Here is a 72,089-nt window from a genome sequence, read left to right on the forward strand (position 1 = left end):
CAGGATATGTGGTTCCAGTTTGCATAAAGTCCACTGAAGTTCTTTGAGTGCCATCGTGGTATCAGCTTGAGGGGGTATATGCATGACTGTGACTATAAATCGGTTAAACAAATCAAAATACATTTTATATTTGAGATTCTTCAAAGTAGCAACCTTTTGCCTTGATCACAGCTTTGCACACTCTTGGCATTCTCTCAACCAGCTTCATGAGGTAGTCACCTGAAATGCATTTTAATTAACAGGTGTGCCTTGTTCAGGTAATTTGTTGAATATCTTTCCTTCTTTTAATGCATTTGAGCCAATCAGTTGTGTTGTGACAAGGCAGGGGTGGCATACAAAATATAGCCCTATTTGGTGAAAGACCAATTCCATATTATGGCAAAAACAGCTCAAATTAGCAAAGAGAAATTACAGTCCATCATTACTTTAAGACATGAAGGTCCGTCAATCCAGAAAATGTCAAGAACTTTGAAAGTTTATTCAAGTGCAGTCACAAAAACCATCAAGTGCTATTTAGAAACTGTCTCTCATGAGGAACACCACAGGAAAGGAAGATCCAGAGTTATCATTACTGCAGATAAGTTCATTAGAGTTACCAGCCGTAGAAATTGCAGCCCAAATAAATGTTTCACAGAGTTCAAGTAACACACATCTCAACATCAACTGTTCAGAGGACACTGTATGAATCAGGCCTTCATCATCTAATTGCTCCAAAGAAACTACTACTCAAGTTCACCAATAAGAAGAAGACATTTGCTTGGACCAAGAAACACGAGCAATGAACATTAGACTGGTGGAAATCTGTCCTTTGGTCTGATGACTGCTGTGTCTTTGTGAGACACAGAGTAGGTGAATGGATGATCTCCACATGCGTAGTTCCACCATGAAGCATGGAGGAGGAGGTGTGATGGTGCTTTTCTGGTGAAGCTGTCAGTGATTTATTTAGAATTCAAGGCACACTTAACCAGCATGGCTACCACAGCATTCTGCAGTGATACATCATCCCATCTTGTTTGCGCTTAGTGGGACTATCATTTGTTTTTCAACAGGACAATAACCCAACACACTTCCTGTCTGTGTAAGGGCTATTTGACCAAGAAGGATAGTGATTTTGTGCTGCATCAGATGACCTGGCCCCCACAATCACACAACCTCAACCCAGTTGAGATGGTTTTGGATAATTTGGACCGCAGAGTGAAGGAAAAGCAGCCAACAAGAGCTCAGCATATGTGGGAACTCCTTCAAGACTGTTGGAAAATCATTCCAGATGAAGCTTGTTGAGAGAATGCCAAGAGTGTGCAAAGCTGTCAAGGCAAAGGGTGGCTACTTTGAAGAATCTAAAACATGTATTTTGATTTGTTTAACACATTTTTGGTTACTACATGATTCCATGTGTTATTTAATAGTTTTGATGTCTTCACTATGATTCTACAATGTTGAAAAGTAAAAGAATAAAGAAAAACCATTGAGTGAGTAGTAGGTGTACTGACGCATTAGCACATCGGGCTCACCGATTAGTGTCACCTCATTATTCAGTATGTGTTACACCTGTGCTGGTTGCCATCTCATTAGTGGGAAAGTGTTTCACCTGTGCTGGCCCAGGTGTTATTTAAGAGTGGCTGGCCCAGTGCTACTGTTGTTTCGAGAGATCTGGAGGATTACCACCTTTATTTGGTGTGCCCTATTTTCAGACAAACAATCCTTCATCTTTCCTGTATTACTTTGTTTGCCTCTTCTTGGGCAAATTTATTGAGTGCTCATGGTGGGTGTCTTTTAGGTTGTTGTTAGTCCACTTTCAGTGGACACCCCCATGAGGGTCTTTCAGAACCTCTCCTAAAACCCCACCTAACTTTGTTAGTTCCTCCTTCTGAGTGACATTATTTGGTTGTCTTAAAAGGGAATCTAACAATGTGATTCAAATTTCTTAGCGATCATACTCTACGTTTTAGTTTGAGATTGTTGCTGTTATGTGCTGTCATGTGTGGCCTTCTGGGCTGTAGAAGGCCTTGAGCACTTGCCTTGTTTACAATTCAACCTAGCTAGCAAATTAAGAGGAAGACTGTTCATTTAGTCAATATAAGTGACTTCAACATGAATCAAACCCCTTTTTTTCAATAGCAATTGAGACTAAGTAGACCCAGAAATATATACACTGCTCAAAAAAATAAAGGGAACAATAAAATAAAACATCCTAGATCTGAATGAATGAAAAACTCTTATTCAATACTCTTTTCTTTACATACAGTGCCATTCCTCCTTGCAAAACAGCTCGAGCTCAGTGAGGTTGGATGGAGAGCATTTGTGAACAGCAGTTTTCAGTTCTTTCCACAGATTCTCGATTGGATTCAGGTCTGGACTTTGACTTGGCCATTCTAACACCTGGATATGTTTATTTTTGAACCATTCCATTGTAGATTTTGCTTTATGTTTTGGATCATTGTCTTGTTGGAAGACAAATCTCCGTCCCAGTCTCGGGTCTTTTGCAGACTCCATCAGGTTTTCTTCCAGAATGGTCCTGTATTTGGCTCCATCCATCTTCTCATCAATTTTAACCATTTTCCCTGTCCCTGCTGAAGAAAAGCAGGCCCAAACCATGATGCTGCCACCACCATGTTTGACAGTGGGGATGGTGTGTGTTCAGGGTGAGGAGCTGTGTTGCTTTTACGCCAAACATAACGTTTTGCATTGTTGCCAAAAAGTTCAATTTTGGTTTCATCTGACCAGAGCACCTTCTTCCACATGTTTGGTGTGTCTCCCAGGTGGCTTGTGGCAAACTTTAAATGACACTTTATGGATATCTTTAAGAAATGGCTTTCTTCTTGCCACTCTTCCATAAAGGCCAGATTTGTGCAATATACGACTGATTGTTGTCCTATGGACAGAGTCTCCCACCTCAGCTGTAGATCTCTGCAGTTCATCCAGAGTGATCATGGGCCTCTTGGCTGCATCTCTGATCAGTCTTCTCCTTGTATGAGCTGAAAGTTTAGAGGGACGGCCAGGTCTTGGTAGATTTGCAGTGGTCTGATACTCCTTCCATTTCAATATTATCGCTTGCACAGTGCTCCTTGGGATGTTTAAAGCTTGGGAAATCTTTTTGTATCCAAATCCGGCTTTAAACTTCTTCACAACAGTATCTCGAACCTGCCTGGTGTGTTCCTTGTTCTTCATGATGCTCTCTGCGCTTTTAACGGACCTCTGAGACTATCACAGTGCAGGTGCATTTATACGGAGACTTGATTACACACAGGTGGATTGTATTTATCATCATTAGTCATTTAGGTCAACATTGGATCATTCAGAGATCCTCACTGAACATCTGGAGAGAGTTTGCTGCACTGAAAGTAAAGGGGCTGAATAATTTTGCATGCCCAATTTTTCAGTTTTTGATTTGTTAAAAAAGTTAGAAATATCCAATAAATGTTGTTCCACTTCATGATTGTGTCCCACTTGTTGTTGATTCTTCACAAAAAATACAGTTTTATATCTTTATGTTTGAAGCCTGAAATATGGCAAAAGGTCGCAAAGTTCAAGGGGGCCGAATACTTTCGCAAGGCACTGTAAGTGGACAGTTTGATTTCACAGAAGTGTGATTGACTTGTAGTTACATTGTGTTGTTTAAGTGTTCGCTTTATTTTTTGAGCAGTGTATATTATAACATTTCAGTTGACTAAAACAATAGGATATAAAATTCTGACATCTAAGTGAACAGGATAAAACATTGAGAGTGAACGCGTTTCAGCAATAAGCACAATTAATTTTAGAGGCACAAATGCGCAGTTCAGTACAGCAGGCAGTGTTGCCAACTTAGCGACTGTCGCTATATTTAGCTAGTATTCAGACCCCTCTACCGACACATTTTCAAATAATCTACTCGTGACAAATCTAGCAACTCTTTCTGGTGTTGGAGACTTTGAGACTGACGTGAAAGCATGTCTTGTTCTTACTCTTAACGAGCAGCGGGTACTGCCGTGGACCCCACCCGTCCCAAAGCACTCACAGGTGGCCCAGTCCTCGCACCGCCGCCGGCTGAGGGCGGCATGTAAATTTAATGTTCTTTGTCTAAAATAAATCACTGCATTTGACTCACACAGCCTCAGTCATTTACTCACCTTGTCCACTGTGTATGTGCCTCTCTGTGACATAAGCTAAACATCTCGCTGGCTCGCTCATGTCCTGTCTAAACTGTACACTCAAAAATAAGGAAAGGAGTGGGAATCAAACCCTGAATTCAAAGGCTAGTTAAAGCGGTTTATTGGAGACGATACATGGGCATGCTGCCTGTATTGTGAGGCTGATTTCTACACCAAACTTAGTGATGTAAAAAAACACATGACTACTCAAAAACACTCAAAAGGCAAAGCCTTATCATTATAACAGTTCCACCCAAAACAAGCTGCCATTTATGGTTAAAAAATTGACTCTGCAACAAAGGCTGAGGCCATCATGGCATTAGCTATCGCTGAACACTGTTCCATGCTGACATGTGATCACATTGGAGAAGCATGTAGAGCTGCTTTCTCAGACTCCACTGCTGCTATCCACAGGACGAAGTGCACGGAAATGATTAATGGCGTTCTAGCACCATACTTTCTAAATAAAGTTGGTCGCAGATGTGGGTGACCAGCGTTTCAGCTTCCTCCTCGATGAGTCTACAGCTGTAAGTGTTTCTAAGTACCTGGGGGTTGTGATAAGGTACTTTAGTGACACCAAGCAGATAATTGTATCAACCTTTCTGAGGCTTTTTGAGCTGGAGGGTGGAGGTGCCAAATCTATAGCCCATGCTGTTGTTGCTTTCCTCGAAGTGCAGTCCTAAAAAAGAGAAACTCCTGGGGATAGGGACTGACAATGCCTCTTATGACGGGGATTAACAATGGTGTCCATAAGGTGCTGAAGGAGGAGTATGGGCTCAAATATCTGGTTCTTATTCACTGTGTGTGCCACTCTCTGCAAGTCATGCTTCCAATGACACCATCCCCCGTAGTGTGGAGTACTTGGTACGAGAGACTTATAACTGGTTTTCAGTGTCTCCAAAGCGCTGGGAGGCCTACACGGCTATATATGAGACCATCAACCGTGGGGAGAAAACTTTACAGATAACCAAGGTGTGTGCCACACGTTGAACCTGCGGTTTCATGCATTTTGGACCAGTGGGAGGAGATTAGGCTGTATTTCGCAGTCACCAAGTCCAGTGAACACTGCTACATGGCTGAGGTTTTATACTCCATGTACAGTGATCCTTTTTTGAAGTCAGTGCTGACTGAGGTACAGTTGGCCATCAAGGCTTTTGAGGGAGAGCAAGTAGATCCTCTTCAGCTACTTGACAGCTTGGTTAGCCTGATCAAGTCTGTGAGCAGCAGGGTGCTGAATCCACTGGCAAATGTTGATGTACTCAAAGGGCCAATAGATGGATACATCAGTCCCAAACCGTACCTTGGTTACCTTTTTGAGTCAAAGGCAGCTGAGCTCCACCTTGCGCCCGAGGATGAAAACAATGTCCGAAAGCGGTGTGTAGCCTTCACCATCTCCCTCACTAATGAGTTGAGGGTGAGACTGCCAGACAAGATCGTAGCATTGCAGTACATGTTAGTTTTCAATGTGGAGGAAACTCTAAAGCACAATAAGAGCCTTGGAGAAATAGAAACAATTGCCAAGCTCCTTGGCTACTCCCCTGCAAAGATAGACAAGATTGTCCAGCAATGGCGTGCCATCCATCTTAGTAAATGGAATGAGACAAAAACACACTGAGCTTCTGGAGTGAGATTTGGATGTTCAGGGATGCAGCTGATATCAACCCATTTCAAGAACTTGCCATGGCTGCTGTGTCTGTGTTGTCCTTGCCACACTCGAATGCTGATGTCGAGAGTGTTCAGCCAGATGAGTGTGGTTAAAAGCAAACTTAGAAATCGGACGTCCTTGCAAACCCTTAACTCCATCCTGTAGATTTGATATGGACTGAAGCTGTCTGGTGAGGCTTGCTATGAGCACCAGCTGTCTGATAATGTTTTGCAGCTTTTTGGCACCAAATTAAGAAAAGTAAATAAAAATAAAATAAACTAAGTAATTCTGCCAGAGTGTCTCTTTTGGGTCACTTTTGCGGTCCCAAGCCCGGATAAAGGAGGGTTGGAATTGTGAGATAAGAAAGAAAAAAAACGACAGAAGAAAGTTCATTTGTAGTTCTAAACGTATTTAGGGTGTTTTTTACTCACTTTTTTGTCTATCCCACGACATTATTCCGCTCTCCTACAGCGTCCATCACAATTACATGCTTGGCCAATTATGCAAATTAGGCGATGGCGTCATTTAGCGACATCTAGCGACTTTTAGGACAGCCAATAGCTACTTTCCTTACCGAGGAGTTGGCAACACTGACAGCAAGGTGAACGACGCACCACACATGGCCTAGCCTACATCAGAAAATATCACCATCCCATAGACAGGTTCTATAGCCAACGTACTAGCCAAGTCTCCCTCTTTTGCTCAGAGAAAACAGTTTATTCTAGCCGTTATTGTTCAAAAGATATGACCCATAATACCAGCGCTATATATTTGTTATTTCTATCGTGCACTGGCAGGCTGTTCTTATAATTATACTAGGCTACTTGCGAACTGGACTGTTAACCATTTTGTTGAGGCGACACCTTGTTAAGTCATGTTACCGCATTAACGAGCTGTAGCTAACAACCTAGGGCGCATTTAGCAGGACGCAACATTTTGGAACGTTCAGATATGGCTGCGCTCCATTGCAAAACTGAGCCTATATGCAAAAGTTTGGTGGCAAAAAAGGAAAAGAAAATGGATTTCAAACAATGACTAAATCCCTCTTGCCACTACACTATATCTGACTGGGTAAATAACTTTACATTGAGTTAATTTGGACCCAGTGACAAGAGTCGAGCACATTGACTCGGACTTCAGCCATAGCGACTTGGATTCGGGGCACAGGGGACTTGGGACTCGATTTGGACTCTAGGTTTTGTGACTTGACTACATCACTGAGCGAAACAGTCAATAGCCACTGTTCTACTTTTGTGTCAATGTGTCTGCAGCATCTGTGGATTGCTTAGGTACTTTGCGGCACCATCTGATGATTATGCTGCTGCCTCGCTGCGCTCGTCTTTGTTTTATATGTAATGTGCGATAACTAACTATGTTGGCTGAATAAGGAATTTACATGGCCAGATAATTTGTATATATTCTTATACTGTGTTTCTCACATTTCTGCTGTAGGTAAGATAATAGGATGTTATGCAGAAAACATGTTGGTAGGACAAGGCTACGCATGTGTGTGCTCATGGAAGTCAGTTATTTATGTTTACTATAGGTTGAGGCAATACAAATGTGATGTAACTCAAAAAGGGCATGAAAGACTAAAATGGTCCACTCTTTTTGTAATTTTGACACTAAGACTAAATCATTATTTTACATGACAAGAATCTGTCTAAGACTTAAGGATATTTTAGTCACAATAACTAAGTAGACTAAATCTAAAAAAAAGTACAAAAATGAACACTCACTTCCTTCACAATAGCGCTGCTCCCACAAAGCATGAATGCCCTGTCTTCTCGGTGGCTGTATCACTGTAAATGCTGCAAGGCCAACGCAGACGTCGGATTGACCAAAGCAGTGCCTTTTTAAGCAGATCAGCTGAAATGACAGCTGTTACATATCACTCATATCACTAATTTGACAAATAAGGTTGTGACCTCAGATATACTTTGGCAACCCACATGAATTTGAGACGCAGTCACAGCTAGATGTCACCCAGCACTTCAGTTCTAACCCAGTGGGCACAGACGTCAATTCAACTTCTATACCACGCTGGTTAAATGTAATTTAATTGAAATGACGTGAAAACATTGATTCAACTATTTAGTGTGAAGCATTCATATGAATCAGTCAGAGGAAATGGCAGTGTATGTTCAAACACTGACATCATTTAAATGCAGAGAGGAAAGACTAAAGAGGGGCTGAGGTGATCAAACAAATATTTAATTCCTAACAGAGAAAGAGTGGAGAAGCCACCACTGTTGGTAAAGTGGAATGAGCTATGGGTAACTGTATGATGAAACACTGTCACACAATAGTAATTATATACTAATTAGTATCTGCAGTTTATTCCAGACCATTTATTCCTGAAAAAAAAAACCTTTTCCTCACAAGGTTAATTAATTTGGTCTATGCGTTGGTAAAGTAAACATTTCCATTCGTTTTTTTTTTACTAGATTTCAAGATTTTATAATCAACTTCATGAAGATATATTAATTTAAGATGTTCATTAAATTACATGCATATTTGGTTCTACATTATGCCTTTTATAGAAGGCATTTGATTGCATTTTATACTGTGGTGAAGCTGTGGGACAGCATGTAATGGAGGATGTCTCCAAAGCATGAACTAATTGCTCACAACTGTGCCTGCTTGCAAATCTCTGCGTAGGAAACTGATAAAAGGCAGAGCTGAGAGCACAGACAGGTCTGTTTTGGTCATGTACCAAGTGTTTGCAGAAAAGACCATAGCTGTCTTAGGGTTGAGGGTTTGAATGGTGCACCAGAGGACTCCATTGTGGTGGATAGGCCTACACTGCAGGCTGCAGGGGTTGCCTTTCACTAGCAGGATCTTGCCATTTTAAAGGTTAAGACTTTGGCCAATAAGGGCAGCGCTTCCTGGAGCTGAAAGATTTACATGGATTATTGGCACAAGCCGTAACACCTTCAGGTCGTAGAGCCTGAGAAGGGAGATATGGAGAATTAAAAGGAAGAAGTGGGAGTTTTGTTTGTTTTGGCAATGTACTATTTCTATTAGGGTGGATTAAGTTAGTTACCCTATTATGTATGGATTTTTTTTTCTAGGGGGGGTTTCAACCCGTCCAGCTGGTGGCGGCAATATACCTTTTTGGGTTGTAGTAAGCCATAAAACCCACAGACGAAGCAGGCAGGTCTGGGTGGAGGAGCTGGTGCTTTGAACATTGCGCTTGTAGCTTTGGCAAGTATCTGTATTGTATTCACCTTAACAGGGGGAGGTTGTTGTTTGCTGCTAGGTAGGGCAGCTGGCGACAAAGACCAGTAGTAAGGTGGAATTTGGGGAACCAGATAAGATAGTGGTGCTAGGAGTGTGAGCCATCTCCCCTACTTTTGGGAACAGACCGCTCTGTGTGTTGTAGCATGCTCTTCGACATGGAAATTAATTAGCTAAGCTTTATCAGTGTTTGAAAACAGAGTGCGCTGTGAGTAGCGTGCTCCTCTATTCTACATAATTAATCAGGCCAAAACCTACAGTGATCACCCTAAATCTGAATACAGCCTAGTTGTTCCTGTCCAGTTTTTGGCCTATTCAGTGCACCATGGATAGGTATCCACTGTTGGTCTGCCACACCGACCGGCACAAGGGTGGTGCACACTCCCAGAACCCATGGGGGGTCCCGTCAGCTGGGGGAGCTAAGTGTTTTTAAATGTTCAATGTTATGTCTATGTCCTCTTTCATTGGCCTAGTCTTGTTAAATGTTTCTAGAATGTATAGTTTTCTAAATACAGTGCAGGTTATGTGGGGCGGACAGAACAGCGTTTCCAGACTGCGTCGCTCAGTGGGGGGGGGGTTCTATGACTTTATTATCATGTGTGGGTCTCTGAACCGTGTGTAGGCTATTATGCCCCTGTGTTCAGTGAATTTGCATGTTTGCACAATAATAGTGTGTCATTGGTGTAATATTTGTTTTGTGGAGAAAGGACCAGGCAGGAGACGGGAGTACAGTTAGTTTCGTTTAGTCTAAACCTCTCTGCTCTACAGCCCTTGGCACAATAGTGCGCATGTGCATTTCCTGTTAGGTGTAGTAACGTAATACTGCCGTAATACATTACTGCTTAGTAACAGCATAGTAACTAAAATAAACAGATGTATATCACAGATACTACACTCCTCCCCCATAGTGTTTAACCCAGAGAACAAGGTAAATATGTTAGGGAACTACTAATGCAATAGCTAAACAATGCATTCTTAAACATTTTTCAACTATTGGGTTGAAGCAGACTTTTCAGAGCCAGCACAAATCCAGGGTATTATTCTGCCCCGAAGATGGAATTTGTGTCCTAATAACTAACCCAGGTAATGTCCTTTATTTCCTTTTATCAAGGAAACATAGAAACATAGTGTTTTGTTTTACTGTCTGTTACTTCCTGAAACAGGTCAAGCTTTTTAGGTGCCCTTCGCTGTCGATTAGGATATCTCTGCTCCTCCTGGGCTTCTGGTGGTGGGCCAAGTGGAAGGTCAGGCTCTGTCTCTCCCGTACGTCCACAGTCAGGACCATAGTCCTGGGGGTCGTTATTGTTCTTGTTCTCTCGGCATGTCTCTGCTGGAGCGTTGGACCGTAGCTGATGATCCACATAAAAGTTGACATGGCGATGACCAATTCAAAGGTCCTATGCATTGCAAGATCACACCTGAGTTCCACAGGCACTTGGGGTGTCTGAAATCGCGTCCCTTCACCCTCTCTCCCTCGTTGAATTCTCTGACAGTCTTTGAGTGTCTGTCTTGATCTTTCTTCTGCTTTGCTACAGTGCTTGATAAGTCTGGTTTCAACAATGTCAGACGGGTACGTGGTTGGAGTTTCAGAAACAGTTCAGCTGGTGTACATTCCGTTAATGTGTGTGGTGTGTTAAGTAAGTAAACAGGAACCAGGGAAGCCTTTGGTGGGTGGGCACAGACTGAATCTCGAGTCTAGTCCAGGCCTTCTTAACGGTTTGCACGGCTCTCTCTGATGCTCAGTTTGATGCCGGATGGTAAGATGGTGACAGGATGTGCCTTACTCCTTTGTTCTTGAGGAACATTTCACAATCGTTTGCCGTGAAAGGAGGGCCATTGTCCTATACGAGCTCCTTAACTAATCCAAAGGATGAGAACAGGTGTCTGAGAAGATTGATGGTCTTCTCAGCTGTGGTCAGTTGAGTAGGGAACACTTCCACCCACTTGGAATGGACATCAACGACAACAAGGAAGTGTTGCTTGTCAATCTCGACGCAATCCACATGGATGTGTTCCCATGGTGTTTCAGCCCAGGACCATGGATGAAGAGGTGCAGCAGCAGGCTTGTTGCAAACTGATTCACATGGTCAGCAGTGGGGCGGCAGCGTAGCACAGCGTAGCACAGCGTTGGACTAGTAACCGAAAGATCGAATCCCCGAGCTGACAAGGTACAAATCTGTCATTCTGCCCCTGAATAAGGCAGTTAACCCACTGTTCCTAGGCCGTCATTGGAAATAAGAATTTGTTCTTAACTGACTTGCTTAGTTAAATAATGGTAAAATAAAAATAGAACATGCTGTTGAATTTCCTGATCCAGTCCAGGCCACCACAGATAACTGCGGGCGAGTGCTTTCATTCGAGTGATCCCTGGATGTCCCTAATGCAGGTCAGATGGCAGTCTCCTCTGGAATTTGTGACGTACCACCCCCCTTGATCCTCACAGAACACATCCTTGATCAGTGGATACCTGGTCTTTCTTGTTGATGAAGGTTCTCATCATCTATAAAGGTTGGCCAACCGCCTAGCGTTAAGTACAAGACTTTGGAAAGCACTGGGTCTTTCCTTGTTTCCTTTGCTATGTCTGAAGCAGATATGGGCAGTTTGTCGATGAGAGAGATCTGGATGAATGCTCTATCATCTTCACTGTTGGAGTCACCATTGCATGGTAGTCTTAGTGCATTTGCAGATCATGATGATCACTGGATCCAGATGATTACTGGATCCAGATGATTACTGGTTCCAGATGATCACTGGATCCAGATGAGTACTCGATCTCATAGTCGTAGGCTAGGAATATCAGAGCCCAACGTTGCAATTGAAGTGTAACAAGGGTTGGTATGGCTGATTTTGGTCCCAGGATGGCCAACAGAGGCTTGTGATCTGTCAGCAGTTGGAACTTCCTCCGTAGAGGTATTTGTGAAACTTCTTCACTCCGAATATTATGCTCAGGGCTTCCTTCTCAATTTGAGCATAATTTTTCCGTGATGCAAATGCAATTGGGTGTTCTTCACCTGATGGCAGAACATGTGAGATGACGGCTCCTACTCTGTATGGAGATGCATCACACGCGAGTCTCAGCTTCAACTCTGTGTCGTAGTGGGCACGCCACTTGCTCTTTAGCAGACGCTGTTTGCAAGTCTTGAATGCTGCTTTGCATTGTGGCGACCAATTCCACTTTAAATCGGCTTGCAGCAGTTGGTGAAGCAGATGCAACATTGTGGACAAGTTTGCCAAAAACTTTCTGTAATAGTTCAGGAGCCCCAAAAATGACCTCCCCTCTGCACTACAAGGTTCTCTCCAATGGTTGGTGCTGACACGAGGATGTCGTCCATGAAGCACACAACATTGTCTATACCGTCCAAGATCTGATCCATTGTATGCTGGAATATCGCTGGAGCTGTCGACATTCCATAGGCCAAGCGATTGAATCTGAATAGCCCCTTGTGTGTGTTGATGGTCAGATACTGTTCTGACTCCGGTTCCAGCTTCAGTCGCTGATAAGTGAATGCCACGTCCAGCTTACTGAAAACCTTCCCACCAGCTAGTGGCAAACAGATCTTCAGCGTTTGGTAGGTGATATTCTTCTGGTAGTATGCAACGATTTACTGTGAACTTGTGGTCTCCGCACATTCTGACAGTCTTGTCTGTCTTTGGCACGATTGGAGCAGCCCAGTCGCTCCTCGCTACTTTCGTGATGTTGTTCTTCTGTAGGTGGTCCCGTTCCTTCTCTACTGCTTCCTTAAGAGCATAGGGAACTGGACGTGGTTTGTGAAAGATAGCCTTGGTTCCTTCTTGCACTCTGACTATTGCTGTGAAGTCTTGTGTTTCGCCATAGCCATCTTTGAAAAGTTATTTGTGCTTCTCCAGCATGTTAGTGTCACGACTTTCGTTGTGGGAAGGAGGAGCGGACCAAAATGCAGCATAGTTGTGATTCATTTTATTTGATAAGGAAACTATACACGATTAAACTAACAAAATAACAAACGTACGAAAACCGAAAACAGCCCTATCTGGTGCAAAACACAGAGACAGGAACAATCACCCACAAACACACAGTGAAACCCAGGCTACCTAAATATGGTTCCCAATCAGAGACAATGACTAACACCTGCCTCTGATTGAGAACCATATCAGGCCAGACATAGAAATAGACAAACAAGACATCCAACATAGAATGCCCACTCAGATCACACCCTGACCAACCAAAACATGGAAACATACAAATAAACTATGGTCAGGGCGTGACAGTTAGTGTAGCCTGACTCACAGGTTTGTCATTTTTCCGAGTGAAGATTTCTCCCCAGTTCAACTTTATCTTTTGTAGCCAGCAAGGCAGACTTTTATCCTTTAACAATGACAAGCGGTAGCATCCACTCCTTCCCCTCATACTGGACTGGTACCTGGATCTGCCCTAACACAGGAATAGTGTCACCAGTGTATGAAGAAAGGCTGCTGGATGCTGGCTGAAGAGGGCACTCTTTCGGGTTTTCTTTGTAGAGTCTTTCTGGAACAAGCGATACAGACGCTCCGGTGTCCAGCTGCATTTTCACTGGTTTTCCGCTAACTCCATGCTGAGATAGATTCCAGATTTTTGTTGTTGAGTTGTGTACACTTTCAGTTGTACCTTCCTCTTCTTGTGCTGCGTCTGACACTGTGTGCTCTTGCCATGCGTTTTGGAGCTTTACACACTCTCTGTAGATGTCCAACCTTTCCACAATTGTGGTACTTTTCATTTTGGAATCGACATCCACTGTGTTGATGATTATCTCCTCCACATCTGTAGCAACTTGGCTTAGACCTTTTGTGATGTGGACTGCTTTGTTCTTGTGTAATCTTGAGGACGGGACTGAGAAAAGTGTGACGATGAGCCTTTTTCACCACGTGCATCACTGACCTTGTGAACACCTTTCTGAAATTCTGCATGTCCCTATAGCTCAATAGTACCCATTTGGGCATGTGTGATGTCACAGGCTTTCTTAAAGGTCAGGTCCTTCTCTGACAGAAGCCTTCTGTGATATGCTTCACCTATGAGACCACATACAAACTTGTCTCGAAGAACATAATCAAGAAATCATGCAAACTCACATGTACTTGCCAGCCTTTCCAAAGCAAGGATGTAGTCAGTGTCATGACGTTGGCCTGGGGGTGGGTTTATGACAGTCATAAATACCTCTTTCCCCCTTTTTCCTCTCTCTGCCCTACTGAGGTTACATTTGCAAAACCATTGGTTAACATAGAGATTCTGGGAACATCAGAAGGTGGGGGTAAATGAACTATATTCTGGTAATCCGATCAATTGAACATATGCAGTGGTACTTAATGAATATGTCACTTTGGTTGTCATCTGAGACATTCTCATCAATGATAAGATGACAAACTCTACAGTGGAAGGTCTACACATCAGAGTTATTTGATTCACATGGAATTGTTGTTCAATTTAAATGTTTGAATATGAAATTATTCATGATGGGATGAAATGTGAGATTCGGTTTTCATAAGATAGGGATCCGCTCAATCAGTGGCCTACCCCTGTGAATTGACATGGGCTATAAAACCTTTCAAATACGTCCTCCTCTCCCTTCCTATATAAACCCTTGACGACAATATAACCTCCTGTTCCGAAGATTTGAGGATGACAGTCCTATGTCAGAATGGTTCAGATAATAACTACAGAACGAAGCCAACATCAGCGTGAGCTTTGGTTGCAAATGGTATGAACTTTGAACTCTTATTCACTACAGAAGCGATACCTCCTAGCTGTTGAGTTAGCAACAGCAGATGCAAACGAGAGTTAGGATTGAACAGACAGAGTATCTCGTCTATCACACAACGATGTTACTACAACGTGTCCAATTGACCACCAGAGACATTCTTCAAAGGACTCGGTTGGGCAACACGGCCTTCCATCTCCCACCAAACTACCGAAGCGCAGCTCAGAGTAAATATTTATTGCATTTTCCTTTTCCAAATGGGCGGTAATTTAGAATGCATAAGATACTGTATTTACGAAAGCACAGCTTCTTCCCTTTGTTCCTCAGTCTTCCCGCTCTTTGACTCAAACCCATCCCCTTTTCTTTTGTGTAACAAGCTGTCATATCTGTTCCGCCCGCTAGGGACGTTTTGTATTTATCATCATTAGTCATTTAGGTCAACATTGGATCATTCAGAGATCCTCACTGAACTTCTGGAGAGAGTTTGCTGCACTGAAAGTAAAGGGGCTGAATAATTTTGCACGCCCAATTTTTCAGTTTTTGATTTGTTAAACAAGTTTGAAATATCCAATAAATGTCGTTCCACTTCATGATTGTGTCCCACTTGTTGTTGATTCTTCACAAAAAATACAGTTTTATATCTTTATGTTTGAAGCCTGAAATGTGGCAAAAGGTCGCAAAGTTCAAGGGGGCCGGATACTTTCGCAAGGCACTGTATATAGACACTTCATCATGTTACTTTTTAATGGTACGTTTACAAACATATATTTTGATAAATAGAATTGAAACTTGTCTCATTATGGTAAGTGGTGAAATAAGTATAGCCAGTTACAATTGTAATGGCCTAGCAGATAATAAGAAAAGACAATCAGTATGTACCTGGCTAAAAGAGAAGGAATATATTTATTGTTTACAGGAAACCCATTCATCAGTTTTAGATGAAGTTTTGTGGAAAAAGAACTGGGGACGGGAGGGGGTGTGTGAAATATACTTCTTCCATGGGCAAAGAAATTCAAAAGGGGTGATGTTTTTAATTAACAATAATTTTGATCCAAATGTGCAAATTGGCCAAACAGATCCTCAAGGTAGATGGATTATTTTAAATATGTTATTGGACAATAAACAGATATGGCTTATTAACCTATACGGTCCGAATAATGATGATCCAAGCTTCTTTGAAAATATATATAAGAATCTATCAACTCTACAAGCAACACTAGACTCTATTATTATGGTGGGAGATTTTAATACGGTCTTAAATACCTCTATGGACCGGAAAGGAAATCACACTACAAACTATCACCCTCAGGCACTTAAGGAAATCATGAATGTCATGGATATATTGGAATTAGTGGATATATGGAGACTTAAATACCCTGACCTTGTGAGATATACATGGCGGAGGCTTAATCAAGCTCGTCGCCTTGACTACTTTCTTATACCATTCTCTCTGGTACCAAAAGTTTAAAAAGTGTTGATAGGGGACAGAATGCGGTCGGATCATCACATAATTGGCACATATATTACTCTTACAGAATTTCCACGTGGGCGAGCCTACTAGATGATAAATTGTTTAGAACTAGGACAGAAGAATTTATAACTGACTTTTTCAGACATAACATAGGTACATCAGATCCCCTTACTCTATGGGACACTTTTAAATGTGCCTTTAGAGACAATGCAATACAGTACTCATCTATAAAACAAAAGCAATTTAAATCAAAAGAGTCCATATTAACAAAGGAAATTGAAGGACTAACAGTACAGTTAGATAGCAATAAAAACGGTACTATAGAGGCACAGAATAAGTTAGAGGAAAAGCTAAAAGAAATGGAGGGACTTATTCAAAGATCTAGTGTAATATATTATAAAAATAAAGCGAACTGGATGGAATATGGGGAAAAATGCACCAAATTATTTTTCAATCTTCAATATAGAAATGCTACCCCCAAAAATGTATTAAAAGTTGTTACAAATGATGGAGTCACGCATGATTCACTGGATGATATTTTGAAGGAGGAAGTATTATAGGAGGAAGTATTATATATTAGATATTATTCATCCTAATCAGACAGGTTTTTTACATGGACGACACATTGGAGATAATATAAGACAAGTACTGGAAACAATAGAACACTATGAAATATCGTGGACACCAGGCCTGGTTTCCATAGCTGATTTTTAAAAGGCTTTTGATAAAGTACAACTGGAGTTTATATATAAATGCCTAAAATATTTCAATTTTGGGAAATCTCTTATAAAATGGGTTAAGGTTATGTACAGTAACCCTAGGTGTAAAATAATAAATAATGGCTAAATCTCAGAAAGTTTTAACTATCTAGAGGGGCTAAACAAGGTTGTCCACTATCGGCATATCTGTTTATTATCGCCATCGAAATGTTAGCTGCAAAGATTAGATCAAACAATAAAATTAAGGGATTAGAAATCCGTGGCCTAAAAACTAAGGTGTCATTGTACGCTGATGATTCATGTTTTCTTGTAAAACCACAATTGGAGTCTCTCCACGTCCTCTTAGAGGATCTAGATACTTTTGCTATCATCTCTGGATTAAAACCAAATTATGATATATGTACCATATTACGTTTTGGATCACTAAAAAATGCACATTTTACATTACCATGTAGTTTACCAATTAAATAGTCTGACGGAGATGTAGACATACCCAATAAACAAATCCCAAAGGAAAGAAATGATCTCACTCCAATCATTTTTTATAGAAAGTTAGCAAAAATAGATAAGATCTTGCTACCATGGAAAGGAAAATACCTGTCTTTGTGGAAAAATCACCCTGATTAACTCCTTAGTTATATCACAGTTTACTTATTTGCTTATGGTTTTGCCTACACCTAGTGACCTGCTTTTTAAATTATATGAACAAAAAATATTCAATTTTATTTGGAACGGCAAACCAGATAAAATTAAAAGGGCCTATTTATATAACGAATATGAATTTGGTGGGCAGAAATTATTAAATATTAAAGCATTAGATCTCTCACTAAAGGCATCAGTCATACAAAAGTTATACTTAAATCCAAACTGGTTCTCTAGTCAATTGGTACGAATGTCTCATCCTATATTCAGGAAGGGCCTTTTCCCCCTTATTCAGATTACAGCAGGCAGGGGGCGGTAGGGTAGCCTAGTGGTTGGAGCGTTGGACTAGTAACCGAAAGGTTACAAGTTCAAACCCCCGGGCTGACAAGGTACAAATCTGTCATTCTGCCCCTGAACAGGCAGTTAACCCACTGTTCCTAGGCCATCATTGAAAATAAGAATTTGTTCTTAACTGACTTTCCTAGTAAAATAAAAATACACCTGCTCAATTTCAGTTGTTTGAAAAGGAAATAATATCTTTATTTCTTTAAACAAGCCTTAGAAAGTTGGTTGCAATTTCAGTTTAATCCACTTGAAAGGATGGAACAAATAGTACAACAAATATTGTGGTTAAATTCAAACATACCAATTGATAAAAAAAATGTATTTATCAAAGAAATGTTTAAAAAAGGTATAAATTTAGTGAATGATATCATAAATAGGACTGGTGGAGTTATTGGTTGAGTGAAGCTGAAGGGTGGGACTAATAACAAGATAAACAATGTAGGGCATAAGGGATCTGTAGAATGTACATAGGTTCGGAGCTTTTGTGAAATAGCATAGTTACAAATAGAAATCAAAATGGATGGACATCAGAAATAGAGGAAGGACTAAGAACAAACAGAGAACTATTGTAAAGTAGACTGTGTATGTAGAGTGTTTATAAGATGTATGGATTGACGGTAGAAGCAGAAGTATTAGTTTACTCCAATTGGGGGATCAGCGGAAGGGTTTGCGGGTAATAATAATAAAGGTATATTCTTTAAAAAAGTATGTATGTCTATATAGGTATGTGTATGTGTGTGTGTGTATATATATATGCATACGTGTATGGATATATATATATATTTACCAAAACAATATGGGGGATTGGAAATTATGCAATTACATTGGAAGCAACATTCTTTCCGCAATATTAAGCTGATCCACCCTCCAAAAAAAACAAAAAAAAAGTTATGATTTAAATGTGTATGTGTAATTCTGTGTGAGGTATTTGTGTAATTCTAGTTAGGTATTTAGTAAATAAATATTTAAACCCAATTTTGTATAGCTGATTCAACTTGTTAGCCAGGGTTCGTGCAGACAACTAAGAATTTATAACTTTCAGACGAGACTGAATTAAGATGACGATTAATATTGACTGCTATTGATGTAAAATATTACTAGATCTTTAAGAGTTTATTCGGAAGATAACAGCTCTATAAATATTATTTTGTGGTGCCCGACTCTCTAGTTAATTACATTTACATGATTAGCTCAATCAGGTAATATTAATTACGGAGAAGTTATTTTATAGAATAGCATGTCATATCACTTAATCACTTAATCTGGCATAGCCACGGTTTCCCCTTGAATCTGAAAAGTTTTGCAATCAGAATTGGCTTGAAATACCTTGAAATTGTTTGTCAGTTCTGCATAGGTCAACTCCACTGCTTTTATTGGTTCAATGAGACCTTTCAGCAATCCATACTCAGTTGGACCCAAAATACTGAGAAATATGTCTGCTTTCTTTTCATTTTTGATTTCATTTGCAGCCAGCCAACGCTCTAAATAGGAATCAAAATCCTCTTTTCTAGCCTAAAACTCTGGTACTCGACCAATGGTTGCCATTTTCACAGTTAATTGATGTTGTTTCCTCATTACTTGAATTCCTTCATTTTCTGAATTGTCATCTAATTCTTCACTTTCTTCATTTCAGAGGTTTCTGCAATTACATCATTCACTGCAATGTTTCTTCCTTTTTTTAAAACAATATTTCTCCATTTAGATCGCCTAATATCAATGGGTTCAGTGATAGTTTTATTTAACCACCAGAGAGCAGTGTCGCTATTCTGGACTCCAATAAGCTTGCTACTTGGCAGCTCCTGAACACTGTACCTGCTAGCCGTGCTTAGCTTTCACGACTGGCGAAAAAAAAGACTGCCGATTTTACATAATTATTTTGAGTTTCATTACTCACGCAACATTCTTCCCTTCAAGCAATGTCCGTTTAAGAAGCTTAATCGCCTCGTCACTGCAATATTTGTGTTGTGGAGAAATGACCAGGCAGGAGACAGGAGTTTCGTTTAGTCAAAACCTCTCTGCTCTACAGCCCCTGCACAATTGTGCGCATGTGCATTTCCTATTAGGTGTAGTAATGTAACACTGACGTAATATATTACTGCTTAGTAACAGCATAGTAACTAATATAAACAGATGTAGATCACAGATGCTACAATTGGGCTAGGCCCGGTTTGCAGTGAAGTAGTAATAGATCACAGGTGCTACAATTGGGCTAGGCCTGGTTTGCAGTGAAGTAATAATAGAATCTTGGATGTTAAGTTCTCCTTAATCGTAAATCTCACGTGTGTGTGTAACTTTTTAGTGCGTTATTCTCTGTCCCTGACACAACCTTTGGATCATTGTGGCATTTCTGACTGGATTACAGAGACTGCAGGAATTTAGTAGGTCGCCAAGCATTTCATGCACGCTGTTTTATGAAATTGTGTATTTACACTGAATATAAAAGCAACATGTAAAGTGTTGGTCACATGTTTCATGAGCTGAAAAGAAAATCCCAGAAATGTTTTATACGCACAAAGCTAACTTCTCTAAAATGTTGTGGACAAATTTGTTTACAATCCTGTTAGTGAGTATTTCTCTTGCCAAGATAACCCATCTACCTGACAGGTGTGACATATCAAGAAGCTGATTAAAAAGCGTGATCATAACACAGGTGCATCTTGTGCTGGGGACGATAAAAGGCCACTCTAAAATGTGCAGTTTTGTCACCAAACACAATGCCACAGATGTCTCAAGTTGAGGGAGAGTGTAATTGGCATGCCGACTGAAGGAATGGCCACCAGAGCTGTTGTCAGATAGTTTAATGTTAATTTCTTTACCATAAGCTACCTCAAGTCGTTTGATAGAATTTGGCAGTATGTCCAACTGCCCTCACAACCTCAGACTAAGTGTATGGTGTCGTGTGGGAAAGTGGTTTGCTGATGTCAATGTTGTGTACAGAGATCTCCATGGTGGGGTTATGGTATGGGCAGGCACAAGCTACGGACAACTAACATTTAATTTTATCCATGGCAATTCAAATTCACAGAGATCCCGAGGCCCACTTGTTGTGCCATTCATCCGCCACCATCGCCTCATTATTTAGCATGATAATGCCCCATGTTGCAAGGATTTGTACATAATTCATGAAAGCTGAAAATGTCTGTTCTTCCATGGCCTGCATAGTCACCAGACATGTCACCCATTGAGCGTGTTTGGGATGCTCATGATTGGAATATACAACAGCGTGTTCCAGTTCCGCCAATATCCAGCAACTTCGCACAGCCATTGAAGTGTGACAACACTCCACAATCAACAGCCTGATCAACTCTAAGCAAATGAGATGTCGCGCTGCATGAGGCAAATGGTGGTCACAGATACTGACTTGTTTTCTGATCCACACCCCTACTTTTTTAATATGTACAGTACAATATATATACAAATATGTGGACACCCCTATTTCAGCCACACTTGTTACTGACAGGTGTATACAATTGTGCACACAGCACAGCCATGCAATCTCCATAGACAAACATTGGCAGTAGAATGGAGTGCAACCCTCACAAACTTTTACAGATGCACAATTGAAAGCATTCTGTCGGACTGTTTCACCACCTGGTACGGCAACTGCACCGCCCGCAACCGCAGGGCTCTCCAGAGGGTGGTGCGGTCTGCCCAACGCATCACTGGGGGCACACTGCCTGCACTCCCAGGACACCTACAGCACCCGATGTCACAGGAAGGCCACAAATATAAACAAGGACATCAACCACCCGAGCCACGGCCTGTTCACCCTACTACCATCCAGAAAGTGATGTCAGTACAAGTGCATCAAATCTGGGACCAAGACACTAAAAAATAGAAGCTATCTCAAGGCCATCAGACTGTTAAATAGCCATCACTAGCAGACTACCACCTGGTTACTCAACCCTGCACCTTAGAGAATGCTGCCCTATATACAGTGGGGCAAAAAAGTATTTAGTCAGCCACCAATTGTGCATGTTCTCCCACTTAAAAGATGAGAGAGGCCTGTAATTTTCATCATAGGTACACTTCAACTATGACAGAAAACAAAATCCAGAAAATCACATTGTAGGATTTTTAGGAATTTATTTGCAAATTATGGTGGAAAATAAGTATTTGGTCACCTACAAACAAGCAAGATTTCTGGCTCTCACAGACCTGTAACTTCTTCTTTTAGAGGCTCCTCTGTCCTCCACTCGTTACCTGTATTAATGGCACCTGTTTGAACATGTTATCAGTATAAAAGACAACCTCAAACAGTCACACTCCAAACTCCACTATGGCCAAGACCAAAGAGCTGTCAAAGGACACCAGAAACAAAATTGTAGACCTGCACCAGGCTGGGAAGACTGAATCTGCAATAGGTAAGCAGCTTGGTTTGAAGAAATCAACTGTGGGAGCAATTATTTGGAAATGGAAGACATACAAGACCACTGATAATCTCCCTCGATCTAGGGCTCCACGCAAGATCTCACCCCGTGGGGTCAAAATGATCACAAGAATGGTGAGCAAAAATCCCAGAACCACACGGGGGGACCTAGAGAATGACCTGCAGAGAGCTGGGACCAAAGTAACAAAGCCTACCATCAGCAACACACTACGCCGCCAGGGACTCAAATCCTGCAGTGCCAGACGTGTCCCCCTGCTTAAGCCAGTACATGCTCAGGCCTGTCTGAAGTTTGCTAGAGAGCATTTGGATGATCCAGAAGAAAATTGGGAGAATGTCATATGGTCAGATGAAACCAAAAGATATATTTTTGGCAAAAACTCAACTCGTCGTGTTTGGAGGACAAAGAATGCTGAGTTTTATCCAAAGAACACCATACCTACTGTGAAGCATGGGGGTGGAAACATCATGCTTTGGGGCTGTTTTTCTGCAAAGGGACCAGGACGACTGATCCTTGTAAAGGAAAGAATGAATGGGGCCATGTATCATGAGATTTTGAGTGAAAACCTTCTTCCATCAGCAAGGGCATTGAAGATGAAACGAGGCTGGGTCTTTCAGCATGACAATGATCCCAAACACACCGCCCGGGCAATGAAGGAGTGGCTTCGTAAGAAGCATTTCAAGGTCCTGGAGTGGCCTAGCCAGTCTCCAGATCTCAACCCCATAGAAAATCTTTGGAGGGAGTTGAAAGTCCGTGTTGCCCAGCAACAGCCCCAAAGCATCACTGCTCTAGAGGAGATCTGCATGGAGGAATGGGCCAAAATACCAGCAACAGTGTGTGAAAACCTTGTGAAGACTTACTGAAAATGTTTGACCTCTGTCATTGCCAACAAAGGGTACATAAACAAAGTATTGAGACTTTTGTTATTGACCAAATACTTATTTTCCACCATAATTTGCAAATAAATTCATAAAAAATCCCACAATGTGATTTTCTGGATTTTTTTTCTCATTTTGTCTGTCATAGTTGAAGTGTACCTATGATGAAAATTACAGGCCTCTCTCATCTTCTAAGTGGGAGAACTTGCACAATTGGTGGCTGACTAAATACTTTTTTGCCCCACTGTACATAGACATGGGATCACTGTTTACTCTAATAATGTTTACATGCTGCTTTACTCATTTAATGTGTATACTGTATTCTATTCTACTATATTTTAGTCAATGCCACTCCGACATTGCTCGTCCTAAAATGTATATATTTTTCTTAATTCCATTCTTTTACTTTATAATGTGTGTATTGTTGTGAATTTTTTAATACTACTGCACTGTTGGAGCAAGCATTTCACTACACCCGCAATAACATCTGCTATGTAGGTGACTGATTTTGATTTTGAATGGCCTCTCTGAAAAGCTCAGTGACTTTCAACGAGACACCGTCATAGGATGCCACCTTTCCAACAAGTCAGTTTATCAAATTGCTGCCCTGCTAGAGCTGCCCCTGTCAACTAAGTGCTGTTATTGTGAAGTGGAAATGTCTCGGAGCAACAACTGCTCAGCCGCGAAGTGGTAGGCCACACAAGTTCACAGAACGGGACTGCCGAGTGCTGAAGCTTGTAAAAATAGTCTGTCCTCAGTTGCAACGTTCACAACAGAGTTCCGAACTGCCTCTGGAAGCATAATAACTGTTCATCGGGAACTTCGTGAAATGGGTTCCCATGGCCGAGCAGCGCACACACGCTGCCCGGGTCGAGTGCTTGAGCGTTGCAAAATAAATGTACACATGTTATTCAATCATTGCACCCACACTGGTTGCCCGCGTCTGTGTAGCCAGGCGCTAAAATAGAACTTGGTTCTATTTGTGATGCTTGACTTGCTGCAAGTCCCGCCTCTCCCATCTCCTCATTGGTTTTTAGGAGCATATACCCACGTGGGTGACTTGAAAGATGAACTGTGGTACACACTCCAGTCCAGTTGGTGGTGGTGGTAATGCACCTTAAAGTTGGCTGCCGACCGCCATATAGAGTCTGAAGAAGAAGAAGCCTGAAGGAGGAGAGATTACTAGAAACAAACTAGGTTTACCCTTTTATCTGTGGATTAATTATCGGAGTAGAGGACCTTGTGCATTTCAGTTAAAATAATAACCTAATGTTTATATCCCAGGACAAATTAGCTAGCAACAGCAAGCTAGCTAGCTAAATTGTCATAAATGTTTAATGGTTTTCGATGGTCTCTGACAAATATAGTTGGTTCGTTTGTTTAGATATTTCTATCTCCGTGTCCTGAACATGTTTTGCGACTGCGCACGCAGCATGTGCGATCACCATGCGCAATGTTAAGCGTCGGCTGAAGTGGTGTAAAGCGCGCCGCCATTGGACTCTGGAGCAGCGGAAACGCATTCTCTGGAGTGATAAATCACACTTCACCATCTGGCAATCTGACGGACGAATTTGGATTTGGCAGATGCCAGGAGAACTCTACCTGCCCGAATGCTTAGTGTCAACTGTGAAGTTTGGTGAAGAAGGAATAATAGTCTGGGGCTGTTTTTCGTGGTTCGGGCTATGCCTCTTAGTTCCAGTGAAGGGAAATCTTAACACTACAGCATGCAATGACATTCTCAACAATTCTGTGCCCCTTTCCTTTTTCAGCCTGACAATGTCCCCATGCACAAACCGAGGTCCATACAGAAAAGTTTTGTTGATCATGTGGAAGAACTTGACTGGCCTACACAGAACCCAAACCTCAACCCCATCGAACACTTTTAGGGATGAATCTCCCAACATCAGTGCCCAACCTCACTAATGCTCTTGTGGCTGAATGCAAGCAAGTCACCGCAACAATGTTGCAACATCTAGTGAAAAGCTTTCCCAGAAGTGTGGAGGTTGTTATAGCAGCAAAGCGGGGACCAACTCCATATTAAGGGCCATGATTTTGGAATGAGATGTTCAACGAGCAGGTGTCCACATACTTTTGGTCATGTAGTGTACCTGTGCCCAACATAATCCATATTTATTTCAATTGACTGATTTCCTTACATGAACAGTAACTCAATAAAATCTCTGAAATTGTTGCACGTTGCCTTTACACACTGCTCCAAAAAAATAAAGGGAACACTTAAAAAACACAATGTAACTCCAAGTCAATCACACTTCTGTGAAATCAAACCGTCCACTTAGGAAGCAACACTGATTGACAATAAATTACACACGCTGTTGTGCAAATGGAATAGACAACAGGTGTAAATTATAGGAAATTAGCAAGATCCCCCCCCCCCCCCCCCCCAACAAAGGATTGGTTCTGCAGGTGGTGACCTAAGACCACTTCTCAGTTCCTATGCTTACTGGCTGATGTTTTGGTCACTTTTGAATGCTGGCGGTGATTTCACTCTAGTGGTAGCATGAGACGGCGTCTACAACCCACACAAGTGGCTCAGGTAGTGCAGCTCATCCAGGATGGAACATCAATGCGAGCTGTGGCAAGAAGTTTTGCTGTGTCTGTCAGCGTAGTGTCCAGAGCATGGAGGCGCTACCAGGAGACAGGCCAGTACATCAGGAGACGTGGAGGAGGCCGTAGGAGGGCAACAACCCAGCAGCAGGACCGCTACCTCCGCCTTTGTGCAAGTAGGAGCAGGAGGAGCACTGCCAGAGTCCTGCAAAATGACCTCCAGCAGGCCACAAATGTGCATGTGTCTGCTCAAACGGTCAGAAACAGACTCCATGAGTCTGGTATGAGGGCTCGACGTCTACATGTGGGGTTGTGCTTACAGCCCAACAATGTGCAGATCGTTTAGCATTTGCCAGAGAACACCAAGATTGGCAAATTCGCCACTGGCGCCCTGCGCTCTTCACAGATGAAAGCAGGTTCACACTGAGCACATGTGACAGACGTGACAGTCTGGAGACGCCGTGGAGAACGTTCTGCTGCCTGCAAAAACCTCCAGCATGACCGGTTTGGCGGTGGGTCAGTCATGGTGTGGGGTTGCATTTCTTTGGGGGGGGCGCACAGCCCTCCATGTGCTGGCCAGAGGTAGCTTGACTGCCATTAGGTACCGAGATGAGATCCTCAGACCCCTTGTGAGACCATGTTGGTGCGGTTGGCCCTGGGTTCCTCCTAATGCAAGACAATGCTAGACCTCATGTGGCTGGAGTGTGTCAGCAGGCCCTGCAAGAGGAAGGCATTGATGCTATAGACTGGCCCGCCCGTTCTCCAGACCTGAATCCAATTGAGCACATCTGGGACATCATGTCTCGCTCCATCCACCAACGCCACTGCTTTAGTACAGGTCTTGGAGGAGATCCCTCAGGAGACCATCCGCCACCTCATCAGGAGCATGCCCAGGTATTGTAGGGAGGTCATACAGGCAAGTGGAGTGTAGTGTGGTTTTCCACTTTAATTTTGAGTGTGACTCCAAATCCAGACCTCCATGGGATGATAAATTTGATTTCCATTGATAATTTATGTGTGACGTTGTTGTCAGCACATTCAACTATGTAAAGAAAAAAGAATTTAATAAGAATATTTCATTCATTCAGATCTAAGATGTGTTATTTTAGTGTTCCCTTTATTTTTTTGAGCAGTGTATTTTTGTTAAGTGTAATAAATATTTGTTTTCTATATCTGAGTTTTGCTGTGTCCTATACACTGACTCCTGACCATACGGTTAAAACAGGCTATTTCTTACAATGTTAAAGGCTTACTGAGCTCTTTTTCCCCCATTATTTATTATGCCAGCCAATGCGTGGTGGATATAGCTTTGTCCATTTTTATATAATCCATACAATTTCTAGAACTCTCTGAGGGGTTCAATTTCCTCAATGTCATCCCTGCTGTAACCATGCATAATGCCAAGCAGATTTCTGTAGCTTTCACTATTTTGCATAGAGCTTGGTCTTTAGATTTCCTTTCTTGGCTGTAATTTCCCATTGGTGAATTTTCTGTATTTCAAATGGCACCCTATTCCCTTTTATTTTACACTTATTTTGACCTGGGCCCATAAGGCTCTAGTTAAAAGTACTGCACTATATAGGGCAGTGGTTCTCAAACTTTTCACAATTTTGCTGTAACCCTGATCTAACTCACCTGATTCACCTAGTCAAGGGCTTGATGATTAGTTGACCATTTTAACCAGGCGTGCTAGCTGGGGAATAGTTAAAATAAATGGAACGGCTGGGGGCCCCCGAGGAGAGGTTTGAGATCCCATGATAGGGTGCCATTTGAGACGCATCCTGTGTCATTTCTATATTATTCAATTACATCTTTACACTTGTCAGGAAATTAATTGCCTGAAATCCATCTTTAAAATCAACACAAGGCAGCTTTAAAGCAGCCTGAACAAATAGATACTTTGACATTCCCAACAGACATCTACCAAATTACTTTTTTAATTACAAATGGTTGGATATGAAAGCCTGATTTTGTACTACTGTGGCGGGGTTGCTGGATTGTCGGACCTATTGGAAAACCCATGTTGTATTCTGATCCCAGAAGTCTCTCACAACCCCAAGTCCATAGCGAGACCAGTGATTTATTTTTCTTAAGTGTCTTAAAAAAACATAGTAAACTAATGGTTCTCACACATTACGAAACATAAACCTGGCATGATTGAATCTTTTCCAGTGTAGTTAAACTGCCCTTTAAAAAAAATTAGGAACATAAGTAAATGTGTGCCGTAACTGTCACCTTTATTCCCACTCCCACTCCCCCTCTCCGGTGCTCAACATCACTAATTGTCTCTTCATTACGCACACCTGTCACCATTTGTTACGCGAACGTGCGCCTCATGATACTACACCTGGACTCATCACCTTCCTGATATCCCTTATTTCTTTCTTCAGACGTTATTGTTTCTGTTTCTTGTTTGGTTCATTTATTTATTAAATTCACTCGCGTACACGTTACACAACCCTTGTTTGGGGGGGGGGGGGGGGGTACAGTTCATATAAGGAAATCTGTCAATTGAACTAAATTAATTAGACCCTAATCTATGGATTGTGCCTGACCGTGAATACAGATAATCATCTGTTCATCACAGATGCCTTAAAAAAAGTAGGTGTAGATCAGAAAACCAGTTAGTATCTGGTGTGACCACCATTTGCCTCATGCAGCGCAACATCTCCTTAGCATAGAGGGGATCAGGCTGTTGATTGAGGCCTGTGGAATGTTATCCAACTCGTCTTCAATGTCTGTCCGAAGTTTCTGGATATTGCCGGTAACTGGAACATGCTGTCGATCCAGAGCATCCCAAACATGCCCAATTGGTGACATGACTGAGTATGCAAGCTATGGAAGAATTGACAAGGGGCCGTGCATTTTCATGCTGAAACATGACAGCGGTGGATGAATGGCACAACAATGGTCCTCGGGATCTTGTCACGGTATCTCTGTGCAATCAATTTCACATCGATAAAATGCAATTGTGTTCGCTGTCGATAACATATGCTAGCCCATACCATAACTACAACGCCACCATGGGGCACTCGGTTCACAACATTGACATCAGCAAAACGCTCGCCCACACAATGCCATACATGCGGTCTGTCATCTGCCTGGTACAGTTGAAACCAGGATTCATCCATGAAGAACACACTTCTTTCTCCAGCATGCCAGTGACCATCAACGGTGACCATTTTCCCATCGAAGTCAGTTATGACACCGGTTAGGAGGATGAGCATGCAGAGGAGCTTCCCTAACATGGTTTCTGACAGCTTGCGCAGAAATTCTTTGGCTGTGCAAACTCAGTTTCATCAGCTGTCTGGATGGCTGGTCTCAGACAATCTTGCACGTAAAGAAACAGGATGTGGAGGTCCTGGGCTGGCGTGGTTACATGTGGTGTGCGGTTGTTAGGCCGGCTGGACCAAATTCTCTAAACGACGTTGGAGGCAGCTTATGGTACAGAAATTAACATCTGGCAACAGCTTTGGTGGCCATTCTTGCAGTCAGCATGTCAATTGCACTCTCCCTCAACTTGAGACATCTGTGGCATTTTGTTGTGACAAAACTGCACATTTTAGAGTGGCCTTTTATTGTCCCCAGCACAAGGTGCACCTGTGTAATGACCATGCTGTTTAATCAGCTTTTTGATATGCCACACCTGTCAGGTGGATGGATTATCATGGCAAAATATAAATGCTCCCCAACAGGGATTTAAAATTTGTGCAGAACATTTGAAAAAAATAAGCTTTTTGTGCATATGGAACATTTCTGGGATCTTTTATTCAGCTCATTAAACATTTTTTTCAGTGTAGAAAACGTATAGCCATAAATGCACATCAGAACAATCCATTGAGCATTCTAACCTTGAACACCTTCACTGTTCCAGTTGAAGCCACACTTGCTGTTCTTGAGAGCGGCTTATAAAATACCTCCAGCTATTCAACAGTTGAGATCGATACACATCTGTTCCATCATGGTGGAGTGCAAAAACATAATGTAATCCACAGTGGTTTCCAAATAGCACCTCCACTCTCCCTTTCTTTTGATGGTACATACTGTATGCATGGGGCGAGAAGAGAGAGGATCTTTCAGCGGATGTCAAGAACAGCACTGAAGAGAACAATTATATATTTCCCATAAATGTTGTGGGGCTCCACTCCACTCAAGGCTCAATTCTTCCCCCTCAGAAAGTCTAGGGAATAGTTGGATCAGTACATTTATTTTATTAAGGTGAAACTTAAAATGGAAGCCTGCATCAGTACCAGTTTATACCCTCAATGTGTCGTATTTAGGGAAAACAAAACTTACCTTCTAGTTCACATCAGTTCAAAGAAGGTATGTTTTCACATCTGAAAGAAATGGGGGTTGGGCAAAATAGTCATGCTAGCCTTCTCACATCTTATAAGCCTCAGATATTGTAACAACCTTTAAGTGCATTATGAACTTCCCAGAGATTCAAGTCCTGGTTGGGCTATCCTCAGAATTCCATATATTGCTGCCAGAAATGGGATGGCACAGCCTGTGAGGCCAAAGGGAGTTAATTCCCTTGGTTGTGGTTATGTGCTTAATCTTGAAACAGGGGTTGAGTCTTTGCAAGGCAGGTAGCCTCGTTTTTAGATCGTTGAGCCAGTAACCGAAAGGTTGCAGGATTGATTTGCCGAGCTGACAAGGTAAAAATTCTGTCGTTCTGCCCCTGAACAAGGCAGTTAACCCACTGTTCCTAGGCTGTCATTGAAAATAAGAATTTGTTCTTAACTGACATGCCTAGTTAAATAAAGGTTAAAGGCTAACCTTGAATTTTCTACAATATATTTCCAGTATGAATAATAGAAGTACATTGGCAAGAAAAGTATGTGACCCTTTGGAATTACCTGGATATCTGCATAAATTTGTCATCAAATTTGATCTGATCTTCATCTAAGTCACATCAACAGACATAGTTTAAACTAATAACACAGAAATTATTGTATTTTTCTTCTCTATATTGAATAAATTTAAACCCCTAGGCCAATGACTTCTCCAAAAGCTAATTGGAGTCAGCTAACCTGGAGTCCAATCAATGAGACGACATTGGAGATGTTGGTTAGAACTGCCTTGACCTATAAAAAAAATCCCAATTTAAGTTTGCTATTCATAAGAAGCATTGCCTGATGAGAACCATGACTTGAACATAAGAGATCTCAGTAGACCTAAGATTAAGAATTGTTGACTTGCATAAATCTGGAAAGGGTTACAAAAGGTAAAAGTCTTGATGTTCATCAGTCCACAATAAGAATTTGTCTATAAATGGAGAAAGTTCAGCACTGTTGCTACTCTCCTAGGAGTGGACGTCCTGCAAAGATGACTGCAAGAGCACAGCGCAGAATGTGGTTAAGAAGAATCCGAGCGTGTCAGCAACAGAAATCACAAAAATCTCTGGAACATGCTAACATCTCTGTTGACGAGTTCACGATACGTAAAACACTATACAGGAATGGTGTTCGTGGGAGGACACCACTGAAGAAGCCACTGCTGTCCAAAAAAAACATTGCTGCACATCTGAAGTTTGCAAAAGTGCACCTGGATGTTACTGACAAAATATTCTGTGGACAGATGAAACTACAATTGAGTTGTTTGGAAGGAACACACAACCCTACATGTGGAGAAAAAACACACAGCACACCAACATCAAAAACTCATCCCAACTGTATGGTGGAGGGAGCATCATGGTTTGGCGCTGCTTTGTTGCCTCAGGGCTTGGATAGCCTGCTATCATCGACAGAAAAATTAATTCCGAAGTTTATCAAGACATTTTGCAGGAGATTGTTAGACTATCTGTCCCACAATTGAAGCGCAACAGGACAACGATCCAAAACACAGAAGTAAATCAACAACAGAATGGCTTCAACAGAAAAATACCCCTTCTGGAGTGGCCCAGTCAGAGCCCTGATCTCAACACGTTTTGAGATACTGTGGTATGACCACGAGAGCAGTTCACACCAGACATCTCAAGAATATTTCTGAACTGAATCAGTTTTGTAAAGAGGAATGGTCCAAAATTCCTCTTGACCGTTGTACAGGTCTGATCCGCAACTACAGAAAACATTTGGTTGAGGTTCAACCAGTTAACAAATCCAAGAGTTCACATACTTTTTCCACCCTGCTCTGTGAATTTTTACATAGTGTGTTCAATAAAGACATGAAAATGTATATATAATTGTTTGTGTGTTATTAGTTCAAACAGACTGTTTTTGTCTATTGTTGTGACTTAGATGAAGATCAGATTAAATTTTATGACCAATTTATGCAGAAATCCAGGTATTTCCAAAGGGTTCACATACATTTTCTTGACACTTTAGTTCTCAAGTCCACACACTAAGATAACATTGCATCATATTCAGCTTTGCCATTCAGCCTGTGTTTTCATTCCCCATTTGTCATGCTCAGGAACAAAAACTGTGCTGAAGTAAAAAAAGGAAACCGTTGTAACGGATGATTAATAAACCCCTGGTAATTGCATCTGAAAAATATTTTTGCGTCTAATTTAAAAGACAAATTACCTATCAATAATATTTCAGGCCGAGAAATCTTTGATCTAAGCCCTATGCATGTGTACACATCTTCCAGTATTAATAAGAATACAAAAACACATTCATTAATAAACAGCCTAGCCTAGTCCTACTGCTGACGGATGCACCAACAATATAAAATACATATTTTTCCATTACACCTTGGTGTGTCTGGTAAAGTAAAACCAAGAGGTCAGTGGTTTCTTCATGAAAATGAGAAGTACATTTTATTGATGATGGTGTGCACAATATGGACATGCCAGTGACTCCATTATATCTACACTGATCATTTGGCATTAGAAGAAACTGCTGCATTGGACTTTCTATCTCAATATCAAATCATTTCTCGGTAAGAATTAAGTACCTTAATGTGATTGTTTTCAATTAAATTGGTCAAAAATACTGAAAAACAGGTTTTGGGGATTTTTGCAAATTAGAATGGTATATTTTTGACTCCACAATTATGTCTTTACTATTATTCTACAACATAGAAAATAGTAAAAATAAAGAAAAACCCTGGAATGAGTGTGTCCAAACCTATGACTGGTACTATATAGAGTACCAGTCAATAGTTTGGACACACCTACTCATTCAAGGTTTCACAAGTATACTGAGCACTTGGGGGCTGCTTTTCCTTCACTCTGCGATCCAACTCATCCTAAACCATCATCTCAATTGGTTTGAGGTCAGGTGATTGTGGTGACTAGGTCATCTGATACAGCACTCCGTCACTCTCCTTCTTGGTAAAATAGCCATTACACAGCCTGGAGGTGTGTTGGGACATATTCCTGTGAAAAAAAAGATTGTCCCACAAAGCGCAAACCAAATGGGGTGGCGTATCGCTGCAGAATGCTGTGGTAGCCTTGCTGGTTAAGTGTACCTTGAATTCTAAAGACAAACAGTGTCCCCAGCAAAGCACCATCACACCTGCTCCATGCTTCATGATGGGAACGACACATGCGGAGATCATCCGTTCACCTACTCTGTGTTTCACAAAGACATGGCAGTTGGAACCTAAAATCATTTGCACTAATCAGACCAAAGGACCGATATCCAATGGTCTAATGTCCATTGCTTTTGACCCAATAAAGTCTCTTCTCCTTATTGGTGTCCTTTGGTAGTGGTTTCTTTGCAACAATCCAACCATGAAGACCTGATTCACACAGTCTCCTCTGAACAGTTGATGTTGAGATGTGTCTGTTACTTGAACTCTGAAGCATTTATCTGGACTGCAATTTCCGAGGCTAGTAACTAATGAACTTATCCTCTGCAGCAGAGGTAACTCTGGGTCTTCCTTTCCTGTGGCGGTCCTCATGAGAGACAGTTTCATCATAGCGCTTAAAGGTTTTTGCAACTGCACTTGAAGAAACTTTCAAAGTTCTTGAAATTTCCGTATGGACTGACCATGTCTTAAAGTAATGATGGACTGTCGTTTCTCTTTGCTATTATTTGTATAAAAATATATATAAATTCCACAGAAGGCACAGCTGTTAATTAAAATGCATTCCAGGTCAGTACCTCATGAAGCTGGTTGAGAGAATGCCAAGAGTGTGTCACCAAGACAAAGGGTGGCTACTTTAAGAATTTCAAATATTTTTTTATATACTTTTGTTACTACATGATTCCATGTCATTTCATAATTTTGATATCTTCACTTATTATTCTACAATGTAGAAAATATTAAAAATAAAGAAAAACCCTGGAATGAGTAGGTGTGTCCCAACTTTTGACTGGTAGTGTGTGTATGTATGTGTATACACACACACCCACTACCGTTCAAAAGTTTGGGGTCACTTAGAAATGTATTGTGTTTGAAAGAAAAGCAATTTTTTGTCCATTTAAAATAACATCAAATTAATCAGAAATACAGTGTTGTCACGACTTCTGCCGAAGTCGTTGCCTCTCCTTGTTCGGGCGGTGCTCGACGTTCGACGTCACCGGTCTTCTAGCCATCATTGATCCTTTTTTCATTTTCCATTGGTTTTGTCTTGTCTTCCCACACACCTGTTTTCAATCCCATTCATTACCTGTTGTGTATTTAACCCTCTCTTTCCCCTCATGTCTTTGTCAGAGATTGTTTTATTATCAGTATAGTGTGATTGTTGCATAGGTGCTCGTCGGGTCCTCGTACCCATGTTTGGTTTGTTTGTACATTTATTGTTATGTAGCACACTCGTGGAACTTTATTAAAAGACTCCATTTCACACTCAGTTTGACTCTCCTGCGCCTGACTTCCCTGCCACCTATTACACCTATGCATGACAAGTGTAGACTTGTTAATGTTGTACATGACTATTGCAGCTGGAAACAGCTGATTTTGAATGTAATATCTACATGGGTGTACAGAGGCCCATTATCAACAACCGTCCCTCCTGTGTTCTAATGGCACGTTGTGTTAGCTAATCCAAGTTTATTATTTTAAAAGGCTAATTGATCATTAGAAAACCCTTTTGCAATTGTTAGCACAGCTGAAAACAGTTGTGATCATTAAAGAAGCAATACAACTGGCAGACAGCCTTACATTCTCCTGCAAAATGTCTTGATAAACTTGAATTAATTTTTCAATGACTGTAAAGCTGTCCAGGCCCTGAGGCAGCAAAGCAGAGTCCTGACATAAATTTATTGCCACTGTATGTGACTTGTAAAGGACATTTCTACTCCTGAGCGTATTTAGGCTTGCCATTGCAAAGGGGTTGAATACTTATGACAAGACATTTCAGTTTTATATTTTTATTACAGGCTCAAAATGACCAGAAACAAAGCACCTTTTTCTGAAACTCGTCAGTCTATTCTTGTTCTGAGAAATGAAGGCTTTTCCATGCGTGAAATTGCCAAGAAACTGAAGATCTCGTACAACGCTGTGCACTACTCCCTTCACAGAACAGCGTAAACTGGCCCTAACCAGAATAGAAAGAAGTCCTCAACTGGCAGCTTCATTCAATAGTACCCGCAAAACACCAGTCTCAATGTCAACAATGAAGAGGCGACTCCGGGATACTGGCCTTCTAGGCAGAGTTCCTCTATCCAGTGTCTGTGTTCTTTTGCCCATCTTAATCTTTTCTTTTTATTGGCCAGACTGAGATATGGCTTTTTCTTTGCAACTCTGCCTACAAAGCCAGCATCCTGGAGCCACCTCTTCACTATTGACGTTGAGACTGGTGGTTTGTGGGTACTATTTAATGAAGCTGCCAGTTAATGACTTGTGAGGCGTAGATATTACATAAAAAAACAATCTCCAGCTACAATAGTAATTTACAACATTAACAATATCCACTCTGTATTTCTGATCAATTTGATGATATTTTACTGGAAAAACAAGAACATTTCGAAGTGACCCCAAACTTTTGAACGGTAGTATACATACAAACATACAAAAGTTTAGAATGATCACACCCGTGTGTTGGTACGTGTGAAAGGTTAACCAGCATGGTGACCACAGCATTCTGCAGCGATATGCCATCCCATCTGGTTTATGCTTAGTGGGACTATCATTAATTGTTCAACAGGACAATGACCCAACACACCTCAAGGCAATTTAAGGGCTATTTCATCAAGAAGGAGAGTGATGGAGTGCTCCATTAGATGACCTGGCCTCCACAATCCCACGACCTCAACCAAATTGAGATGGTTTGGAATGCAGAGTGAAGGAAAAGCAGCCAACAAGTGCTCAGAATATGTGGGAAATCCCTCAAGACTGTTGTAAAAGCATTCCAGGTGGAGCTGGTTGAGAGAAACTTCCGTCTTCAACTGTGTGTGTGTGTGTGTGTGTGTGTGTGTGTGTGTGTGTGTGTATGTATGTATGTGTGTATATATATATATATATATATATATATATCAGTTGAAGTCAGAAGTTTACATACACCTTAGTCAAATACATTTAAACTCAGTTTCACAATTCATGACATTTAATCCTAGTAAAAATGCCTTGTCTTAGGTCAGTTACAATCACCACTTTATTTTAAGAATGTGAATGTCAGAATAATAGTAGAAAATTATTTATTTCAGCTTTATTTCTTTCATCACATTCCCAGTGGGTCAGAAGTTGACGTACACTCAATTAGTATTCGGCAGCATTGCCTTTAAATTGTTTAACTTGGGTCAAACCTAGCCTAACACAAGCTTCCCACAATAAATTGGGTGAATTTTGGCCAATTCCTCCTGACAGAGCTGGTGTAACTGACACACTCTTTTTCAGTTCTGCCCACACATTTTCTATATGATTCAGGTCAGGGCTTTGTGATGGCCACTCCAATACCTTAACTTTGGAAGTATGATTGGGGTCATTGTCCATTTGGAAGACCCATCTGCGACCAAGCTTCAACCTGTTGCGATGAGCAATCCCGTATCCGGGAGCGTAATTATAGCCTCAAGCTCATTAGCATAACGCAACGTTAACTATTCATGAAAATCGCAAATTAAATTAAATAAATATATTGGCTCACAAGCTTAGCCTTTTGTTAACAACACTGTCATCTCAGATTTTCAAAAAATGCTTTTCAACCATAGCTACACAAGCCTTTGTGTAAGAGTATTGATAGCTAGCATAGCATTAAGCCTAGCATTCAGCAGGCAACATTTTCACAAAAACAAGAAAAGCATTCAAATAAAATAATTTACCTTTTGAAGAACTTCGTATGTTTTCAATGAGGAGACTCTCAGTTAGATAGCAAATGTTCAGTTTTTCCAAAAAGATTATTTGTGTAGGAGAAATCGCTCTGTTTTGTTCTTCACGTTTGGCTAAGAAAACCCCCCGAAAATTCAGTCAGTACAACGCAAACTTTTTTCCAAATTAACTCCATAATATCGACAGAAACATGGCAAACGTTGTTTAGAATCAATCCTCAAGGTGTTTTTCAAATATCTTTCGATGATAAATCATTCGGGGCAGTTGACTTTCTCTTCTGAATCAAATGGAAACGTGCATGCACCTGGAGATTACGCAATAGTTTCGACGGAGGACACCGAGCGGACACCTGGTAAATGTAGTCTCTTATGGTCAATTTTCCAATGATATGCCTACAAATACGTCACAACGCTGCAAACACCTTGGAGAAACGACAAAGTGTAGGCTTATTCCTTGCGCATTCACAGCCATATAAGGAGACATTGGAACACAGCGCCTCCGAAATCTGGCTCACTTTCTGTATGAAATTTCATCATGGTTTCGCCTGTAGCATTAGTTCTGGAGCACTCACAGACAATATCTTTGCAGTTTTGGAAACGCCAGAGTGTTGTCTTTCCAAAGCTGTCAATTATATGCATAGTCGAGCATCTTTTTGTGACAAAATATCTTGTTTAAAACGGGAACGTATTTCATCCAAAAATTAAATACGGCCCACAGAGGTTCAAGAGGTTAAGTTCCTAACTGATGTCTTGAGATGTTGCTTCAATACATCCACGTAATTTTCCTGATGACATCTATTTTGTGAAGTGCACCAGTCCCTCCTGCAGCAAAACACCCCCACAACATGATGCTGCCACCCCTGTGCTTCACGGTTGCGATGGTGTTCTTCGGCTTGCAAGCTTTTTTCCTCCAAACATAACGATGGTCAAACAGTTCTATTTTTGTTTAATCAGAAAGTACGATCAAACAAGTACGATCTTTGTCCCCATGTGCAGTTGCAAACTGTAGTCTGGCTTTTTCATGGCGGTTTTAGAGCAGTGACTTCTTCCTTGCTGAGCGGCCTTTCAGGTTATGTCTATATAGAACTCATTTTACTGTGGATACACATACTTTTGTACAGATTTCCTCCAGCATCTTCACAAGGTCCTTTGCTGCTGTTCTGGGATTGATTTGTACTTTTCGCACCAAAGTACGTTCATCTCTAAGAGACAGAATGCGACCCCTTCCTGAGCAGTATGATGGCTGCATGGTCCCATGGTGTTCATACTTGCGTACTATTGTTTGTACAGGTGAATGTGGTACCTTCAGGCTTTTGGAAATTGCTCCCAAGGATGAACCAGACTTGTGGAGGTTTACAATTGTTTTTCTGAGGTCTTGGCTGATTTCTCTTGATTTGATTTTCCCATGATGTCAAGCAAAGAGACACTGAGTTTGAAGGTAGGCCTGGAAATACATCCACAGGTGCACCTCCAATTGACTCAAATGATGTCTATTAGCCTATCAGAAGCTTCTAAAGCCATGACATTTTGTGGAATTTTCCAAGATGTTTAAATGCACAGTCAACTTAGTGTATGTAAACTTCTGACCCACTGGAATTGTGATACACTGAATTATAAGTGAAATCATCTCTGTAAACAATTGTTGGAAAAATTACTTGTCATGCACAAAAAAGATATCCTAACCGACTTCCCAAAACTATAGTTTGTTAACAAGAAATTTGTGGAGTGGTTGAAAAACAAGTTTTAATGACTCCAACCTAAGTGTATGTAAACTTCCGACTTCAACTGAATATATATTTGAAAATCATGTTTTTTTGACTGCACTGGGTCTTTAAGGAATTGAGAAGCATATTTATACTCTGGGCTGATTAAATCCTGCTCTAAGAATGTGCTAATAGTAATGGCAATGTTAACACACCAATATTATATGTTCCCATAGGTCCCTTTGAAAGCGTGATTATAAAGTGAAAAATGTTGATGTTTAACATTGGCCACTCAAACCCACTAGCTGGCATTAGCCATCCCCTGTAGTCACATGTTAGTGAGTAGGTGTTGTTTACTTAGCCTCACTCTCTCTCACACATGCACGCACACACACACACACCTCCGCTGCCATCTGACTTGCCGCCCATTGGAGGCTACTTTACAACAATACAGAAACCATCTGCTGTAGAAATGTACTCCACCGCAATTAGCATAGCATTTGCATGCATTAATCCAACCAATACACTGTGTAATATGATTTTTTTAATGAGTTGTTTTCTGCTGAGTAAAATCTCCCTTTGCCTAATTGCTGCGAAGTCCTGTCCCTGGTGCCCTGTCTCCTTGGGTCAGGGGAAATTCAGTGAGTCATGATGCACATCCGAGACAGATGCATGCTGGTCAGTACAGGTACAGAAGTCATGGATGTATTTCACTACTACGTAGTCCACATCCATATCCACGTCCTCAATCTAATCTGTCAGGAGGTTTGAGGCCGTCCTTATATGAACACTGAACAGTGTATAAATGGTCAATAAAACCTGTATTCTATTTGCATTGATGCTTTGTCAGCTCTGCACAAGTGGATCATTTTCTGGCCCAAGTTTTCCTAGATATTTCAGCCTCTGTTAAAGCAGGGTCGATCTGAATACAACTATCTGAGACCTGAATAGTTGTATTAGCTTCACAAACCAATGCCCCTACTTTATTTCAGCAGGCTAACACAATGTTGTGGTGTCTCGGAGACCAGGGGTCTCATTTATCAACCATGAATACATTTCTTACTAAATTCTGGCATGTGTAGATTCTAGGATTTGTGTTTATCAAACTGTGGCACACAACACATAGGCATGTTAATTGATAAATCTGAGCCCTACTATATTTGCGCGTTACAAACCCGCCTCCATTCATTTTTTATGATAACAAAAACGACCTCATTTGCTGTATGATTTGGAGATGTTGAAACTGGGCCATGAGGGCTGTTGTAGTGACCATAAAAAGCCACACCTGCGGTCATGACCGAAGTAAAATTCCATGTGGCCGTTGTCATGGTAACCTCCATTTTATGCACTCTGGACATGCTTTGGTAGTACCCAACTTGCCAACAACCATCAGGTCATAATGGCCTGGTTCTCAGGGCTCTATTGTCCCTATTACCGCTGACATCAGTGGAAATGCAAATGAAAATCACATCAAACACTTATCAAAACAGTAGGCCTATCATACTTAAAACTCACCTTACTGTGATCATCAATTTGAATTATGAAGTTCAACAGCAGGTTGAAACATGTAAAACATGGATGTTGTTTCAAAGCTGATGATTAATTCATGATTAATTCAAAACATCCATACGCATATTAGAGCCCCCCCAAAACAGAATTAAAAGCGATTGTGCCCTTAAACAATACCGTACATAGCCTACTGCATATTAAGCATGGCAGCAAAAACCGAAAGCAAAACTGATTCAAGATGTCTTTGGTAGCCTATATAATTGGTCTAGCCTATGTTCCAAAATTAAACACATTTGAGTATGGACATTATGCATATTGTATGGCCTAGTTAACTTATGCTTTGCTCCAAAATGTATATCCATGAGTCTAGGAGATAATGTATAGCCCTAGTGTCACGACTTCCGCCGAAGTTGGCTCCCCTGCCTGTTCTGGCGGTGTTGGCGGTGCTGGCGGTCGTTGTTACCGTCCTACTAGCCGCCACCGATCCCTTTTTTGTTTGTCTGTTTGTTTCGTCTTATTAGTTTCACCTGTGTTCTGTTGCATGGCTTAATGAGCTTCCCTATTTTAAGTATGTGTACCCGCCCTTGTTTTGTGCGGGATTGTCTTTATGTTACGTGTGTGCATTTTAGGTAGAGCTGGTTATATTTTCTGGACTTGGCACCCTGTGTTTTTGGGTAGTCACTTTGTTGTTGGGCTTGTCATTTTTGTGTGCTGTATCAAAGAGCACTTTTCCCCAGTGGAACTCTCTGCTCCTGATTCCTAGTCCCGCTGTTGGTTCATTGATTGTGCAGAGTGGCTTACAGTTAATATTGTATTTTGAATAGCCTAGTAATAGGGATTTAAAAAAATGGGTGACATTACCTTTTTAGCTATACAGAATATCTCCCCACCATGCGTTACCATCTCCTCTCAATCCTGTATTTATTTATTGAGCGCGCAGACGGGCTGTCAATAGTTTAGTGAAATACAGTATATTTTGAAAACATGTTACCATCAATGTTCCCGAACAGATTTCACTTGGTTTCCCAAATAAAGCACTGGGTATCTGCAGGAACAAGGTTGGGGAGCCCACGGCATAGGCCTATATTAAATTGATTTATTATTACCTTTTAAATGTAGGTGTGCATCAGCGGCTTGTATGCATGGTGGCCTGGAGATGCTAAATGTGTTTGTTAATGAACAGTAATTTACCATTAGAACCGCAGCCTTTTGCATGACAATAACCGTCTGACAAAAATGTAATGACCGCCACAGCTCTAGCCATTGCAGTTTCTAAACAAAAAGCCCAATGGCACATTTTATTGCATTATTGGTGTTCGGTTCTAAATAAACGTAGTAAAGCTTAAACCAAGTTTATTCACCGATTGGAAAAACAGGGTTTATAATAAAAATACCTTTTCCCCCTTTCCAATTGATACAGTTTTTGAAATATTTTTTTTAATCAATTAGTATATTTGAGTTTAACCACAATTTTATTTGTATTATTTATTCTGTCTTTCTGGTGGATTAAACTGAAATTGCAACCAACTTTCTATGGCTTGTTTAAAAAATTAACTATATTTTGGAGATTTTGTTTTCAAATAACCGAAAGTGAGCGAGGAAAAAGGCCATTCTTGAAAAGGGGGTGAGACATTCTTACTAAAATAAAAATCTCAGATTTATCAAGACCAGTCCCCATGCTTGTCTCAGAGCAGTGCTGTCTTGACCTCTGAATACTGTCTTTTCCCCATTCCACTTGCTTCTTCCATTCATTTTGAAAGAGTATTTTCCAGTAAGCAACGATTTGTTTACCTTCATTAACCTACTTTGTTCCAATATTTCTGTCATTCAGTGATATTTATTCCCATAGTAATTCATGGTGGTAATATTTTTCCTTTTACAGACTATAATGCATGGTGTCCAGGTTAGGATAACCAAAAAAATGTCTTTATTAAAGATTATCAGAAAGAATGTTGGAACTTATGCATTTAGATCCAAAGCCATGAATGACTGAGTCACTCAGCTCTATGTAGGTGCCAAGGCTATATTGCTGCGCCATCAACTTGATTATTTAGCAAACCTTAGTGTAACAAAAAAAGTGTTTTTCCAGGTGTGCGCGTGCAGCACAGAGAACTAGTAATTCTCACAGTATTGTTCTAAATTCAATTTTGAAGTGCACAATTATCAGTTTCTATTTGGTTGATGTTGCGTGTGTAGGTGGCAGGGATGTTAGGCGCAGGAGAATCAAACTTGGTATGAATGGAGTAGTTTAATAACACATAAAACAAAAACTCCAAAACCAAAGTACATAATAAAATAAACGTGGGTACAAGAACCTGTCGTGTACCAATCCATAAATCACAAGCATAACAATAAACAATCTCTGACAAGGGCATGAGGGGAAAAACCAAAGACAAAACCAATGGAAAATGAAAAATGGATCAATGATGGCTAGACGACTGGTGACGTTGACCGCCGAGCACCGCCCGAACAAGGAGAGGCATCGACTTCGGCAGAAGTCGTTACAGTCAGAGACACATTAGCGCCTTGGGACCCAAAAGCATAATCAGTACTCTAACTCCCCCTTGCGCTGGTCTGGAGCAATGAAGCAGTGATGTAGGGTACCGTACTAAACCAAAAATTACCTCTAAGTCCCGCAGCATAATCTCAAAACTTTTAGTTGAGCAACCACTGTATACTCATCATTAAACTCTTAGACTGGGTTTCTGTGTCTCATCACTCTTTGACCAGAGTGCAGTTCAGTATACATTTGCTAGGATTATTATGCTTCATTGTAAGAAGTTATTTGGACACTTTAGTTGTGATACATGTTGGGCTATATGTTTAGATTTTTAATATGTTCTAATGATGCGACTAATGATTGATTTAAAAAATGTTGCATGAAAGGCATAATCTCCACTTTGTCTCTCATTCACAATTTGACAATTAGTGTAACTAATTCGAACTTAGTAAAAGCCTCCATCTTCCTTTCTACGTAGGCAAGTCTGAATTTCCCAGCAGCAAGTATATCATTCACAAGTGATAACATAATATTGATTCAATCTTCTCTTTACATATACTAAATAATGTGTGAAATTTGTTTTGATTCATCATGCACCTGTCTCGAAGCAGGGAGAAAAAATGAACGTAATTGAGGATGCTATTCCCGTGGTTAATTTTCATTCCATCCTGTACTTATTAAGAAAGTTGAGAAATAAATATAGTAGTACTAGCCTATAGAAAGCGGATGGGATTCTCTTTTAATAAGAGGCCATCACTTTGTTTTCTCACAATTGCATAGCCTATAGAAATGTTGCGCAACATGAGCTCATGAAGGGTTTGATTAGATTTTGGATTACTTTTGCTTTGATGTCAGAGTGATTAGTAGATTACTAATGACCGACCATAAGCAGCATCAGAGCTTGGAGAAGCCTAATTACCATGACTAAATGGTCACATGGAATTTGACTGCCATCATGACTCATGTGGCAGTAATACGGTCACCATGATAGCTTTGTGGTCAAGGGTGGTGCATTTTCCATACCAAGCAATTATGCAACCAGTCAAGATGCTTTTTATGTTTTAAATTTTTACCCCTATTTCTCCCCAATTTTGTGGTATCCAATTGTTGTAGTAGCTACTATCTTATCTCATCGCTACAACTCCCGTACGGGCTAGGGAGAGATGAAGGTTGAAAGTCATGCGTCCTCCGATACACAACCCAACCAGCCGCACTGCTTCTTAACACAGCGCACATCCAACCCGGAAGCCAGCCGCACCAATGTCCTGGAGGAAACACTGTGTACCTGGCAACCTTGGTTAGCGTGCACTGCGCCCATCACGCCACAGGAGTCGCTGGTGCGCGATGAGACAAGGACATCCCTACTGACCAAGCCCTCCCTAACCCGGACGACGCTAGGCCAATTGTGCGTCGCCCCACGGACCTCCCGGTCGCAGACGGTTACGACAGAGCGCGAACCCAGAGTCTCTGATGGCACAGCTGGCGCTGCAGTACAGCGCCCTTAACCACTGCGCCACCCGGGAGGCCACTCAGTCGAGATGCTTTTGATGGTGCCAAATCTTTTCAGACTTCTGAGGGGATTCACTCGATCCGCTCCACTACAGCCCCGTCGATGTGGATGGGGTGTGCTCTCCCCTCTTTCTTCTGGAGTCCACTATCAGCTCCTTGGTCTTACTGACATTGAGGGAGAGATTGTTGTCATGGAACCACACCTCCAAGTCTATGACATCCTCAGTGTAGGCTCTCATAGCCATCAGTGATCAGGACTTTCACCGTTGTGCAGTCAGCAAACTTGAGGATGTTGGAGTGGTGCATGGCCACGCAGTTGTGGGTGAACAGGGAGTACAGGACGGGACTAAGCACACACCCTTGAGGGGCCCCTGTGTTGAGGGTCTTGGTTTTGTTGCCTACCCTCACCACCTGGACCGTCCCGTCAGGAAGACCAGGATCCAGTTACAGAGGGAGTTCAGTCCCAGGGTCCCGAGCTTGGAGGAGACTGTGGTGTTGAATACTGAGCCGTAGTCTATGAACAGCATTCTCACAATGCTACAGTAGCTTTAGAAAGAATTCACACCCATTGACTTTTCCACATATTGTTGTGTTACAGCCTGAATTAAAAATGTATTAAATAGAGATTTTGTATCACTGGCCGACACACACTCATACACAATACCCCATATTGTCAAAGTGGAATTATGTTTTTTGAAATGTTTACAAATGAATAAAAAACTAAAATGTCTTAAGTATCCAACCTCTTTGCTATGGCAAGCCTGAATAAGTTTAGGAGTAAAACAAATTCTTTACAAGTCACATAGAGTGGCAAGAAATTGTCAGGGCTCTGCTTTGCTGCCTCAGGGCCTGGACAGCTTACTGTCATCGAAGGAAAAATGAATTCTCAAGTTTATCAATACATTTTGCAGGAGAATGTAAGGTTATATGTCCGCCAGTTTTATTGCTTCTTTAATTACAACAGTTTTCAGCTGTGCTAACATAATTGCAAAAGGGTTTTCTAATGATCAATTATTCTTTTAAAATTATAAACTTGGATTAGCTAACAACGTGCCATTGGAACACAGGAGTGACGGTTGCTGATAATGGGCCTCTGTACATATTCCATAAAATCTTTCCAGATACAATAGTCATTCACAACATTAACAATGTCTACACTGTATTTCTGATCAATTTGATGTTTTTTTAAATGGACAAAAAAAGTGCTTTTCTTTCAAAAACAAGGACATTTCTAAGTGACCCCAAACGTTTGAACAGTAATGTAGATAAAACTTATTGGTGCAAATCGACAATTGGACATAACATTACACAAGAAGTTGGAAATCGCAAAATTCATCAAAAAATGAGGTTTTGGATGATGTCTTATGCGGCTTCAAAAACTTTGTAGGATGCCAGAGAGAGATGTATACTGTAGCTAAGAACATAATTCTAAGTGTATTGTGTGTAGTAAGCTGTTAGTAGCCCATGTGCCACACCCTAATAATTTGGTCTATTTTCACCAATTCAGTATTGCAAACTCATAGTTCGTGGCCGGTGTGTGCTCGTTTGCCTATAACCTGTTTTAGAAAAATCCTAAAATTGGGAACCATACAAACCCACCAACATAGAATAACCCCCCCCCCCTGATACCAAATGGGGGGTTGAATAGTGTCTGTGGGGGCTCCGGTGCGGGTCGTCGGATCCGGCCATGGAGCTGGGTTGGACGCCGCACCCAGACTGGTCACTGGCGCAGAAGAATGCTCTGGCCATGGAGTGGGGTTGGACGCCATGCCTGGACTGGGCACTGGCGCAGAGGGAGGTTCCTGCCATGGAGTGGGACTGGACACCGTACCTGGACTGGGCACTGGCGCAGAGGAAGGCTCCGGCCTTGAAGCTGGACTGGCACTTGCGCAGAGGAAGGCTCCTGCTATGGGCAGTACTGGACGCCTTGCCTGGAAGCTTCGGACCGTCGCCGGGAGGTTCCCGGACCGTGGACCATCGCCGAGAAGTTCCGGACCGTGGACCGTCGCCAGGAGGTTCCGGACCGTGGACCGTCGCCGGGAGGTTCTGGACCATGGACCGTCGCCGGGAGGTTCCGGGCCGTGGACCATCCCCGGGGGGTTCCGGACCGTGGACCGTCGCCGGGGGGTTCCGGACTGGGAACCGTTGCCGGAAGCTCTGGACTGTGAATGCGCACTGGAGGCCTAGTGCGTGGAGCAGGTACAGGTGGCACCAGACTGGTGACACAAACTTCAGGGCGAGTGCGGGGAGGAGGCACAGGACGTAGGACTGGGGAGGCGCACTGGAGTCCAGATGTGTGGAGCCGGCACAGGTTTCACCAGACTGCTAACCGGATCCTCTGGTCGAATGTTGAGCAGAACACACTTGCACAACATCTCTCTCCCAACTTCTCCATCGCCTCCCTGACGGTCTCTGGCTCTTTAGGGCGAATGCAGGGAACCGGCACATGATGTACCGGGCTGGAGAGGCGTACTGGAGATCTGATGTGTGGAGCCGGCACAGGTTTCACCAGACTGCTAACCGGATCTTCTGGTTGAATGTTGACAGAACACACTTGCACAACATCTCTCTCATCTCTCCAAACTTCTCCATTGCCTCCCTGATGGTCTCTGGCTCTTGCCTCGAACCGGCCACCCCTTGTGCCTCCACAAAAAATCTTGGGGTTGTCCTTGGGCTTTCTGTGGCCACGAACTCTGGTGTTGTCGCTGTCCTCCATTATGACCTTCCATCTGCCGCTAAGGAAGGGTTTCGCATCCACTCATCACTTCTTCCCATGTCCAAAACTCCTTTCCCTTTTGGGCACGCTGCTTGGTCCTGGTTTGGTGGGATATTCTGTCACGATCGTTTTGAGAGACGGACCAAGGCGCAGCGTGAGTATAGTTCCACATATTTATTAATCTCCGTGAAACAAACAAAACAATAAATAAACAACGAAAAATGAAGTCATGACGTGCACGCAGGCAACTAAACACAAACAATATCCCACAGAGCAAGAGGGAGATAGGGCTTCCTAAATATGATCCCCAATTAGAGGCAATGATTACCAGCTGCCTCTAATTGGGAACCATACAAAACCACCAACATAGAAATACACACTCTAGAACACCACCCTAGTCACACCCTGACCTAAACCACTATAGAGAATCCAAGGGCTCTCTATGATCAGGGCGTGACAATAAACTTGTCCCAACAGCAGTCCCCAACACCTTACCACTGCTACACCTGGCTTCCAGCGGAGTCCTGTCTGGCAGTAAAACAGTTAATTCAGCCTCATTTACTGCCTTTGAAAAAACAGCTGATAGAGTCTAGTTTCCTGAATATCCGCCTGATTGACGTGCCAAAGTAAACTGCCTGTTACCCAGGCCCAGAAGCCAGGATATGCATATAATTGGTAGCATTGGATAGGAAACACTTTCAAGGTTTTAAAACTGTTATGTCTGAGACTATAACAGAATTGATAAGGCAGGTAAAAATCTGAAGAAAATACAACCCAGGCTCTTATAATGGGAACCTATTGTTTCTTTGAAAATCCGTCTCCCAGATTGCAATTCCTATGGCTTCCACTAGATGTCAACAGTCCACTAGATGTCAACTAGTTGTCAAATGTCAGCAGTCTTTCGGCGCACGAGGGACAGGGTACGCGCTTACTAATGTTCCTTTCCTATTGAACATACTACTTTCCATATGAAATATTATAGTTTATTTACATTTTAGAGTACCTGAGGATTAAATAGAAACGTTGTTTGACTTGTTTGGACGAAGTGTAGCGGTAGCTTTTTGGACTCCTTTGTCTGCATGTTGAATGAGTGGATTACTGAAATCGATGGCGCCAACTAAACTGACTTTTTGGGATATAAAGAAGGATTTAATATAACAAATCGACCATTCATGTTGTAGCTGGGACCCTTGGGATTGCAAACAGAAGGAGATCTTCAAAAGCAAGTGATTTATTTAATCGCTATTTGTGATTAAATGAAGCCTGTGCTGGTTGAAAAATATTTTGATGTGGGGCGCCGTCCTCAGACAATTGCATGGTATGCTTTTGCTGTAAACCCTTTTTGAAATCGGACAACGCAGTTAGATTAACAAGAAGTTGAGCGTTTAAATGATGTAAGACACTTTTATGTTCATTGATGTTTAATATTATGATTATTTATTTGAATTGCGTTTTCTCCAATTTCAACGGAAGTTGTCAGCTTGTGTCCCGCTAGCGGGACGCCTATCCCTAAGAATTCAGACTGTAACACAACAATGTGGAATAAGTCAAGGGGTATAAATACTCTCTGAAGGCACTATTTCACTTCTTGTGGAGGTGGGAGAGGGCAGTGTGGAGTGCAACTGAGATTGCATCATCTGTGGATCTGTTTGGGCGGTATGCAAATTGGGATGGGTCCAGACTGTCTGGGATGATGATGTGTGTCATGACCAGCCTTTCAAAGCACTTCATAATTACAGAAGTGAATGCTCCAGGGAGATTTTATGGGAGGGGGTGCTGAGGAGTATTTCTGTCTGTAATAAAACCCTTTTGTGGGGAAAAACTCATTCTTATTGGCTGGGCCTATGCCCTCCAAGGTCCACCCATGGCTGTCAGACATTAGTCACACCATCTGGATAAGGCATTTCTGTGCTGTGCCAGAAACCCTAAACAGGGAGATCGGGAATTCGATTCGTATTATATTTATTTTTCATTTGCAAATCACACGAGGTGACTATGAGATGTAGCTGTATCTAGTGGATTTTGATTTTATTAATCTAACGCAACACTCAACTACTACAAACTAATTTAAATTACAATCAATAAAGGTTAAGTTATTTGTGGGATATAAAGATCAGTGTTTCGTCAGCAACACTAAAGTATTTTCAGGTCACAAAATGTCAGAAATGTTCCAAATAAAAGTCCCCCCAACATAATAGTAGAAAAGTGTCAACCTGTGTTTATTCATGATATGAAAAATAATTGTGACATTTGCATTACATTTGGGCCTTAAACATGTTCCAATGCCCCCAATACGAATCACTGTATATGAAATGCATGTTGGCTTAGAGCATGAACTATTCTGGAGTGGCGCAGTAAAAGTATTGTAGGGAATACTCAGTAGGGTCTATGGTGTCATTTCACGGGGCTCTGAATAATATGGAGTGTTGCTGGCCTTTTACTCCATCCAGTCCATTGGCAGTCACAATGCGAATCACTGTATATGGAATACATAATCACATGTGCGCTTACTGCACTATAGAAAACTAACTAATCAAACATTGCAGGGCATGCTCACAGAATTAAAGGGCAACTACACTCATAAATAAACGTTCCTTAGATTTTTCCCAGAACTCAAGTCATCCCCTAGTGTGATTTAAGCATTGTTGTGAGCACAGACATATTTTGGGGGGTTTATCTACAATTAAAAAAAAATCTTTGTTCACAAACTGGTAAAACCAGACAAAAATTGAGGGAATCCAAAACCTGGAAAAACAAAACTGAGAAAATGGAATTTGGCAAAATATGTAACTGATTTTCAAAGGCTCTACCAACATGTTTTGTTTGCATGACTGCACTTTAGAGTCATCTTGCAGCACAGCATTTTGGGGAAGGTTGATGTCAGGTCCAATAATGACTATGCACCCAATAGGGAAAGAGGTTGGGCCGTCCTTTAACTGTTTTAGAGTAATATATACAATTTGCAGATGCTTTTATCCAAAGAGATTTAGGCATGCGTGAATCAATTTTTTTTTGTATGGGTGGTCCCGGGAATCAAACCCACTGTCCTGGCATTGCAATGCCCTACCAAGATACATGACAGGTTTATACATGCTTTGTGAAGCCTCAATTTAATATGATCTACGGTCTTTATTAAAACCCCTTTAAGATCGGTGGGTCCCCTGTGGGACATTGAGTTAACATGAGGTTGTAAGTAACAATAACATTTCCCAGGACAGACATATCTGATATTAGCAGAAAGCTTAAATTCTTGTTAATCTAACTGCGCTGTCCAATTTACAGTAGCTATGACAGTGAAAGAAAGCAATGCTATTGTTTGAGGAGAGTGCACAGTTTTGAACATGAAACGTTATTAATAATCCAATTAGGCACATTTGGGCAGTCTTGATACAACATTTTGAACAGAAATACAATGGTTCATTGGATCAGTCTAAAACTTTGCACATGCACTGCTGCCATCTAGTGGCCGGAATCTAAATTGCAGTTGGGCTGGAATAATACATGACCGTTCTCTTGCATTTCAAAGATGATGGTACAAAAAAATAACACAAAAGAACGTTTGGGTTTTTCTTTGTATTATCTATTACCAGATCTATTGTGTTATATTCTCCTACTTTCCTTTCGCATTTCCACAAACTTCAAAGTGTGTCCTTTCAAATGGTACCAAGAATATGCATATCCTTGCTTCAGGGCCTGAGTTACAGGTAGTTAGATTTCGGTATGTCATTTTAGGCGAACATTGAAAAAAAAGGGTGCTTTTGCCCTTTATAAAGCACAGATTTGTCATTATTGACATTGGTGGTTGTCAGTTATGCCACATTTATGAATTCTTTATAAAGCATTACATACAGTTATAGATTTGTGACACATATTTGCCCATTATTCTTAAAAAAAAAAATTCAAGCTCTGTCAAATTGATTGTTGATCATTGCTAGACAACGTTCAGGTTCAGGTCTTGCCATTGATTTTTAAGTAGATTTAACAGATGCATATCGGTTTTCCCAGTCATGTGAAATCCATAGATTAGGCCCTAATGAATTAATTTAAATTGAATGATTTCTTTATATGAACTGTAACTCAGTAATATCTTTGAAATTGTTGCATTGTTGCTTTTATATTTTTGTTCAGTATAAAGAGTAAAGTACAGACCCTAAAATGTTTTTTTTTTACTTAAGTATTTTACACCACTGGGTACAACTCACACTCATCGGTAAAGTTTCATGCACAGTCTTCCCTAATGTGACTGTAGGTGTTTTACCAACCCTGAAAGCAGCCCAAAGAGCACAGCACACAGTTGCTAGCGAGGTTCACGGACACGTTGCGTTTATCAGGAGGGACCCACCTCATAATTGTTACAGAGCCACTTTGACTTCAAACGCAACAAACATCCTATGCATCCCCGCTGCCTCTCAGCTGTTAAGGGGGCTTAAAATAGAACTCAAGGTCCCCAAGCTATTCAACGCTGAAACCTGAACTGCTATTAAATGTAGTTACACTCCTTTGTTACTGACTTGTGGAGTCACTCCAAGGTGACAGGAACGGGTGTTGATTGTCTGCCCTTTTCTGGGGACATTTTTTTCTGGTGTGGCCTTTTTCCAGGGGACAAGGACTTCTCTCAAGAAGTTCTATAATTATCACTGATACACTTCACTCAGACTAGACTTCATACGTATTATGAAGTCTTTCTGAAAAATACTGTATATGGACTACTGTACGTTACAGAAGTACATCTGACCGTATTTTTCTTAAATTCAATAGATAATCAATCAAACCAGATCATTGCTGTTTGGCATGACAATTCCATAAGGAGTTGGCAAGACCGCAAGAAGACTGGCACTAGGCTAGATTATTGGTAGAGTTGTCCTAGAATTAGGATAATACTGTAGTATGCCCATACTTATCTAGGCCATGAACAGGGGAAGACAGAAGCAATGGGACACTAGGACTAACGCAATGTGCTTGCTATTGCAGCCTTGCTGTGCTGGAAATGCCATTGTGGCTCATTACATAGGAATGAGCCACTTAGTGAACATTTCTATGCAAGAGCCCACATTAATCCCCCCAACTCCAGGGAATTTTAAATTAGAGCTGGAAGGCTTAGATACAGTCGCTAGTATGCTGATTAATGAAGAGGGTGGTTTGAATTGCCGACCAAATTAATCACGGTTCGAAATGGATGAAACAAGCAGTCAGTATTCAGAGTTTACGTTAAATGCTGCAGCGAGGGATGAGAGAGGAGGAAACTAGAGAAACAGTTTGATGGGGGGGAAACCTGCTGGTGTAAATACTGCATTGGGGAAATAGTAAAAGTGGAGATGGATGGAACTGCTAACTATTTGGGGCTCACTCTGGTTCTAATCATGCCTTTGCATTTGGTGACAGCCTGAGGGTAACAGGAATTCACCTTTGACCTTAATTTTAGTCTGACAGTCACCTAATGTTTTGACTGATGTCTTGTGTCATGTTTTGCACCACCAGATAATGTTTTGAAATCTAATGGAGAAAGAAAGGTACGGTATAGATTGGTATAGATAGGCACTTCCATACAGTAGACTGGATTAGCAATTTTCCATAAAATAATCCAGAAAAGCCAACCAAAGAAAACTGAACACAGATGGAGAAGGTGTTCGTGAAACATTCCTGGAAAAGAACACTGGCATTTCTACTGCGAATAAAACTGCTGTTGTGATTGGTTTAACTACTGCAAGACTCTACTAACAAGTGGCAACCAAATTGCTGGTCATGTGTTGTACAGTACATTCAACATACTGAATGGTCCATCTTAATAATTGGTGGGTTCACAGTTTAGAGAACGCAGCACTCCAGTTTATGTAAACCTCTCCTTCGATAAAGGATCTTTCTAGGGAGTGTTTAGCACAAGTGCCATCCAAGCTGCTGCTGCTTGCTATTCAGAGATCAAAGAACAGGCTAATTAAAAAGATTCATCTCCCTTTAGGCCATTAGACGACTTCAATCATAACTGTTCCAAAGCGACAAAACCGAGATCCCCAGTGGCTAGTAAAGTACAACAATTATATCAGCAGCAAAAAGTGGCTGATTTTGTCATTCACACAATCCCAGTAAGCATTATTAGGTGTTTGCTCACACATATGTGCCTGCATGCGCACACACACACAGAGACAGTATATGTGTTGTTATATAGTAGGTAGATATGTGTAACTGAATGAAAGGTTTGGGTAAGGCTTATGGTGATGCCCATCTACTGTGGGACTCTGATTAGAGAGCAGGCGGAGTCAGATGCAGATCAGTTTAAGAGTCTTTATATATTTTTCAGGTAATGGAGATGATACAGTTGACATGAACATTTGTGGAATCGGATGGACCAGCCGGTGGCTCTGTAGAGTATGTTTGTATGAAGCATGGTTTTTCTACAGAGGAGACCCTAACGAAGCAATAAAAGCAAACATGCATAATTAATTAGCTGTTAATTAGTATAACAGATGAGTACCAATCGCAATATCAGTGTGCAAATGATGTAAACATATTAATGGGTATTGCAGCAGTTAACTAATGGCGTGCGGCATGGTAGGCCAAAGCTAGAGCAGACTGCATGAACAGTAGCATGGCATGTTGCAACAAACCACATACAGCTAACAGGGTCACAAGTATATCCATAAAGCAGGCAGAATTACATCATAATGCAACTGCATAAAAGGTGTAAACGACAATAAACAAGTCAGTTACCAACTACATGTAACAAAAAACACATGACTAAATGGCTGCTTGGCCATTAATAGCCCAAATCTCACACAAACAAAACAGAAGTGAGGAAGTCGTCTCCTATGCAATAAAATATGTGATCCGTTTCAGGAAACTAGGCGTATACTTCTCAGGTGAGCCGTTTGTACGTAATTTTTATTTTAAAATCAAAATGCATTTTTTCTAAAGTCCTTCTCGAACATCTGAACTTTCAAGTGCCTTAAACTTGTGTGCCATCTGTAAATACAAATACAAATTGTTAAATTACGAGCCTAGTTGGTGAAGCCACAGAAAAAGTCAGCAACCTTCCCACTAGCCATGATTGGCTGAGAGAATGAATCCTGTCTAATGTTGCTTTTTAAAATGTATTGCATAGTAAAACTTAACAAAATACTCCACTATGCAGGTATCCATTTCAATAGAATGTCACTGAAACAACTGTTTCACAGCGCTCTCGTCTGAGTGTGCCAGAGCGCAGAATAACTGATGAATTTATGAACGCTCAACAACCGTTGAATATGGCCGGTGTCAGTAAACGTCAGCAAAAAAGCGTAATTAAATTGTAGCCAGGAGAAAAGTTAGTCGCCATCGCTCTGGAAAATATGATACAGCCAAACCAGATCAGCTAGGTCGAGGTAAAATGGTCAGAGTTCGGGTGGGGAGACGACACAGGACTTTGTCACAATCTTCTTGGTAGGCAAACTCAGACCAACGTGCAGCGTGCCACATTTAATTAAAGTGAAACAACCAACAAAAAACGAATGTACAATTGAAGTGATGTACAATTGAAGTGCTCTCATGCAACAACAAGATCCCACAAACCACAGTGAGGAAAAGGCTGCCTAAATATGATCTCCAATCAGAGACAACGATAGACAGCTGCTTGGGAACCATACCAGGCCAACATAGAAATAAAAAAACTAGAGTACCCACCCTAGTCACACCCAGACTTAACCAAAATAGAGAATAAAAAGGCTCTCTAAGTCAAGGCATGACAAACATCTATTTTAATGAAAGGAGTTGCAGTCCGCCGTGAAGCTTACATCCAAGAGTAGTAAGAGTCTAGCTACAGTTTCATGTTTCTAATTTTGTCAGAAAGTTGTTTTCATTGCTAGCTGGCTCGCTAGCTAACATAACATTACTACACACAGATCATAAATGTTTTTTATGTATGATTTTTTACATTGTTAACCCAGGAAATCCTATGTTATTTTACATACAGCCGGGAGGAACTATTGGATATAACAGCAAAGTCAGCTTACCAACATTACCACCAGGAATACGACTTTCCAACCCAGGACAATGGATCGGATCCCAGCCGGTGACCCAAAACATAGGCGCCGCAGGAGGGGCAGAAGAAGCAGTCTTCTGGTCAGGCTCTGTAGACGGGCACATCGCGCACCGCTCCCGAGTTTACTACTCGCCAATGTCCAGTCTCTTGACAACAAGGTAGACGAAATCCGAGCAAGTGTTGCCTTCTAGAGAGACATCAGAGATTGTAACGTTCTTTGTTTCACAGAAACATGGCTCACTTGGGATACGTCATCAGAGTCTGTACAGCCACCCGGCTTCTTCACACATCACACATCACTCATCACGCCAACAGAAACAAACATCTCTCTGGTAAGAAGGGCGGGGGTGTATGCCTTATGATTAACGAGACGTGGTGTGATCATAACAACATACAGGAACCCCGGCTGAGGCGTGGGAGCCCGGCTGAGGAGCCCGACGAGGCCGGCTGAGGCATGGAAGCCCGACGAGCCAGGCTGAGGCATGATGTTGGATGAGAGCCCGACGAGCCAGCTGAGGCCCCCCGGTTCCAGCAGACCCGGACCCAACGCCAGCAACAAAATCAAAAAACAAAAACTCCCTGAAGCTTCAAGTTGTGGTGTCAGAGTTCTTTAAGCACTGATGGAAGGCTATAAAGACAGTTGTCCATATAGAAGTGCTGCTCCAGGAAAAGCAAGACGTCACTCAGACCTTTTTGTAAGGACAGACGCTTGGAGATGAAAAGCAAGTACAGGGAGTGAACATCTAATTAATAAACAGACACGAAACAGGACAGGACAGCATCTGGACATGAAAAACATAGCGACATTAATGCTGACACAGGGATGAAACAGACAGATATAGAGAAGGCAATCAAACTGTGAAGTGGTACAGGTCCAATGAAGCGCTGATGCGCGTAACAAATGTGACAGGTATGCTTAAAATGATGGGCAGCCTAACGCCTTCGAGTGCCAGGGAGGGGGAGCGGGAGCAGGCATGACACCTTTGGCTGCTCCTCTATCCTCATGTTCCTCCAGATTAACTTCAGTACTGTCTGGTCCTCTGGAAGTAATCAATCCTGATGGAACATGTCTCGGATGTCCCCACAGATGGCAATAGCATGTCGGGAAAAAACGGAGGAATATCCAGGTCTGCGGTGGCTATCAGGCTGGTGTAGTCTGCTCCAATGACAATGGGTGTGCCTTGTCAAAGGCAGGAAGTGGGATGCCTCTTAGATGGCGATAGCACTTCTGCAGGGCTTCCACTGGATAGGACTGTTAGGCAAGTGCCAGTCGGTTGGCTGTGAAAGCTCCCTTTATGGTGTACCTCTCTTCCAGCCTGTCCGACGGTGACACCTGAACGTTTACTGATGACACAGTAAGATGAGCAACATCTAATGACTCCTCTGGGCCTTCGAAGTGTCTAACCGATGCGGGGAGAATGATTGTCTGTTCTGCTCAGTCATCTAAAATGGCATATGTACTCAGGGACTTCTAACCACTCCTGAGCATGACTGCCACTAGCTTCAAGGAGACTTGTCTGGTCTGAATAGATCGGGCAAGGTAGACCATCTAGATTTGTGACAAGCAGGACACTGGGCTCGACTTGGCTACACAACGAAGGACTTTGAGGTGTACTTAGTTTCATTCTCCAAAGGCCTTCATAAGGATGCATGCATCGTGCCCATGGTTAGTGCGGCCACAGTTCCTGCAATACTTGTCGTCCTTGATACTCTTCTTAATCTGCTCTGACAACTGCTTTGCTATCTCCGGGCATTGAGAAATGTAGTGTTTGACATTGTTCTGTGAGACGGTGGATGTCTGGACTTTCTGACCTGACTGTCTCTGAATCGCGACTGGTCAGAGACATAGTACATGGTGGTGACCTTTTGGCCTTGGAGATGGTGGTTGTTCCCTTAGAGGGCTTTGTGGTTTTGCAGGAGAGCTGCTAGGCTTCGGCCTTGGCCTTGGTCAGAGGTCAATCAGGGTGTACGTGTTTATCCTGTTCGTCTGCAACCTACCCTGTGCCTGTAGGTGCTCCACAAAGCTACCCCTGTAGTGCCTTGAAAGTTTACTCAGCTGGCGGCCTACGTCTCCTGTGCATGACGGCTCCATGCCTTGGGGACCATCAAGGGAATTCCACATACTAACCAAGATCTACTCCGAGGGCAAAGCTCTGGAAAACCTTTGAATCCCCACCTCTGACATCAGGGGCATTAAGGATTGTAGCGATCTCACTGTGCCAGCTGGTGTAATTGCCCATACTGCATCTGCAAGGCCTGTATAGCTGCAGTGTAGGGCTGCTGGTAGTGTCTACTCCACTAAAAGTTTTGTGATTATGCTGCGGGACTTAAAATTATTTTTATGGTTTAGTTGGGGCGGCAGTGTAGCCTAGTGGTTAGAGCATTGAACTAGTAACCGAAAGGTTGCAAGTTCAAATCCCCGAGCTGACAAGGTTTCAAAATCTGTCGTTCTGCCCCTGTACCGGCAGTTAACCCACTGTTCCTTGGCCGTCATTGAAAATAAGAATTTGTTCTTAACTGACTTGCCTAGTAAAATAAAGTTACAAAAAAAAAGAAAAGAGTACGGTACCCTGCATCACCATTGCTCCAGACCGGCACAAGGGGGAGTTAAAGCACTGACTATGTTTTTGGGTCCTACTGATAATCGTGCACGACTTCAGTATTACTTACTAAAATTGCTGTTACACTAAGGTTTTTATTATTTTATTTTGTTAGGATTATTTTGTTCTTCCTGTAGTACTGTAGGCCACTCCCAACCGGTCACATTTTACAGTGCCTGAGTGGTTGTCCTCATGGTCTGAGACGCTGTATTGCTACAGATGTTGTTTCAATACCTGTGGTGGCCTCGACTGGGAGACCCATGAGATTGTAGGTTTTTGGTTTCTCTCCCTATAAAAACAGAAATAAGAATCAATGTCTCATCCCATGTTTAAGAATGGCCTTTTCCTCACTCATTTTATGTTATTTGAAAACAAAATAATCTCCAAAATATTATTATTTTTTAAACAAAGTGATTATTATTAATCACACAGAAGACCGACATGGCCCATGGGGAAGAAAACTATGTCCATTTTCTCTGCTCTTTTTGATTGCAATGTAATTTTCTTAGATAAACAGCTTGTTTTGAATGGTAACTGTTTGTAGTTATTTTATTAACAAAACCATAAAGATGAGATTTTTGGATTAATATTATGGTGTTTCTGTTCTAAGAAAAATGAAAAACCCTCCTGGGTTTCTGTTTAGACGGAATAGAAAATATGGCGATGTACAATGTGACGGTTGGGAGTACAGTACTGGGCAATTTAGCTAAAGATTCCCTGTGTTGCACACAGGAGACCCTGATGGGGAGGAAGTAGTAAGCGGTCCTTGTAAATAAGAATTTGTTCTTAACTGACTTGCCTAGTTAAATAAAGGTTACAGTAAGAGCATAACATTTCTACACTCTAATTCTACTCGAACCATACCCAAACTGAGATTTTGTGAAATTAAAATTATATTGTTTTATCCAGAGCAACGCAAAACAGTGCTAAAATAGTTGTAGGCTATTGCTTCAAATCACTCTAAATAAAGACCTACACCACTCTTAACAGCACATTACTCAACACTAATGAGACTCATGTTGCCTACAGGCTTACAGTATATCGGGGCGGCAGGGTAGCCTAGTGGTTAGAGTGTTGGATTAGTAACCGAAAGGTTGCAAGTTCAAATCCCCGAGCTGACAAGGTAAAAATCTTTTGTTCTGCCCCTGAACAGACAGTTAACCCACTGTTCCTAGGCCATCATTGAAAATAAGAATTTGTTCTTAACTGACTTTCCCAGTTAAATAAAGGTTAGAAAAATATGATGTGACTCTCCGCCAATAATTACATGTAGATTGCAGAATGTTTCTGTAAATCAATCATATTTATTCCCATAGTAATTCGCTATCCATAACTAAATAAACATTGGCATTTTGAAAGTTTATTAACGAAAGCATGAAGCTACCATTATTAGTTTCATTGTTTTAGTTTGAACGTGCAGACTGGCAATAAGAACAGAACAGCGGGAACGTTTCTGTCATGGCTGTTGAATGGAAGAGGACCAAGGTGCAGCGTGGTGAGAGTACATTTTCTTTTATTAATATAAATGACGCTGAACAAAACAATAAACACTACAAAAACAAACCATGAAGCAAAAAGCTATGTGCCCTAAACAAAGTCAACTTCCCACAAAGACAGGTGGGAAAAGGGCTACCTAAGTATGGTTCTCAATCAGAGACAACGATAGACCGCTATCCCTGATTGAGAACCCTACCTGGCCAAAACATAGAAATACAAATAATAGAACATAGAATACCCACCCCAAATCACACCCTGACCAAACCAAATAGAGACATAAAAAGGATCTCTAAGGTCAGGGCGTGACAGTTTCCCTAGTCAGCACCATCATCAGTGCAATGGCCCTTGAAGTGTTGCCAGTGTGGCGGGGTGGGGGTCCACCCCCCTACTCCCTTCCCCGTTTTCATCAAGCAAGCTTCTTTCTATTGTGCTACCCGTTCCAGGGTTAGGACCACCACGAGAGAATTTGAAAATGAGTGGAACTGAGAGGATCACTAAAGGTATTTTGATTTCAGTGCATTTTCTAAAAACATTTTTTACATAGCCTATCAATGTGCAAGCAGGCATACTGTGTAATACAATTGATATTTAAATAAAGGTTCAATAAAAAATTAAAAAATGTCCTAAAAAAATTGTGTTTTTGCAAAGCATACAAACCTGCCAACAACTATCCGTGTAGATCAGTGGACAAAGGGCTGGACAACGGGCTGCACCAAAAAAACGCATGGTTACCAAGAAAGAGGTTAGCTTTGCTAGATTCTTAAAATGTGTACACAGCATTTGTGTGTTGGAGTCACTTTTAACCTTTTCATGTGTGAGTTCCAAATATCTCTAACGGTCGCCCCAGCGTGAGTTTTATTTTATGCATGTGATGGTAGAATGGCTATGCGACAGTACATTTAATCCACGCTGCCTTCGAACCAAGGCACACAGCCTGTTTTTATTTATAGGCTGTTTTCAACTTGACAATTTGACATTATTTTCTAATAACAGATTGATTTGAGGTGTGTTCCGCCTCCTCATTCATTCACATAAAAGTAGCCCGTTTTACTTAAGCAGACAATTAGTTTTTAGACAATTCCGACCCGGACAAAATTCCCAAAAGCACTTCCCAATTGTTTGTGCAGTTCAAGTCTGCAGACATTTGCGCGTCTCCCATCAGAACAGGATCTGGACACAGGTGTTCATATTTTCCGTCTGTTGCCCGCATCGCAGTAATTGTTGTTTTTGTTAACAATAATTACTTTGGAAATGTGTGCGTTTCAATCAAAGTACAGTTGAAGTCGAAAGTTTACATACACCTTAGCCAAATACATTTAAACTCAGTTTTTCACAATTCCTGACATTCAATCCAAGTACAAATTCCCTGTCTTAGGTCAGTTAGGATCACCACTTTATTTTACGAATGTGAAATGTCAGAATAAAAGTAGAGAATGATTTATTTCAGCTTTAATTTATTTTATTCCCAGTGGGTCAGAAGTTTACATACACTCAATTATATTTTGTAGTTGCCTTTAAATTGTTTAACTTGGGTCAAACGTTTCGGGTAGCCTTCCACAAGCTTCCCACAATAAGTTGGTTGAATTTTGGCCATTTCTCCTGACAGTGCTAGTGTAACTGAGTCAGGTTTGTAGGCCTCCTTGCTCGCACACACCTTTTCAGTTCCGCCCCCACATTTTCTATGGGATTTAGGTCAGGGCTTTGTAATGGCCACTCCAATACCTTGACTTTGTTGTCCTTAAGCCATTTTGCCACAACTTTGGAAGTATGCTTGTGGTCATTGTCCATTTGGAAGACCCATTTGCGACCAAGCTTTAACTTCCTGACTGATGTCTTGAGATGTTGCTTCAATATATTCACATAATTTTCCTTGCTAATGGTGCCCTCTATTTTGTGAAGTGCAACACTCCCTCCTGCAGCAAAGCACCCCCGCCCCTGTGCTTCACGGTTAGGATGGTGTTCTTCGGCTTGCAAGCCTCTCCCTTTTTCCTCCAAAAATAATGATGGTCGTTATGGCCAAACAGTTCTATTTTTGTTTCATCAGACCAGAGGACATTCCTCCAAAAAGTACAGTCTTTGTCCCCATGTGCAGAGGCAAACCATAGTCTGACTTTTTTAGGGTCATTTTGGAGCAGTGTCATCTTCCTTGCTGAGCAGCATTTCAGGTTATGTCAATATAGGACTCGTTTTATGTCACGACTTCCGCCAAAGTCGGCTCCTCTTTTTGTTCGGGCGGCGTTCGGCAATAAACGTCACTGGCTTTCTAGCCATCGCCGCTCCATTTTTCATATATCCATTTGTTTTGTCTTGTCCCATACACACCTGGTTTTCATTGCCTAATCATTCTAAATGTATTTAGCCCTCTGTTTCCCATCATGTCTTTGTGTGTAATTGTTTGTTTGGTATTGTGGATTATTGTCGGGCGCTTTACTTTTGTCATGTTCTGTGTTTTTGGCACGTTATTGTTTTTATGTGCTGTGCATTTTGGAACAGAATTCAAGTGCGCCTGTTCACTACACTCTGCTCTCCTGCACCTGACTTCACCTTCCGTACACACATTTTACTGTGGATATAGATACTTTTGTACTGGTTTCCTCTGGCATCTTCACAAGGTCCTTTGCTGTTGTTCTGGGATTGATTTGCACTTTTCGCACCAAAGTACGTTCATCTCTAGGAGACAGAACGCGTCTCCTTCCTGTGCAGTATGATGGCTGCCTGGTCCCATGGTGTTTATACTTGCGTACTATTGTTTGTACAGATGAATGTGGTACCTTCAGGCATTTGGAAATTGCACCCAAAGATAAACCAGACTTGTGAAGGTCTACAATTGTTTTTCTGAGGTCTTGGCTGATTTCCTTTGATTTTCCCATGATGTCAGGTAAAGAGGCACTGAGTTTGAAGGTCGGCCTTGAAATACATCCACAGGTACACCTCCAATATACTCAAATGATGTCAATTAGCCTGTCAGAAGCTTCTAAAGCCATGACATATTTTTCTGGAATTTTCCAAGCTGTTTAAAAGCACAGTCAACTTAGTGTATGTAAATTCTGACCCACTGGAATTGTGATACAATGAAGTTTGTAATGTTTGTTAACAAGAAATTTGTGGTGTGGATGAAAAATAAGTTTTAATGACTCCAACCTAAGTGTATGTAAACTTCGACTTCAACTGTAAGTGCCTTATTACATTAATAGTTTCTGTATGTCGTGCTATGCCGTTTCAACTGTAGCTCACTATGTATGGAGTATAACATTTGTGTATATTCCTTATATCCGCGGACACGCGAGGTAACGTTACATTCAATCGTGCTTATGTTGCTAGCAACATTGTTCTATTAGCTCTGTGAAACAATGCTATTTGCGTCAGAGAAGTATTAGCTTGTTGTATTTTGAAGCTACCCTGTCCTTATGACTCCCAAGTGGCGCAGCGGTCTAAGGGTAGTGTCTCAGTGCTAGAGTATCAATTCCAAACCATTTCGATTCAGGACTAAGGACCCATCCACGGACCACTGCAATCTTATATTTAATGTAAAGCTTGTTCTTTATTCTGTTTGTGTTTATGCAAACTACAGAACCTCTGGTTCAAATCCAGGCTGCATTTCTATCGAAGAGCCTTTTTACCTTATATATAATAATTACCATATGTGAACTGTATGTCCAATTACAAAAAATACCTTGTTCAGCAATCATCTCATCTGTTAGTTGACGGTGAACGGTGAAATATCTTATACCACTTGGTCGTTTTCCAGAGTGCATTCCACAAAGCTTTTTATCATGTCCACCTTATCCACTGCCCCCATTTTGAGGTTATAGTCAAGCACACAGTCTGGTTTGATTTCTCTCTCCTGTCAGGTTGTCCACCTTCCCTGTGGCCTACATGGTTGCTGTATGGACATTGGAGAGGACATGGACGTCTCGTTTGTCATGCCAATTTACTGCCAGCTGTTGACCGTTATCCTTGAACTCCACCTCTCCTCTCTGCATCTTCCTGCATCCGAATGCTGGCATCCATCCCCTTCCTGTTCGACCGGACTGTGCCACAGGCCCCTGTGCTGTTGGGGAGCAGATGCTGGAAGAGTGCGGGACTGCTGTAACAATTGTTTCCCTTGCTGAGATGAGGAGCCAGCATGGTGTGTAATGCCCTGGACAAATCCTGTCTTCACATCGCACATGACATAGAACTTGACCCCAAACCATTGCTTTTTGGAGGGAATATATTGACGGAATGCCAGCCTACCTTTCCATAACATCAGGGACTCATTAATGCATAGGTCCTTGTATGGCACAAAGACCCTACCAAATGCTGATGTCAGGCTGGTAGAACATATATTATTTTGTATTACGGGTCATTTAGGATAGCAGTAGCATTGTTGACGAAATTCAGGCATCGCAGCAGAACTAGGAAGCTGTCTTCGGAAGAGAGGGTGGCAAAGAAGGGAGTTGCAAAACATAGGATCTGTGCTCCAGTATTCTATTAGGGAGTTCTTCTTTTACTATCCCCATGAGAAGAATTGTCACCTCTGAGGTTAACCAACAATGCAGTTAAGAAAATACAAGAGTTATTAAGAAACCTGTTGAGTGTAGGGGCAGTGTTTTGATGTTTGGATGAAAAATGTACCCAAATTAAATTAAATCATATTTCTCAGGCCCGGAAGCTTGAATATGCATATAATTGTCAAATTAGGATAGAAAACACTCTAAAGTTTCCAAAACTGTCAAAATATTGTCTGTAAGTATAACAGAACTGATATTGCAGGCGAAAACCTGAGGAAAATCCAACCAGGAAGTGCCTCTTATTTCGAAAGCTCCCTGTTCCATTGCATGCCTGCCCTCCATTTAAAGGGATATCAACCATATTCCCTTTCCTGTGGCTTCCACATGGTGTGAACAGTCTTTAGACATAGTTTCAGCCTTTTATTCTGAAAAATTAGCGAGAACGATCACATCACGTCAGTGGATGCCTGGGTGCCTGCAGAGTCTTGCATGCGCAACAGCTTGGAGCAGACATTTTCTCTCTCTCTCCTATTGAAAATGCTACGGTCCGGTTGAAATATTATTGATTATTCTTTGTAAAAACAACCTGAGGATTGATTATAAAAAAACGCTCGAGCCTGTGGATTTCTGAACAAAATGCGGCAATCAAATGGAGGTATTTTGGATATAAAAATAATCTTTATGGAACATTTATTGTGTAACTGGGAGTCTCGTGAGTGCAAACATCTTAGATCATCAAAGGTAAGCGATTAATTTGATTGGTCATGAAAGTGAGAAAAGCAATCTACTTTGCTGCTAGCTGTTTGTAATGCTTTGTCTGCTGAGAGAGATGTGCTTACATAAACGCTTGGTTTGCTTTAGCTGTAAAGCTTTTTTGAAATCTGACACGCCAGGTGGATTAACAACAAGCTAAACTGTGTTTTGCTGTATTGCACTTGTGATTTCATGAAAATTAAATATTTTTAGTAATTGAATTTGAATTTGGCGCTCTGCAATTCCGCAGTTGTTGACGAAAATGATCCCGCTAAAGGGATGGGTGCGCCAAGAAGTTAAGAAACGTTTACTAAATAAACTAAAGTTAAAACATAAAAGATCAACAATAAAATAACAATAATGAGGGGGTACTGGTTAGTTAAGGTAACTTTTCAGAATTCTTATGGCTTGGGGTAGAAGCTGTTAAGAAGCCTCTTGGACCTAGACTTGGCGCTCCGGTACCGCTTGCTGTGCGGTAGTAGAGAGAACAGTCTATGATTGGAGTCTCTGGCAATTTATAGGACCTTCCTCTGACACTGCCTTGTATAGAGTTCCTGGATGGCAGGAAGCTTTGCCCCGGGGATGTACTAGGCCCTACGCACTACTCTCTGTAGTGCCTTGCTGTCAGAGGCTGAGCAGTTGCCATAACAGGCGGCGATGTAACCAGTCAGGATGCTCTTGATGGTGCAGCTATAGAACCTTTAGAGGATCTGAGGACCCATGCCAAATATTTTCAGTCTCCTGAGGGGGAATAGGCATAGTCGTGCCCTCTTCATGACTGTCTTGGTGTGTTTGGACCATGATCGTTTATTGGTGATGTGGACACCAAGGAACTTGAAACTCTCAACGTGCTCCACTACAGCCCCGTCGATGAGAATGGGGGTGTGCACGGCCCTCCTTTTCCTGTAGTCCTCCTCCTCCCTATAGGCTGTCTCATCATTGTCGCTGATCAGGCCTACTACTGTTGTAGCGTTGGCAAACTTAATGATGGTGTTGGAGTCGTGCTTGACTACGCAGTCATGAGTGAAAAGGGAGTACATGAGGCGACCCCTGAGGGGCCCCCGTGTTGAGGATCAGCGTAACAGATGTGTTGTTGCCTACTCTTACTACATGGGGGCGGCTCGTCAGGAAGTCCAGGATCCAGTTGCAGAGCGAGGTGTTTAGTCCCAGGGCCCTTAGCTTAGTGATGAGCTTTGAGGGCACTATGGTGTTGAACACTGAGCTATAGTCAATGAATAGCATTCTCACATAGGTGTTCCTTTTGTCCAGGTGGGAAAAGGCAGTGTGGAGTGCAATAAATATTGTGTCATCTGTGGATCTGTTGGGGCGGTATGCAAATTGGAGTGGGTCTAGGGTTTCTGGGATGATGGTGTTGATGTGAGCCATGTCCAGCCTTTCAATGCACTTTATGGCAGAGACGTGAGTGCCACGGGTCGTTATCATTTAGACAGGTTACCTTGTTGTTCTTGGACACAGGGACTATGGTGGTCAGTTTGAAAATGTCAGTGAAGACACCTGCCAGTTGGTCAGCGTGCTCGGAGTACACATCCTGGTAATCCATCTGGTCCTGCGGCCTCGTGAATGTTACCCTGTTTAAAGGTCTTACTCAAATCAGCTATGGTGAGCGTGATCACACAGTCGTCTGGAACAGCTAGTGCTCTCATGAATGCTTCAGTGTTGCTTGCCTCGAAGTGCGCATAGAAGTCAGATCGTTTCCTCTTATCCAGTCAAAATTACTAATCTTTCAACTAATTTCATTAAATTCAGTAATGCCCAGAGCATGCTGGATCCCCTACCGGCGAACAATAAACAAAACACTCAAAGAAATCATGATACAAGTCTCTCGTTCACCTTAGGGGGCTTGTTATTGGAGCTGTCCTTTGTGACTAAGACTTATAAAAGTGTGCATCAAACAATGTACATTTGTGATTGCTAGGCAAATAATATTGTTTATTATTTTGCTAGGCAAATAATATTGTTTAATATTATTGTTTATTATATGGTGATTGGCTCTTGCGTAATGACACTGCTTGACTGCCGCAAGGGAGATAGCACAAAACCGTTTGCGAACTGCAGCAGCCCCCAAACGATTCGTTCGACTGTTGAGGAGAGGCAGACTGTGTATGTTTTGGTTCTACTAAAAGTTGTCCATCGAGTAACATTCAATAATTAATTCATAGTATTCGTTCTTGCATCATATGATCAATTATCAGTTCTTAACATGTATTTTTCTCCTCTATGCTGCCAGCAGCCTGATGTATTTCCCTCCGGACCCAAATATTAATCCTGCTTTCAAGTCGGTTAAAAGAGTCGTTCCAAAATAATTTATAATTTGCGAACTGCACATCACTACAAAACAGAAACTCTGTGATACATGTGCGTCTCTCCCAATGACTGTATATGGTCACTCCAGCATAGACGGGAGAGGAGGCGAGACATCCCACTGGCAATTTTTTTCTGGTTCATTTACAGGTAGACCAGACCCAGCTGCTATTGCATTGGTGTCTATGGGAGAGCCATCCCTTAAGTAGACCGGAACTGTGATATATTTTTCAATGGTAAACGGCCTGAGTAAGACATCTGCCTCAAGTATTACTTATTGACGAAATGTTATGTACTTGAGTGAAGACCCAAAAGCGGTTTTAACAGAAAACAGAGTTCTTTAATGAAAAACAGGAATGGCATAAATCCTCTTCCAATGTTGACAATGGAACAAAAAGAACGTAGTATAGTGCAGGATGCACCTGCCAGGCAGACTCCGACAGGATAGGACAAGGTGGAAGCAAACGAGACGACAGCTTGCTTCTGGCATCAAAAACACAAACAAGAATCAGACACTGAAAGTAGCAGGAACAGAGAGAGAAATAGAGACCTAATCAGAGGGGGAAGAGAGAACAGGTGTGAAAGAGTGAATGAGCTAGTTAGGGGAGATGTAGAACAGCTGAAGAATGAGAGACAGAGAAGGTAACCTAAAAAGACCAGCAGAGAGAGACAGAGTGAAGAGAAAGGACAGGAACAGACATAACAAGACATGACAGTACCCCCCCACTCACCGAGCGCCTCCTGGCGCACTCGAGGAGGAAACCTGGCGGCAACGGAGGAAATCATCGATCAGCGAACGGTCCAGCACGTCCCGAGAGGGAACCCAACTCCTCTCCTCAGGACCGTACCCCTCCCAATCCACTAGGTACTGATGACCACGGCCCCGAGGGCGCATGTCCAAAATCTTACGAACCCTGTAGATGGGTGCGCCCTCGACAAGGATGGGGGGAGGGACGAGCGGGGCGCGAAGAACGGGCTTAACACAGGAGACATGGAAGACCGGGTGAACGCGACGAAGATAGCGGGAGAAGAAGTCGCACTGCGACAGGATTAATGACCTGGGAAATACGGAACGGACCAATGAACCGCGGGGCCAACTTGCGAGAAGCTGTCTTAAGGGGAAGGTTCTGAGTGGAGAGCCATACTCTCTGACCGCAACAATATCTAGGACTCTTGGTCCTACGCTTATTAGCGGCCCTCACAGTCTGCGCCCTATTACGGCAAAGTGCCGACCTGACCCCTTCCAGGTGCGCTCGCAACGCTGGACAAAAGCCTGAGCGGAGGGGACGCAGGACTCGGCGAGCTGAGATGAGAACAGCGGAGGCTGGTACCCGAGGCTACTCTGAAAAGGAGATAGACCGGTAGCAGACGAGGGAAGCGAGTTGTGGGCGTACTCTGCCCAGGGGAGCTGTTCTGACCAAGACGCAGGGTTACGAAAAGAAAGACTGCGTAAAATGCGACCAACAGTCTGATTGGCCCGTTCGGCTTGACCGTTAGACTGGGGATGAAAGCCGGACGAGAGACTGACGGAAGCCCCAATCAAACGGCAAAACTCCCTCCAAAATTGAGACGTGAACTGCGGGCCTCTGTCGGAAACGACGTCAGACGGAAGGCCATGAATTCGGAAAACATTCTCGATAATGATCTGAGCCGTCTCCTTAGCAGAAGGGAGCTTAGCGAGAGGAATGAAATGAGCCGCCTTAGAGAATCTATCGACAACCGTAAGAATAACTGTCTTCCCCGCTGATGAAGGCAGTCCGGTGATAAAATCTAAAGCGATGTGAGACCACGGTCGAGAGGGAATGGGAAGCGGTCTGAGACGGCCGGCAGGAGGAGAGTTCCCAGATTTAGTCTGCGCGCAGACCGAACAAGCGGCGACAAATCGACGCGCGTCACGTTCCCGAGTGGGCCACCAGAAACGCTGGCGAATGGAAGCGAGCGTACCCCGAACGCCGGGGTGGCCGGCTAACTTGGCAGAGTGGGCCCACTGAAGAACGGCCGGACGAGTAGGAACGGGAACGAACAGAAGGTTCCTAGGACAAGCTCGCGGCGACGGAGTGTGAGCGAGTGCTTGCTTTACCTGCCTCTCAATTCCCCAGACAGTCAACCCGACAACACGCCCTTCAGGGAGAATCCCCTCGGGGTCGGTGGAGACCTCAGAAGAACTGAAGAGACGAGATAAAGCATCAGGCTTGGTGTTTTTGAGCCCGGACGATAAGAAATAACAAACTCGAAACGAGCGAAAAACAGAGCCCAACGAGCCTGACGCGCATTAAGTCGTTTGGCTGAACGGATGTACTCAAGGTTCCTATGGTCAGTCCAAACGACAAAAGGAACGGTCGCCCCTCCAACCACTGTCGCCATTCGCCTAGGGCTAAGCGGATGGCGAGCAGTTCGCGATTACCAACATCATAGTTACGTTCTGACGGCGATAAGCGATGAGAGAAAAACGCGCAAGGATGGACCTTGCCGTCAGAGAGAGAGCGCTGAGAAAGAATGGCTCCCACGCCCACCTCTGACGCGTCAACCTCAACAACAAACTGACTAGAGATGTCAGGTGTAACAAGAATAGGTGCGGATGTAAAACGATTCTTAAGAAGATCAAAAGCTCCCTGGGCGGAAACGGACCACTTAAAGCACGTCTTAACAGAAGTAAGGGCTGTGAGGGGAGCTGCCACCTGACCGAAATTACGGATGAAACGACGATAGAAATTAGCGAAGCCCAGAAAGCGCTGCAGCTCGACGCGTGACTTAGGAACGGGCCAATCAATGACAGCCTGGACCTTAGCGGGATCCATCTTAATGCCCTCAGCGGAAATAACGGAACCGAGAAAAGGGACAGAGGCGGCATGAAAAGTGCACTTCTCAGCCTTCACATAAAGACAGTTCTCCAAAAGGCGCTGGAGGACGCGTCGCACGTGCTGAACATGAATCGAGAGAGACGGTGAAAAAATCAGGATATCGTCCATGTAAACGAAAAACAAAAATGTTCAGCATGTCTCTCAGGACGTCGTTAACTAGTGCCTGAAAGACAGCTGGAGCGTTAACGAGGCCGAAAGGAAGAACCCGGTATTCAAAGTGCCCTAACGGAGTGTTAAACGCCGTCTTCCACTCGTCCCCTCCCTGATGCGCACGAGATGGTAGGCGTTACGAAGGTCCAATTTGGTGAAAAACCTGGCTCCCTGCAGGATCTCGAAGGCTGAAGACATAAGAGGAAGCGGATAACGATTCTTAACTGTTATGTCATTCAGCCCTCGATAATCCACGCATGGGCGCAGGGACCCGTCCTTCTTCTGAACAAAAAAAAACCCCGCTCCGGCGGGAGAGGAGGAGGAGACTATGGTACCGGCGTCGAGCGAAACCGACAAATAATCCTCGAGAGCCTTACGTTCGGGAGCCGACAGAGAGTATAATCTACCCCGGGGGAGTAGTTCCCGGAAGGAGATCAATACTACAGTCATACGACCGGTGTGGAGGGAGAGAAGTGGCCTTGGAACGACTGAACACCGTGCGCAGATCGTGATACTCCTCCGGCACCCCTGTCAAATCGCCAGGCTCCTCCTGTGAAGAAGAGACAGAGGAAACAGGAGGGATAGCAGACATTAAACAGGTCACATGACAAGAAACATTCCAGGATAGGATAGTATTACTAGACCAATTAATAGAAGGGTTATGGCGCACTAGCCAGGGATGACCCAAAACAACAGGTGTAAAAGGTGAACGAAAAATTAAAAAAGAAATGGTTTCGCTATGATTACCAGAGACAGTGAGGGTTAAAGGCAGCGTCTCACGCTGAATCTTGGGGAGAGAACTACCATCTAAAGCGAACAAGGCCGTGGGCTCCCTAACTGTCTGAGAGGAATGTCATGTTCCCGAGCCCAGGTCTCGTCCATAAAACAGCCCTCCGCCCCAGAGTCTATCAAGGCACTGCAGGAAGCAGATGAACCGGGCCAGCGGAGATGGACCGGAAAGGTAGTGCGTGATCCAGAAGGAGAGGCCTGAGTAGTTGCGCTCACCAGTAGCCCTCCCCTTACTGATGAGCTCTGGCTTTTACTGGACATGAGGTGACAAAATGACCAGCGGAGCCGCAGTAGAGACAGAGGCGATTGGTGATTCTCCGTTCCTTCTCCTTGGCCGAGATGCGGATACCCCCAGCTGCATAGGCTCAGCATCCGAGCCGGCGGAGGAGGGTGGCAGTGATGCGGCAGGTGGCAGTGATGTGGAGAGGGGAGCAACGGAGAACGCGAGCTCCTTTCCACGAGCTCGGCGACGAAGATCAAACCGTCGCTCTATGCGAATAGCGAGGCTATTAAGGAGTCCAGACTGGAAGGAACCTCCCGGGAGAGGATCTCATCCTTAACCTCGACGAGGAGACCCTCCAGAAAACGAGCGAGCAAAGCCGGCCTGCTCCAGTCACTAGAGGCAGCGAGAGTGCGAAACTCAATAGAATAATCCGTTATGGATCGATTCCCCTGACATAGGGAAGACAGGGCCCTGGAAGCCTCCTCCCCAAAAACAGAACGGTCAAAAACCCGTATCATCTCCTCCTTAAAGTCCTGAAACTGGTTAATACACTCAGCCCTCGCCTCCCAGATTGCCGTGCCCCACTCACGCGCCCGTCCGGTAAGGAGAGAAATGACGTAGGCGATGCGGGCTGCGCTCCTGGAGTAAGTGTTGGGCTGGAGAGAGAACACCACATCACACTGAGTGAGGAATGAGCGGCACTCAGTGGGCTCCCCAGAGTAACAGGGCGGGTTGTTGATCCTGGGCTCCGGAGACTCGGAAACCCTGGAAGTGGGCGGTGGATCGAGGTGGAGTTGGTGAACCTGTCTTGTGAGGTCGGAGACTTGGACGGCCAGGGTCTCAACGGCATGTCGAGCAGCAGACAATTCCTCCTCGTGTCTGCCTAGCATCGCTCCCTGGATCTCGACGGCGGAGTGAAAAGGGTCCGGAGCCGCTGGGTCCATTCTTGGTCTGATTCTTCTGTTATGTACTTGAGTGAAGACCCAAAAGCGGTTTTAACAGAAAACAGAGTTCTTTAATGAAAAACAGGAATGGCATAAATCCTCTTCCAACGTTGACAATGGAACAAAAAGAACGTAGTATAGTGCAGGATGCACCTGCCAGGCAGACTCCGACAGGATAGGACAAGGTGGAAGCAAACGAGACGACAGCTTGCTTCTGGCATCAAAAACACAAACAAGAATCAGACACTGAAAGTAGCAGGAACAGAGAGAGAAATAGAGACCTAATCAGAGGGGGAAGAGAGAACAGGTGTGAAAGAGTGAATGAGCTAGTTAGGGGAGATGTAGAACAGCTGAAGAATGAGAGACAGAGAAGGTAACCTAAAAAGACCAGCAGAGAGAGACAGAGTGAAGAGAAAGGACAGGAACAGACATAACAAGACATGACACGAAAAAATAGATTTATTGTCGCTATCATGTGAAAGTGCAAGGCAGATCATCTCAAACCCAGGACTTGGCCCTGAAAGATGGTGGCCTCTGCCACAGACTTTTGGGAAAGACAGCATACTATTAACATAATGATAAATTCTATGATAAATTCACTCATCAATGGACAATT

This window comes from Oncorhynchus masou, chromosome 5, assembly GCF_036934945.1.
Source record: "Oncorhynchus masou masou isolate Uvic2021 chromosome 5, UVic_Omas_1.1, whole genome shotgun sequence".
Classification (NCBI taxonomy): domain Eukaryota; kingdom Metazoa; phylum Chordata; class Actinopteri; order Salmoniformes; family Salmonidae; genus Oncorhynchus; species Oncorhynchus masou.